The 72,089-nt window shown below is 38.4% G+C and overlaps 1 long non-coding RNA gene across 1 annotated transcript; it reads right to left on the bottom strand.

Moving 5' to 3' along the window:
* Positions 1 to 6,341: 6,341 nt before the first annotated feature.
* On the bottom strand, positions 6,342 to 54,297 carry LOC128665154 (uncharacterized). The gene is made up of 5 exons (XR_008403008.1): positions 54,219 to 54,297; positions 46,483 to 46,610; positions 42,141 to 42,238; positions 20,326 to 20,451; positions 6,342 to 6,940 (listed from the first exon to the last, which is right to left on the bottom strand). It is a non-coding gene; the product is annotated as an uncharacterized LOC128665154 (long non-coding RNA).
* Positions 54,298 to 72,089: the final 17,792 nt, after the last annotated feature.

The following is a 72,089-nucleotide window of genomic DNA, read 5'->3' on the forward strand; positions in this document are numbered from 1 at the left end:
AGTTGTGTGTTAAGGTAAAAAAGCAGCTTTAAGAGGTCCTAACGCTGCTTTTTCCCTACCGCTGCTATTACGAGTCTTGAAGGTTTAGGGGCACCGCACACTTCTTTGGCCTTACTGCAAAACGACTTACGTAAACTTCATAAAGTCTTTTTTCTATGGGACTTCCATAGCGCCGGTATTATGAGTCTGTCCTGGGAGGCCAAAAAGTGAGCGGTACAACCTACCCCGTCAAGAGTCCTATCGCATTTAAAAGTCAATAGTTAAGAGTTTAATGGTACAACGCCATAACATAAAACTCATAGCTAAAGTGCTAAAAAGTACACTAACACCCATAAACTACCTATTAACCCCTAAACCGAGGCCCTCCCGCATCGCAAACACTTAAATACATTTTTAAACTCTAATCTGCCGCTCTGGACACCGCCGCCACCTACATTATATTTATGAACCCCTAATCTGCTGCCCCCAACATTGCCGCCACCTACATTATATTTATTAACCCCTAATCTGCCACCCCCAACGTCGCCGCCACTATAATAAACATATTAACCCCTAAACCGCTGCACTCCCGCCTAGCATACATTAGTTAAATATTATTAACCCCTAATCTGCCGTCCCTAACATCACTGCCACCTACCTACACTTATTAACCCCTAATCTGCCGCCCCAATGTCGCTGCCACTATACTAAATTTATTAACCCCTAAAAAAAAGTCTAACCCTAACCCTAACACCCCCTAACTTAAATATAATTTAAATAAATCTAAATAAAAATTCCTATCATTACATAAATTATTCCTATTTAAAACTAAATACTTACCTATAAAATAAACCCTAAACTAGCTACAATATAACTAATAGTTACATATTGTATCTATCTTAGGGTTTATTTTTATTTTACAGTCAAGTTTGTATTTATTTTAACTAGGTACAATAGTTATTAAATAGTTATTAACTATTTAATAACTACCTAGCTAAAATAAATACAAAAGTACCTGTAAAATAAAACCTAACCTAAGTTACAATAACACCTAACACTACACTATAATTAAATACATTTACTAAATTAAATACAATTACCTAAATTAAATTAAATTAGCTAAAGTACAAAAACAAACAAACACTAAATTACAGAAAATAATAAACAAATTACAGATATTTAAACTAATTACACCTAATCTAATAGCCCTATCAAAATAAAATAAAAAACTAAATAAAAAGAAACCCTAGCCTAAACTAAACTACCAATAGCCCTTAAAAGGGCCTTTTGCGGGGCATTGCCCCAAAGTAATCAGCTCTTTTACCTGTAAAAAAAAATACAAACAACCCCCCCAACAGTAAAACCCACCACCCACACAAACAACCCACCAAACTAAGCTCCCCATTACCCTGAAAAGGGCATTTGGATGGGCATTGCCCTTAAAAGGGCAGTTAGCTCTTTTGCAGGCCCAAACCCTAACCCTAACCTAAAAATAAAACCCACCCAATACACCCTTAAAAAAACCTAACACTAACCCCCTAAAGATCGACTTACAGTTCTGAAGACTGAACATCCATCCTCAAGGAAGTGGCAGAAGTCTTCATCCAACCGGGCCGAAGTCCTCAACGAAGCCGGGAGAAGTCTTCATCCAAGCCGGGCAAAGTGAACCTCCAGACGGGCAGAAGTCTTCATCCAGACGGCATCTTCTATCTTCATCCACCCGACACGGAGCGGCTCCATCTTCAAGACATCCAACGCGAAGCATCCTCTTCATCTGATGACTACCCGACGAATGAAGGTACCTTTAAGTGACGTCATCCAAGATGGCATCCCTTAGATTCCGATTGGCTGATAGAATTCTTTAAGCCAATCGGAATTAAGGTAGAAAAAATCCTATTGGCTGATGCAATCAGCCAATAGGATTTAGCTCGCATGCTATTGGCTGTTCCAATCAGCCAATAGAATGCAAGCTCAATCCTATTGGCTGATTGGATCAGCCAATAGGATTGAACTTCAATCCTGTTGGCTGATTGCATCAGCCAATAGGATTTTTTTCTTCCTTAATTCCTATTGGCTGATAGAGTTCTATCAGCCAATCGGAATCTAAGGGACGCCATCTTGGATGACGTCACTTAAAGGAACCTTCATTCGTCGGGTAGTCGTCGGATGAAGAGGCTCTCCCCGTTGATTCCTATGCGGAAATCATGCACAAGCACGTACGACCAGCTCACCGCTGACTTAAGCAGCGCTGGTATTGGAGTGCGGTAATGAGCAAAATTTTGTTCAACGCTCACTTCTTGCCTTTTAACGACGGGTTTGTAAAAACCCATAATACCAGCGCTGTAGGTAAGTGAGCGATGAGGCAAAACTGCTCGTTAGCACCGCATAGCCTCTAACGCAAAACTCGTAATCTAGCCGTTAGTGTTTCCATTTATATATATTGATTCAAAGTTTAACTTGATCAAAGTCTCTTTTCACCTGCTTGTGTGGTGTTCTTGATTATTTGCCATTTCCCATGTATCTATGTACTGCAGTTCCTATATATTTTCTTTTTTAAAACTGCAAAATTGCACTCCAAAATGGAAATGCTGAAATGTATTATTCAGCTGCATAGGCTACCAGAGATCATCAGATCTGAAAAACTTAGCAAATTTATCTCTTCATTTTAGAGAGAATTTTTTTTTTATTCTGTGAATTCAGTATTTTTTTATTATCCACTTACTTTCCAAACTTGAAACTAAAACACTATTTTAAAATGACAAAAGCCCCTTATTATTATTATTAAAAGGTACAGTGTAGTCAAAATTAAACTCCCACGATTCAGATAGGGCATGCAATTTTAAACAGCTTTCCAATTTACTTTTATCATTAAATTTGCTTTGTTCTCTTGGTATTCTTTTTTGAAAGCTAAACCTAGGTAGGTTTAAATATTAATTTCTAAGACCTTGAAAGCTGTCTCTTATCCCAGTGCTTTTTGACAGTTTTTCAAAGCTAGACAGCGCTAGTTAATGTGTGCGATATAGATAGCATTGTGCTCATTCCCGTGGAGTTATTCATGAAGCAGCACTAATTGGCTTAAATGCATTTCTGTCAAAAGAACTGAGATAAGGGGGCAGTCTGCAGAGGCTTAGATACAAAGTAATCACAGAGGTAAAAAAGTATATTAATATAACAGTGTTGGTTATGCAAAACTGTGGAATGGGTAATAAAGGGATTATCTATTTTTTTAAACAATAAACATTTTCCAATAGAATATCCCTTTAAAGGGACACTAAACCAACATTTTTTCTTTCATGATTCAGATAGAGCATGCAATTTTAAGCAACTTTCTAATTTACTCCTATTATCAATTTTTCTTTGTTCACTTGCTATCCTTATTTAAAAAGCAGGAATGTGATACATAGGAGCCGGCCCATTTTTGGTTGAGAACCTGGGTTATGCTTGCCTATTGGTGGATAAATGTAAGCTTCCAATAAGCAAGCACTATCCATGGCGCTGAACCAAAAATGGGGTGGCTGCTAAGATTTACATTCCTGCTTTTAAAATAAAGATAGCAAGAGAACGAGGAAAAATTGATAATAGGAGTACATTAGAAAGTTGATTAAAATTTCATGCTCTATCTGAATCATGAAAGAAAAAAATTGGGTTCAGTGTCCCTTTAAGTCTGATATAAGATTTGAGAAATTTTAGCTTTGAGAGTTTCAGTGTTGATTCTAGCGCAGTTCACTGTTCATTTTAATTGTCACACAATCCCCTTGTCAGCCCAATAGATCAGAGGGAAAGCTGTGAGCAAAGCAATGTCAATTCAGTACTTTCAAATTTATTTCCCCTCAGTTTTATGGGTGGGCTCAGACGACCCTTACTGCTACTCAGTCTGCCACTAGTCAAGGTAGCAGTAGGCCCTGCATATCTCTTAAGCCTGGTGGACATGGGAATGCATCCTACAGCAGATTTTGAAGATGACTCTGCTGTTTAAACTTCCGCTGCTCCTCTAGATGTTTAAGCCAGGGGAGCAGATATTGGTCTTTTAAATTATATTTGACTCCCCCACGTCCACTCATTAGACAAGTAAAAGAAGACATGGTCTCTGCAGTGTTAGTGATGGTGCTGGTACTACTGGTGGTGCTGGTACTACTGGTGGTGCTGGTACTACTGGTCGTGGTGGTACTACTGGTGGTGGTGGTACTACTTGCGGTGGTGGTACTACTGGTGTTGGTGGTACTACTGGTGGTGGTACTACTTGCGGTGGTGGTACTACTGGTGGTGCTGGTACTACTGGTGGTGCTGGTACTACTGGTGGTGGTGGTACTACTGGTGGTGGTGGTACTACTTGCGGTGGTGGTACTACTGGTGGTGCTGGTACTACTGGTGGTGCTGGTACTACTGGTGGTAGTGGTACTACTGGTGGTGCTGGTACTACTTGCGGTGGTGGTACTACTGGTGGTGGTAACAGTGGCGAAAGCTGGAAACATAGTATACTCTAACCGACTATATTATTCTGTCATAAAATTTTAAATTTTATATTATTAGCTACACATTTTTATTTTTTGGTTGGTGCCCCCACTGCAATAACAAATATGGTTTCAATTAGCCAGCCACTGACAATGATTGTTATTAATTATTGTTGTTGTTATATATTTTACACACAAAGGAAAAGGTATGCTATGTAACAAATACGGTTCTGTAGAGAGCCTGTACGCAAACTACCATATACCCATGGTGCCCCCACTGCAATTTCCAAAATATTATTTCAGAAAGATGAGGAGTACTAGCAATATTTATATAAGGGCCAGATTATATGTGAAACACAAATTAGTACTCCCGCTTGTGCATTAACACTGCTGGATGGAGGCTTTTTGCACAAATCGGGTTGCGCTCGGAAATGAAAAAGTTTTGTGCAAGCGTAAACCCAACTCACAAAAAAATGACCTTGTTAACTTCTTCACCCATAGAAGTCAATGGAGAGTGAAAAATTAAAACAACTTAACATCTATACCAACACGCTAACCTGACCGTGTATATTCAACGCTAAACCCGACATGAAATATTAATATTTCCCATTCCAATGTTCTTTACATTGCAGAATATGTTCTATTTATTCTTAAAATACCAATTTCTACATCTATCTGTATACCCCTAATATATGTTAGTTCAAACATGTTTTCAAGTTTTTAAACATACTGGCAAGTGAAAAGAAAGCTAAAACTGCCTTGTTTCACTTTAAGGCGGTTTTCACTTTACAGCGGGGCTCTGGTCCCTAACTAGCTGTATGAGCAGGGTATACCTGTATACATATATATATCTATCTATATCTATTCCTATAGCTGACATTACCCAAGCAGATCTGGGTAAAGCCCGCAATAATGTAATTCCCCCATCTACACAATTTTTTTGCCTCATCCTTGGGAGTTGAAGGAAGGCGTCCCGCCGATCCTCTGGCATCCACCCCAAGTGAACCTTGGGGAATGGGGTTTATAAGGGGGCTTCGCCCGCCTTGAAACCTCCAGGCGGAGGCACAAAAGATGGTAAAAATTGTTTGAATTACACTGCATTGTACAGGAACGAAACTACAGGGGGTGTAGAGGTCGCAATTGCGACTGGGCCCCCAAGGGTGGGGGCCCAGCTTAAATTTTTTTTTTAATGAAAAATGTTGACCTGCCACTGCCTGCACTGATATCATGTGAGTGTAAAATGATGCTTCACTAGTGTCTCTGACTACAGAGGTTAGTGTTTCTTTTTTACCCATTGGTGTTTATGTGTGTATGTATGTATGTGACTGTGTGTGTATTTATGCATGTATGTGTGTGTGTGTATATGTTTGTTGAACCAGCAAATTACAGACCTTGTTACTACAGCCATCTCACCGACAGATTACAGACTGTGTCACTGACTCACTATATACAGTACTGGTGAGTTAAACAGTGTCACTATATACAGTAATAGGGGGTCAGACAATCTCACAGACTGTGGGCACAGGGTACCTCCTTTTGCAGTCATGTAATCTGATTCACATTTTTTTCAGTGTTAAATGTAAAAAAAAAAAAAAAAAAAAAAAAGATATGTATCAAATTCACTTTTTTTGGGGGGTGGGGGCCCTTCTTAAATTCTTGCACCTGGGCCCTGTGGTTTCTAGTTACACCTCTGACATTGTATATATGTTTGATGTAGTGACGCGATGCACTCTGAGGAGATTTATAATGTTTAAAGGGGTGTGTTCAAATAGGGCAAGGTGATTTAGAATCTTACTGTGAATATTAATATCTGTCAGATGACTTGGACAAATTCTAAGTCAAGATATCTTGTGCCGAGAATGAAGTGTGGGTCTGAATAATTAAGTTAAATAGATGCAGAACGATATAAAATTCTATAAAATTGCAAATAATTTATTACAAAAAGTTAAAATTGTGGATCCACAATGTTATAAACAATCTCTTCTAAAAACAACAAGCATAATAAAGAGCTGAATTCTGTTATGTCAATAGTAGATATGCGTTTCTGAATGTCTTACATCAGCTAGTGATTACTACCAACGTAGTTTCTTGCCTTCTTGTATGCAATGGGTTAGTGAGAATGAAAGGAGTCTGTGTGTTAATTCAGTGTGCCACTAATTGGCAAGTGAATGCAATACAAATAAAACAAATAACAATGTTCCATTCGACAATAATTCCTATGTGTTTCAAGCTAATGAGGTTGATAATCAAAAAATGCTAATCATAAAAATGCACGTGCAATAAAAAATATAAAATTCCAAAATAAAAAATTTAAAAAGGTGTGGCAAGGTGACAAAAATGATGAGTTCAATGCAATAAATTAGGTCAATTATATATCCAATAAATGTGAAGGAAAAGAAAGTCAAACTTGTTTCCTGGTGGTGAGAATCCTTGCAGTGGATTTTCGATGATAAAAGTCGTGCTGGATCCTGATGGTCTCTCAGTTATCCAGATGAATCTCTTGAAGTGTCCTGTGAATATGCAAAATAATAGTGTTGATTGTACAAACTCTGCATAGAGAATGAAAATATGCTTACCAGCTAATAGTCAACGCGTTTCGTCCCTCTCTAAGGCCTTTCTCAAGACTAAAAACTGTCTGTAGCTGGTGGCCATATATACTAATCTCTTGCACCACTCTGCATAATTGTAGGCGGGGCCAAGCAATTGTGGTTATTTACATTCTTGTTTGTTGTAATAAGAAGTCTTATTAAACCTTTATAAAAAATATGTATGAAAATATATATATATTTCCACTGATATCTCTATATATAAATTAGCTGCCACTTTGTGTAAATCACTATGTTTATGGATCCACTTGATATCAACTATCGATTGTAATTTGCCCAATTTAATTGGCTATTACATCATATCCGTTTTTCTCTTATTGGTCAATGGGTTATTTACGTGTGGGAGTGCCGTTTGTGTGTGTCGTGCCCTCTTAATGCTGATTGGTTATGACCTCATATCTGAATGATCGTCATTGGTCTGGCTATTGTTTACTATTTACACAGCCCGTGTTTCTGACAGCTGTTTGCTTTTATAGCGTTTGTGTCCCGCAGCTGTTATCGTGAACTAACATAACCTATGCACGATATGATGTTAATGTTATCATCCTTTAAAAACGAGATCTGAGTTTGCATGTAGATGAATTGATCTAATCTGCCTTGGTGTCTATTTCAATTTGGAAGAGTAAAATTACGTTGTGGTTATGCATCTCGTATATCCAGTGAGTGTTCTCTATGGATTATATTGATCTTTGCATTTCGTGTATCATTATGTTAGTGTGATATTGTAGGATCAAGAGGAATTTTTAGGATTTTCTACAGTTCGTGTGACATTTTGTTTTTCACAGTCCTTATAAATTATTGTCATAAATAGTGTGATTAAAGAATAGGGTTGATAGGAATGACTATGACTAAAAAGGGTGATCTCTGGTAGATGCAAATAGGCTAAGTGATCTATTGGTCACCGGCCTCTAATTTTCAATCTTTATAAATTTATAAATTTTGTGTGTCAACCTATGTGAGGGATAGGTATTGTCACCGGTGTGTGTTAAATACATCAGATTCCCTATTACGTGAGGGATGCTGCCCAATCGGCAGTCTAATCTAGCCTGTTAAGTATAGTTAATGCACAATTGTGCACAATGGATTTTATAGAGAGATAGAGGGGTGAGTCCGTTCTAGGTAAAAATTATATACATAAACATGAAGAATAGCATGAGGAACAACAAAAGACTTTAAAGGACATAAAAGAGTGATATAAAAACAGTAAAAAAAAAAAAGATTGATAATTAAAACTTACTCCTTAATGGAGTGCTATATATGTTTATATACATATATGAAACATATATAAAACGTTGTATTGGAAAGAGGCTGGCATGGTTTAAGGACATTATCTAGACCAATCTTACAATGGGTTTTGAAACCAATGGGTTTTACTAGATTAAACTAGTACCTGAGATGATCTTTCAGGTAAAAACATATAGATGGACTGTCTCGCATAGTATTCTATAACATTTATTATGGGAATTATGATGGCTATGTATAGGTATATACATGTCTAAGTCTCTAACAGTCATTGGGATTATTAGTGTAGAATATAGACCGGAACTAAGTTCGAGCGAATGGAAAAACAGTTCCACAAATCATCCATGAACTCTTAATGCAATTTGTGGTACAGAAGCAAAATAAGAAATATAAACCTGGAGATAGGAAGCATCTCTACTCTTATGTCTTACTCTATTGATGTCATTAGTAGCAGCAATGTACGCAGAGGTGGACATCTAAAGGGTGTCTAAGTCGGACCCTTAATCATGTCTTTGTAACTCAAATACAATATGTATAATAGTATTGATGTATAATATATAACGATGTCTGAGGAGGGACCAATGTTCATTACAAGGTTGATTGGTTATGAGAGATCGGGATTATGGAGGCCAAGTGTTATACATTCTTTATCTAAAGCTTTGTGTAAAATGATGTATAAAATATGCAGGGGAGAGGGAGATATCTAAACCATTTAAAAAAAAAACATTTAAAACATTTAACCTGAAAATTAGTAAAATTAAACATGTCTACAGGAAATGTTATTTTATGGGTAGTCTCTTATGTGTGGATAGTCTTAGAGCTTTAGGAGATGGATAAGGTCTTCCTTGTTATTGAGACCTTTGGATATAGACAATCAAGTTGGAATATCCATTTAGATTCTGATGTCAGGAGTTTCCTTTCAAAGTCGCCACCCCTCCAATTCTTTCTGACCTTTTGTATACAGATAAAGCTTAGGTCTTTTATATTATTAGTGGGGAAACAGGAAGGCGCCAATAGGGTGATAACGTATAGACCCAGACAGGTGAGTATAAGGAGAGAAAAGGTACTCACAAGCAGGGCGGCACTTGAACGTGCCTAACCAAGCGGGCCGGGACCACAGCGTCGCCCGGGAGACTCACAACGGCAACAACACCAATCCTCAAGCCGGACCAAGTTCCGTGTGGCCAATCAGGAACGCTGGATGATGACACACCTCCCTCTTCGTATGCCGATACTGAACACAGGCATAGAGGGTAGGAGACAGGAACAAACTGTGTAAGGCTCTCCCGAATACCGAGAGCTTGATTCACACAAGCCAACAAGCTTAGCGTGAAATTTCCTTTCCTCTATCTATATGAGGTGACCTTTTGTCAGACGCAGCTTATTGTACTCCTGTATTCAGAAGCTCATCTCTGCAGAAGAAAGGTGACTTTGCAGACAGGGTGTCTCTTTGGGGTCTCTAGACAGAACTATCTAAGGAGACCCTCCCCAACATATGCTTTGTATGTGTATTTCACAGCTGCCAAAAAAAAAACAAAAAAAAAAACATCCTTTTATATTACCCTGATGTTTGGTTGAAACGTGTTTATATAGGACTGTATCTACATTTAGTTTCTCTATAAGCAGTATGTGTTCTCGCATTCTATCTTTCAAAGATCTTGAGGTTTGCCTAACATACTGAAGTCCACATGTACATTCCATCAGGTATATGACCCCCTTATCCTACATCTTATAAGGTCTTGCATTTTAAATACTTCTTTGGTGTGGTTAGATTGGAATATATCTATTTTCTTGCCACATTTGCAAGCTTTACAGCTTGTACAAGGGAAGAATCATTTAATTATTTTCCCACGGATGTTGTTAGTTCCTGGCTTCTTGGTCTTTTGTATACTTGGTGCCAGTCTATTCTTTAAGTTGTCTGTCTTCCTATAGATAAATCTCGGTTTTAGGGGTAGTTTGTCTCTAATGATATCATCTTCCTTTAGTAGAGACCAATGTTTCTTGAATATTCCTTCCAAGATGTGTCTATTACTTATAAATTCTTTAATCAATGGGGCATTAAGTAGTCCATCTTCTTTTCCTGGTCCTTTGTAATCTTTGTATTTCATAAGCTCTGTCCTTTCCATCCCTCTCACTTCCTCTATTTTTAGATCCAGTAGATCTTCATTGTATCCCCTTTCAATAAATTTATTTTTTAGAAATGTTGCTTGTTCTTCCCATTTCTCTAGGTTAGAGCAATTCTTTCGGGTTCTTAGAAGCTGACCTTTCGGGATGTTGTCTTTCCATTTTCTGTGGTGACAGCTTAAACTGTGAATATAGTTATTGCTGTCAACTTCTTTAAAGTACGTTGATGTTTCCCATCTGCCGTCTTTTACTTCTATCCTTAGATCCAAAAAGGTAATTGTAGTTAAGCTCCATTCGTGTGGGAATTTCAGATTGGAACTGTTCTTATTCATCACTTCTATCGTATATTTCAGATCTTCTGCTGTTCCTTTCCATATGATTAAGATGTCATCTAAATATTTGTGGTATAGGACCAGGTCCGCCCTGGCTGGGCATGATTCCCAAAAGATCTTCTCCTATTTCCCCATATACAAATTTGCATAGCTCGGCATGAACCTGGTCCCCATTGCTGTGCCACAGATTTGCTTATAGTATTAATTGTGGGTAAGAATATACTGTATGCTGTCCAATATGAAGTCACTCTGTTCTTTTTGGAACTTCTGGGTCATTCTTGAGAAAATAACCTATGGCTTCCAGTCCTTCTCTGCATGGGATGCTTGTATATAATGATGTTACATCACAAGTTGCCATTATATATCCCTCTTCCCAAATGATATTAACCAATAGATTCAATACTTGTGTAGAATCTCTTAAGAATGAAGGAAGTTGCCGAATGTATTTTTGCAAGTTCTTATCAACATATTCTGAGAGGTTGCTAGTTAGTGAACATATCCCAGATATGATTGGTCTGCCTGGCAGATTATGGAGGCTTTTATGAATCTTTGGCAGATGATATAGTACTGGGGTAATTGGATATTTTATATTGATATATCTGAATTCTTTTTCATTTAGTACTCCCAGTGTTTTTGCCTTTCCTAATAGGTTTTTAGTTCTTTTTGGAAATTCTCCACAGGATTACTCAGAAGTCTCTAATATGTGGTCCGATCGCTTAGTATCTGATTATTCTCTTTAGTGTAATCATCTTTATTTATCCCTCCTCCTTTTTCAGCCGGTCTGAATGTCAGTTTGTTGTTGTTCTCAAGTTCTTTGATGGTCTCCATTTGTGTCTTTGACAAATTGTGTTTCATATTCATATTCTTTAATTTCTTTGGTTTGATATTTTTTATTTCATTACAGACCATAGTTTTGAATGTCTCAATTGCGTTCCCTTTGTTGTTTGTTGGGAAAAAATTGTACTTTGGTTTAAGATCTGTGTGTATAAAAGGATCTTGTTTCATGCTCATACTATAGCTTTACATTGGGCTTTACCCACAGCCGCTTCGGTAATGTCAGCTTTACCTGGGTAATGTTATGATTACCCAATATATATATATATATATAGCTCCGGACAAAGCGCACTCCACAGGTCTTAGCAAACAAGTAGTCACTTTATTGTGAACGTTTTCGGTTTTAACAAACCGTCCTCAGACAAATAGTGAGAAAAGAAAGAGCACTTACCCACCACCAGACATATACCCTCTTGTGTAACAAACTGTCCGACACTCTTCCGTGGGTGCGAACATCTGGGGCAGCGTATGTTGGTTCTGGAAACTGTTAATAACATAATTCGCAGCAAAACTTAACAAGCATATGAATACACAGAGTTAATATTATCATACACATTGCGCCTGTAGTAACAAGCACACAGGGTTACTATGGTAACACGTACAACAAATGCCAATAGGCAGAGACAACAAGTGCAATCGATAAGATCAGCCAAAAGACCGTGCCAAGGGGTTATAGTAGAAAAGCACAGTAATATAACAACTTAAATAAAGCAATAATAAACAGCAATAAACCATTTAGATCTGTGTTAAGGTAAGCCATATATGGGAAGATCTATTGAAACTAAACCCCACATTGTTAGAAATGGAATATTCCAATAACTGTCAAGTTGGATCCCTAACAAAAAGGGACAGATAAGATAATTACATCTACCAATACCTAAGTATAGAAATAATGGATGGATCGTGGGTCTCATCAAATATATATTGTCATTTACCAGATCACTTGCCAATCAAGATGGGTGTTCAAACCCTTGGGTATCAATGTGTCCAAATAAAATGTCCATTTAGCTTCTCTCTGTAATAGAATTCTATTACGCTCAGGCATTGGGGGAACGTAATCAATGATAGTATATTTTAAGTCTGTTACTTTATGTTGTAAATCCACGAAATGCCGTGCCACAGGCTGCTCGGAAGTTCCATTCTTTAAGGCCGTCCAGATGGCAGAACGATGGTTCGCCATCCGTGTCCATAAGTTGTCGGAGGTCTTTCCTACATAGTATAGGCCACAAATGCAATGTAGAAGGTAAATAATGTGGGTAGTAGTACAGGTCAAACGGTACCGGTGTTTGTACATTTTTCTCTTATGGGGATGCGTGAAGGAGGTGCCTGTGATAAGATCCCCACAAGTAACACACCCCAAGCAGCGGTAGACCCCCGGTTTGTTAATGCCCATCCATGTAGTCTTTCTATAGCACTGTACTGGATCAGTTTTTACAAGAAAACCCCTTAAGGATCTGCCCTCCTATATCCCATCCGTGGAGGTGATGTCTGTAACAACGGTAAGAGCTTTATCCGTGTTGATAATCTGCCAGTGTCTATTAATAATATCAGGTAACGCTGGAATAAGTAGTCACAAATCTCATTCTATTGGTATCAGGGGCCCTCACAGTTTTTTTGTCCCCCAGCAGTTCGGCACACTGTCTGTCCAGAAGCTTATTAGGATAGCTACGTGTCTGGAACCTTTCTTTCATTTCACTCATTTGTTCTTCTCTGTTGCTTTCTTCCATATTATTCCTCAGTACTCTGAGAAATTGAGACTTGGGTAGTGCTCTTTTAAGTGTTGGTGGGTGACAACTTGAAAAATGTAGGAGTGCATTACAGTCAGTATCTTTGCGATACAGAGTTGATTGTAATCTGTCCATGTTCTTATACAGCCTCACATCCAGGAAATCAATCTGTTGGATATTAGATTGCATCTTGAATTTTAATGCAGGGTGGGTGGTATTCAACTTTGCGAACCAAGCTTCCAATTCCTCCATAGATCCTGTCCATAATAGAAACAGGTCATCAATGTACCTTTTGAAGAAGATGATATTCTCCCCCCCTAAACAGTTCGGTACCAAACTCCTCAAAAAAGGCCATAAATAAGTTAGCATAAGATGGGGCCACATTGGACCTCATCGCTGTCCCAGTTAGTTGTATAAAGAATTGTTGTTCAAATTTGAAATAATTTGTAGTAAGACAGATTTCCAACAGCTGTAAAAGTACTTCATAAGGAGGTCCAACATATGGGTATCTGTTGAGATAGAAAGCAACAGCTTGTATCCCCTCCTAATGGCGAATTACAGTATATAGACTCGTCACGTCTCCAATTTTTGGCATGGCCAAAAATATAGACACCCCTGCATTTCTGTCAGATAATACACCACTTCGTCCAGAAAATTGTTGAAATTACAAATGTTTAGGCATTCTCACGTTTATTTATTTTGTTTGTATTAGTATGACACAAAAAAGTGGAGAAAAAAAGCCAAAAATAGACTGGACAAAATTATTGGCACCCTCAATTTAATATTTGGTAGCACACCCCTTGGTAAAAATAACTGAAATCAATCGCTTCCTGTAACTATCAATTATTATTATTATTTTTATTATTATCAGGTATTTGTAGGGCGCCAACAGATTTTGCAGTGCTATAAACATAGGCGGTATACAAGATAACATATAAGGATCAAATGGGTAGAGGGCCCTGCCGAGAGTTGCACTGTTGTAGTTGGCTCTTATGAAGGTGATCTACAAACTAGATATGTGCATGGCGAAAAAATTCGGTTCGGTTCGGATCGATTCGGAATTTTTCGAATTTCGGTTCGGATCGATTAGAATTCGGAAAATTTTGAATCGATTCGGTTCAGATTCATTTCGGATTCATTCGGATTCGAAGAAATTCTGCTGGATTCGGTTCGATTCGGAAATTCAGAATTTCGGTAAGTGTTAGGTGGGATTAAACTAGTATTATGTACTGTATATTAGGTGTAACCCATAGCAGAGTGATATAACCTAATATACTGTACAATACTAGTGTAATCCATGGCCATCCGAATTTACGGAATAAATCCGAACTAATTCAGATTTATTCGGTAAATTCGGCAGTATTTTAATTCGGAAATTCGGTTCGATCCGAATCTCCGAATTTGCCAAATTTTCCGAATTTCCGAATCGATCCGAAACGAATTGCACATATCTACTACAAACAGCTATGCTCCTAGGCTTACATGCTAAAGGGTTCAAAGGGTTCCTATCTCTACTGCTATCCCCTTGAACCCTTTAGCATGTAAGCCTAGGAGCCCAGCTGTTTGTAGATCACCTTCATAAGGTTGTATGCATCCCTGAATAGTTGTCAGGGTACAAGTAATCAGACTGAGATGTGAAATGCTAAAATAATTACACCTTTAATAAATAATAACAAAATATAATAAAGAGTCCAAAAGCAAAACAACAAGCCAGGAGTCAAAACCAGAGCTGGTAGTCAGACGAGCCGGCTCAGGAGCCAAAGCGAGTAGTTCGATGAGCCAGAGTCAGGAACAAAGAGAACAGCAGAATCAGGAATAAACCAGGGATCAGGAACCAGAAGGAATGTCAGGTAATAAACAGGAACTGGAACACAGGAACTCACAAAGAAGTCTGAGCAAACGCAAGGGCAAAAGCATACTGAACAGAGGCCCTTTAAATAATAAGTGATGACATCATAATTCTGGGACTGCAACCTGTCACACACTGATGATGTTCACCAGTTTGGCCATAAGAGGGCCCCTAGGTGAGTGAGCAGCTTTACACACTCTGCAGCAGATTCAGTGAGACAGGTGAGTAAAATGGCAGCAAGCAGCAAATAGCAAATAAAGCAGAGTAAAACCCTGACAGTACCCTCCCCTCAAAGACCCCTCCCCCGTGGGAGGACAAAAGGCTTATTGGGGAAATGGGAAAGGAAGGCACGGAGGAGGGCGGGAGCATGAACATCATAGGAGGGAACCCATTGTTAGGGTGCCAGGAATCAGACTGAGACGAGAAGTGCAAAAATAATCACACCTTTATTAAAGGGACACTGAACCCAAATTTTTTATTTTGTGATTCAGATAGAGCATGCGATTTTAAGCAACTTTCTAATTTACTCCTATTATCAATTTGTCTTCATCCTCTTGCTATCTTTATTTGAAAAAGAAGGCATCTAAGCTGTTTTTTTTTTGGTTCACACTCTGGACAGCACTTTTTTATTGGTGGATCAATTTATCCACCAATCAGCAAGAACAACCCAGGTTGTTCACCAAAAATGGGCCAGCATCTAAACTTGCATTCTTGCATTTCAAATAAAGATACCAAGAGAATGAAGAAAATTTGATAATAGAAGTAAATTAGAAAGTTGCTTAAAATGTCATGCTCTATCTGAATCATGAAAGAATAAATTTGGGTTCAGTGTCCCTTTAATAGCAAAAAATAATAAAAAGTCCACAAGTCAAATAACAAGCCAGGAGTCAAAACTAGAGCTGGTAGTCAGACAAGCCGAGTCAGGAGCCAAAGCGAGTAGTCAGACGAGCCAGAATCAGGAACAAGGAGAACAGCAGAGTCAGGAACAAGCCAGGGATCAGGAACCAGGAGGGACGTCAGACAGCCAGGTAATACAAAGGAGCTCTCACAAACAGGTCTGAGACAGCGCAAGGGCAAAGCATACTGAACAAAGGGCCTTTAAATACTAAGTGATGACATCACAATTTTGAGACTGCATCCTGTCTCACATGGATGATGTAAACCAGTCTGGCCATAAAAGGAAGTACAGGAAGTGAGCAGCATCTCCCAGAATGCACCAAAGTCAGCAAGAGAGGTGAGTAAAATGGCTGCCAGCAGCACATGGCAAACAAGTCAGGAAAAAACCCTGACACCCATGAACACTCCTCAAGACCATAACCCCTCCAGTGAACCACATACTGTACACGGCCCCTGGACATACGAGAGTCAATAATGCTACTGACCTCCTATTCTTCATGGTTGTCAACAGAGAAAGGATGGGGATGAGGCAACACAGTGGTAAACTGATTACAAACCAATGGTTTAAAGCAGGAGACATGAAAAACATTGGAGATGCGCACTGCAGGAGGAAGGTCAAGAGCATAGGCAACATTGACCCATCAGAGCATTTGAAAAGGACCAATATAACGTGGAAACAGTTTATTGGAAGGCACACAAAGGTTCAAGTTGCGGGAGGACAGCCAAACCCTCTCACCAACCTGGTAGACAGGTGCAGGCAGACGGTCAGCCTGGAATATTTGGCGCTGCATAGACCGATTAAGGCAATACTGAATCTGCACCCTTGTGGAACGTAGTTGCCAGAGATGCTCCTGAATACCCTGAGACATGAATGAATCGGGCAACAAGGATGGTTGAAACCTATAATTCGCCATGAACGGGGATACTGGGAGGAAGCATTAATAGCACTATTACGAGCAAACTCTCCCCAAGGTAACAGTTCAGACCAATTATTGTGGTGATCTGAGACATAGCAATGGAGGAACTGTTCCAGAGCTTGATTAGACCATTCCACAGCCCCATTGGATTGAGGGTGATATGCAGAGGAGAAGGAAAGCTGGATCCTCATTTGAACACAAAAGGAGCGCCAAAATCTGGAGACAAACTGGCTACCTCGGTCCGAGACTATCTCCTTGGGTAACCCATGTAAACGGAAGACCTCCCGGGCAAAAATTGTGGTAGGCAGCTTCTTCAAGGGAATGCAATGTGACATTTTAGAAAAATGGTCAACCACCATTAGGATACAGTATTGCCATTGGAAACAGGAAGCTCGACAATAAAGTCCATGGAAAAATGTGTCCAAGGACGCTCACCATTAGCAATTGAGAAGACCCACAGGAAGATGTCAAGGAGTCTTATTCTGTGCACAGACTGAGAAGGAGGCAACATATGCAGCAACATCAGAATGAAGACCTGGCCACCAGAATTGTCGAGTGACAAACCAGATCAAAACATGATCAAAGACAGTCAAAAGGCCAATTGGGAAAATTTGATTCAGGATGAGATAAGTTAAAAAACAGACAATAGAATTTGGAGGAGGCTGGGGTTATACCATTAGTGAACTTATAAATTTAGGAATTATCACAAGTATTGACAAGGTTTGAACATCACATAGCTAAAGACAAGATATCAGCAAAGTAAAAACATAACATTTCACAGACTACAGACACATACCAAAAGAGAGAATTAGACAGAGTACAATATCTACTGAAAACAGTGAATTTGGCAGGAGATGAATGCAGGGTCCAATTCACATACCAAAAGAGAAACTTAGACAGAGTACAATTGCCACAGAAAACAGTGAATTTGACAGAAGATGAATGAAGGACCCAATTCACATACCAAAAGAGAGAGATGAGTTTCTTACACCTCTCTACTGGAATTTTGGACCACTCTTCTTTCGCCAACTGCTCCAAGTCTCTTAAATTGGGTTCCTTTTCCCAACTGCTGTTTTGAGATCTCTCCACAGGTGCTCTATGGGATTGAGATCTGGACTCATTGCTGGCCAGTTCAGTTCTCTCCAGCACTTTGTCTTAAACCATATCTGGGTGCTTTTTGATGTGTGCTTTGGGTCATTGTCCTGCTGTAAGACCCATAACCTCTGACAGAGACCCAACTTTCTGAAACTGGGCCCTACATTGCACCATATAATTATTTGGTAGTCTTCAGATTTCATAATGCCATGCACACAGTCAAGGCATCCAGTCACTGAAGCAGCAAAGCAACTCCAAAACATCAGTGAACCTCCAACATGTTTAACTGTAGGGACTGTATTCTTTTCTTTAAAATCCTAATTTCTTTTTCTGAAACCAGTAGAATGATGGGTTTTACCAAAAAACTAATTTTGTTTCGTCTGTCCACAGCCCATCTCCCAAAATTATTTTGGCTTCCTCAGGTAAGTTTTGGCAAACTCCAATCTGGCTTTTTATGTTTCTGTGTCACCAGTGGGGTCCTCCTGGGTCTCCTACCATAACCCCTTTCCATTCAGATGGCGACGTATAGTGCAAGCTGACACATTTGTACCCTGTGCCTGAAGGTCAGCTTGAATTTGTCAGAAAGTTGATTGAGGTTCTTTTTCCACCATTTGAACAATCCTTTGTTGCAATCTTTGATCATTTTTTCTCTTTTGTCCACTTCTAGGGAGATTAGCTACATTGCCAAGAGCTGTAAATTTCTTGACAATGATGTGCACAGTGGACACAGGATCTCTGGAGATGGACTTGTAACCTTGAAATTGTCCATGCTTTTCCACAATTTTTGTTCTAAAATCCTCAGACAATTCTTTGCTGCTCTTTCTATTCTCCATTATGACACACAACAGAAAGGATGGGTCAATGTTTGACCATTTTAACTGGTTGCCAGTGTGATTTCTATATTGTCAGTACCTGTTAATTGATACAGGTGAGTTTAATTACAAATTACAGGAGCATCAAAAAATTGGAATGCAATTATTTCTTACAATTTTAATAAGTGGCCAATAATTTTGTCCAGTCCATTTTTGGAGTTTTGCATGGAATGTGTCAGATTTGGCTTTTTTTCTCCACTTTTTTGTGTCATACCATTGCAAACTAAAGAAATACACATGAGAATACCTAAACATTTATAATTGCAACACTTTTCTGGGTGAAGTGGTGCATTATCTGACAGAAATGCAGGGGTGCCAATATTTTTTGGCCATGACTGTATATGTATATATATATATTTTTTTCTCTGAATGTCTATTTAAATAAGGTCATGAGGAGTAACTATTTGCACAGCTATAAATATAATATAACCAATGCCAATATTAATTATAATACCTTAACTACCAGTTATAAATATAGTTTCCGAATACACCCCTGGAGAAATAACATAATAGGAAATTGTGTGAAAAATGAATGTATGTATTTAGGTATAAATATATAAATATATATATATATATATATATATATATATATATATATATATATGTGTGTGTGTGTGTGTGTGTGTATGTATATATCATATAAATATATAAATATATATATATATATATATATATATATAAATCTTTAGATATATAAAAACGTTTCAAACTGACTATAAAGACCTACTATTTAAGTGAAATAATCACTTTATAATGCCCTCACTATATTTTAATATTAAAGGGACTCGCTGGTTACTACCTTTCCAGGGGGCAAGAAGCTTAAAGGGACACTGAACCCAATTTTTTTCTATCGTGATTCAGTTAGAGCATGCAATTTTAAACAACTTTCTAATTTACTCCTATTATCAAATTATTTTCATTCTCTTGGTATCTTTATTTGAAATGCAAGAATGTAAGTTTAGATGCTGGCCCATTTTTGGTGAACACACTGTGTTGTTCTTGCTGATTGGTGGGTAAATTCACCTACCAATAAACAAGTGCTTTCCATGGTACTGAACCAAAAAAATAGCTTAGATGCCTTCTTTTTCAAATAAAGAAAGCAAGAGAACGAAGAAAAATTGATAATAGGAGTAAATTAGAAAGTTGTTTAAATTTGCATGCTCTATCTGAATCACAAAAGAAAAAATTTAGGTTCAGTGTCCCTTTAACCAATGTCACTCCCATCCTTAATGATGTCATTGGCTGATGAACAAAGGAAGAGGGCCAAAGTAAGTAGACTTCAGTACTTCAAATATGGAAGGCACTCACCGGGTCTTGAATAGACATTTTCTTATTCATACATGTAATGTTTCAAAGTTACCCCGTCCTCAGATTTAAGTGTAGATACAAAAGTGACTCACCATTTAAACCTGTTTCTCAGATCTGTTCCAAAAACACCCAACATCGCTTGACCTCCTTCACTTGACCTCTGACATCATACAATGCTGGTCCAATCTCAATGGTTGTCATTGCAACCCGGCAGCAAGCTATGAATAAACAACACCACATGTGATATACATGTTTAAAAACAAAGACACACATTACAACAATGGAATAGATTTATGCCCAATTAAACTTTAAAGGGACAGTCTACACCTTAGTCATCTTAAAGTTTTACCTTAGATTAAGGTGCAAATAGCCTCCTGAACCTTTTCGATATCATGCAACAGGAATAGTAAAAAAGTTATTTTAAAGTGAATATTGTTTCTGGATACTATGGAATGGCTGCCAAGCTCTGCCCTCTGATGACATCATAATTTGGGCTGCATACGGTGTCCAATCACAAAAGGCTCACTAGTTGGATTCAACAGACTACAATGCTATTCAACCGTACCTAGATGTAGCCCACATTGTGATGTCATCAGTAGGTGGAGCTTGGCAGCCATTTCAAAGTGGCCAGGAACAGTTTTAATTTAAAAATAACTTTTTTACTATTCCTGCTGCATGATATAGAAAAGGTTTTGCAGCTTAATCTAAGGTAAGACTTTAAGATGACTAAGATGTAGACTATCCCTTTAAGCATTATTTAGAATTATTCAGCAATTTCACTTCAGATAAATTTACAGCCCAACAAACTGCTATATATAATAGGGCATAGTAAGTATATAGAACACAATCTAATTGGGTTAAATATGACAGTTGATACACAGAATATACTAAGAGCCAGTTTACAAGTTCAAAATTATTGTGCGCCTGCAAATGGGCAAATTTGCCTGTTTGCGGCCGTGCAATAATTAACCAGCCATTACAAGCGGCTAGGGTAATTGCTACCGCAAGCTTGCGGTAGCAATTAGCGCTCTGAAATTTAACCAGAGATTAGATCTCTGGTTAATTTTCAAAAGTGCCCCAAATGCCCTCAAAATAGAGCACATTATAGTTGTTGTTTTTTTTTGTTTTTTTTAAACTGTAGCATTTTTAAAAAAATAAAAAATAACTGCGCTAGGCAAATTTGGGGTTTTAATGTTGGTGGGACTGGGGTGTTAGAAAATAAACGGCACTGAAAAGTGCCTTTATATTGCGGTCTATGCGAACTGTGTGTTCCCTTAGACCGCAATGTAAATATATATGTATATTATTATACACACAGAGCAGAGAGAAGTGTACTCACAGGAATGAACAACCAGCTCAATACCATTGTTATCCTGTTCTATGGCGATTTACCACCTGGGTGCAACTTCTTTTAGCTCAGTAATGCTTTGCACAGAGTAGAACTTTCCTGTAGTATATCAGTCTCAACCCACCGATTACGGGCAGTCTAGCACCGAAATACAGGGCAATTCCTCTCTGAATAAGGAGCACAGCAACCCCAGACGATTGTTTTGGCCTTTATTGAGCCTCGTCAGTGAGATGTAGCCATATTCCTCTAAGCACACTGAGCAAGGAGTTCACGTCTGGTTTCCCCTTTTTTCCCATAGGGAGACTAAATACACACAGAGAGAAGCACACTCACAGGAACGAACAACCAGCTCAATACCATTGTTAGCCTGTTCTATGGTGATTTACGACCTGGGTGCAACTTCTTTTAGCCCAGTAATGCTTTGCACAGAGTAGAACTTTCCTGTAGTATATCAGTCTGATCCCGCCTATTACAATCAGTCCAGCGCCGAAATACCAGGCAATTCCTCTCTGATCGATATTTAATGCTCCACTTGTAATCTAGACCTTAACACTCTATAGGTATAATAAATAACAGAAGGTATATTCTTTCTTGTAACCCATGCTTATTATGCAGGGACACAGAAAAAAAGTCAAAATTATATTTTTATGATTCAGATAGAGGATGTGATTTTAAACAACATTCCAATTTACTTCTGTTATCAAATTTGCTTTGTCTTCTTGGCATCTTTTATTGAAGAGTAAAACTAGGTAGGCTCATAAGAGCTCAGGAGTGTGCACATATCTTTAGTACTCTATGACGGCAGTGTTTTTGCAACATAAATTTTTGTTTTGTTATACAATGTTGCAAATACTGCTGCCATAGAATATTAAGACGTGAGCACTCCTGAGCTCTTATGAGCCTACCTAGTTTTACTCTTCAATAAAAGATACCAAGAGAACAAAGCAAATTTGATAACAGATTTAAATTGGAAAGTTGTTTAAAATGGTATGCTCTATCCGATTCATGCAAGTTTAATTTTTACTTCACTGTCCCTTTAATATTCTAAATTATGGGCAGCCAGAACCAAACTATCGGTAAGATTACGAGTTTTGTGTTATTAGCTGTGCAGTGCTAACGAGCAGTTTATTCTCACCACTCACTTACCTGCAGCGCTGGTATTACGAGTTTTTACAAAGCCAGCGTTAAAAGGCAAGAAGTAAGCGTAGAGCAAAATTGTGCTCCATACTGCACTCCAATACCAGCGCTGCTTAAGTCAGCGGTGAGCTGGTCGTATGTGCTCGTGCACGATTTCCCCATTGACATCAATGGGGAGAGCCGGCTGAGAAAACGTCTAACACCTGCAAAAAAGCAGCGTAAATCTCAGTAACGCAGCCCCATTGATTCCTATGGGGAAACACATTTTATGTTTACACCTAACACCCTAACATGAACCCCGAGTTTAAACACCCCTAATCTTACACTTATTAACCCCTAATCTGCCGCACCCGACATCGCCGACACCTACATTATACTTATTAACCCCTAATCTGCCTCTCTGGACACCGCTGCCACCTACATTATACTTATGAACCCCTAATCTGCTGCCCCCAACATCGCTAACACCTACATTATATTTATTAACCCCTAATCTGCCTCCCCCAATGTCGCCGCAACCTACCTACATTTATTAACCCCTAATCTGCCGCCCCCGTCGCCGCCACTATATTAAATTTATTAACCCCTAAACCTAAGTCTAACCCTAACACCCCCTAATTGAAATATAATTTAAATAAATATAAATAAAAATTAACTACATTATTCCTATTGACTAGTTATTAACTAGAAGCCCCTGGGTATAAACATTTTACAGTGGTATTCTGACAGGTAGATTCCATGAAGAGATAAATCAGTCTCATTTCTCTTTAATGTAAGGAGTTTAACATATATTTGTGCTGGATGTTCATTGATGAATCTTCATGGGATAAACCTCCCCCTCCCTTCTAAAACAAAGGCAGGAGTGATGCCAGCTACAGAAATGCCCCACTGCCATGTAAATGAGCAGCCAGGGTGATGCACTCACTGCAAGAAAAAACTGATACTGCACACCAAGGGGGAACTTAAACCTTTTTTCCCTAACAAAGGCAGGAGACCTATAAATGCCAGCTAAGGCCCCACTTATTTAGCTACAACTCTTTAACACTAAACTAGTAAAGAAGAATAAAAAATCCCTGGCCCCCAGAGTAAAAAAAAAAATGAATGCAGTATTGCAGTTGTACTGCACTGCAAGAAAGAATCTTATTCTGCACAATTTTCCAACAAACAAACAGCACAGCAAGCTGACAGGCACACACCACACTGATCAGAAGCTGAAGTTTAGTGACTTAAAGATGGCTGATGTTCACTAAGATTCCCACCTCCCTATGCTAGGTCAAAAGTAGATTGTACACGCCTGTTTGTCAAGTAATGTCTGATTTGCTGACCCTTACATCATTCATTTAGTAATGCTATTGCATGTTTTGACAGAGGAAGTTATACAAATTATAATGGGGTCAGATCCCCTGTACATCACTGCAAACGAATGAGCTGATTTGTCAAACGATCTCAGTTCCTTCCACTTTTAATATGTACTCTACCCCTTTTTTTGGTACAAAAAGTGCCAAACGAAAATGAAACAAATGCGACAAATAAACATGGAGAATTTCATTACTTTGGACGATAAAGTATTCTCCCGAAAATGAATACACACATGTCTAGTAGTAAGGGTTTCTTAATGTATACTCAGTGCACAAGTTTTCTACATTAACATTTTTATTGAAAGCCTCATGCTATTTTCACATTTAATTTGTATTCAGTACTCTGCTAAGAAGGTCAGTGCTTGGCCTTGTCTTTTTTTAAAAAAAGATTAAAAACAATTATGTAACCGTATAAATCTTTGCACTCCTGCTTATTTTTTGGAACTAGAGCTGGGTATATAGTCTTTACTCTTGTAGCAGTTGGCTGTTTGCCATATGTATCCATTCTAAACCCCAGGAATTCCACACTGTTACTCCCCACAATTCATCTATTTAGTTTCCGTTAATCATCTGCAAAATGATATAATATCTCTTGTAGCTGGGCAGTTAATATCTACACTTTGTGAAGCATCACATTTATATTAATAGCTGTTTAATGTGTATTTTTCATCAAAACAGTTAAATGACTGAAGAGCTGTTAAAGGGACAGTAAACTGCTGAGTACAATTACAACAGAATGGTAACTACTCACCATGCTACAGTTTTTCCTCCTGTGCCTGCAGCTGTCTTCAAAGTCATTCTCTTATTTTAACCCCTTACAAGTATTAGTTCTATATCTTCACACTGGGCACTGCCATCTTGGAGCTTATATTTGTTATTTATCTTTTAAACTGTTCAGAAAACTGCAAAAATGTAACACTTCTGCTCTCTATTGTGTGAGCTAAACTGAAGATACAGCTGACAAAAAGCCGGTTACATCCCAGATCTGTGAAAGTGCTTTGCTTCTATCACAGGATACAACAATACGTGAGCTACAAGAGCTTTACCAACTGGATTCTGTATTTAGGCAAAATAAGAGAACGGCTTGAAAGGGAGCTTTAAAGGTACAGGAGGGAAAACAGTACAATGGTGAGGAGTAACGTTACCTGCTACTGTAGTTGTACTCAGCATTTTAATGTTTAAATGTTTTTTTATTGAGGTTAGTCAATTGTTAACAACAGAATTAAAAGAATATACTGCAATCGTAAGTTACAGAGAAAGAAAGCACATCACGTATACTCAGGAATATTGGTAACCAAGATATCAATTGAATAAAGGAAAGGGAGCAATATGAAATAATAACATATTTCATATTAGACATATATAATTTACATACATGAAAAGAAACCTCTATGTTTATCTTTTACATATAGATAAAGGCAAGGTCATATTAAAATCTCTAAAGCAATACATTGAGAAACAGTCAGAATAAATAAAATTCCCAGTATTACATTTTTACTCTTTGAACCCAAATAAAAATTATATCAGTAATATAATTCTGCTTGCCAATGTAACAGTAGTGCCTTTTATCTAAGGAGATGAAGTGGTTTAATTCAGATTCCCATTGAGCGAATGTAGGGGGCTGTTGTTGTTTCCAGAGTCTGGGTATTAGACGTTTGCCACATGTTAACATCAATTGTTGTAGTTTTGTGTGATACGCAAAGCCTAATTTTGGAATATGATTAAGCAGTATAATGGGGCTGAAAGGGAGAGATCTATGCTTAATGTATGAGTAATATGTTGCTCTATGTTATACCAATAAGTCCTTAACTGTGGGCATGACCACCAAATGTGGGAGTGTGTGCCAACTTTTCCACATCTCCTCCAGCAACTTGAGTTGGCACCGGGAAAGATTTCATGTATTCTTTGAGGGGTAAGGTACCAATGTGCCAAAATGTTATAATTGAGTTCGGCTTCGGCTAGAGCCATGGAGGTAGATGAGGAATGAGTCAATTTAAATCCCCTTTTCCAAGTATCCTCCGGAAACTGAGTCTGTAACTCTAGTTCCCACTTAGAAGTATATGTAGGTGTTTTGCGGGGGAATGAAGTATTTTTTATGCTAATGATAAGTGAGCTGTTATAGTGTCGGGATTTATGCATAGTTTTTTTAATGGGTTTAATGTTCGGATAATATCTGATTTATATGGACTGTCATTTATTGCCTGACAAATTTGAAAGTACGAGAACCAGTTATGAAATGGCGAACCGAGATTGTCTCGTAATGTAATTCTGTCTTCAATCTGAGAGTCGATGAGAAGGAACAAAGGAATGTTTTTGTATGATGCAATCTCTATGTTGCATCTGAAACCACATTGACTAAAAAAGAGGTGGTGGCCTAATAGTGGTGTTAGAGGTGAGACTGGTGTAGATAGTTCATTAGGGCGATGGACAATGGCCTCCCATATGTCTAGTGTAGCCCCAATGTATTTATTAGGTGTTACTTGGATGATTTAGGGATCCAGCAAACGTCTCTCATCGAATGTAGTTGGGCTAAGTTGGTTTCTATTTTGACCCACAATTTAGAAGGAGAATTATGATATCCGTGTGAGATGTGCTGCTTTATAGTAGCACATTAAATTAGGTACATTCAGCCCTTCGTCCACTTTACTTAAATAAAAGGTATTGCGTGCTTCTCTAGGTTTTTTATATGACCAGATAAAGGTCTCCAGCATTTTTTGTTGAGTGTTTAAATAATGGCGCAGTAATGGGATTGAGAGTGCTTGGAAGACATAAATATATTTAGGGATGATTCTCATTTTAACTGTGTTTATGCGACCTAGCCATAGAAGGTGACCTTGCTTATGCCAAATTTCCAATAGGGAATAAACATTAGTCTGGAGTTTTATGTAATTATCTTGGAATAGATCACGGGAATTTTTGGGAATATATAGTCGAAAATATTTAAGAGAACTTGTGATAGGGAAAGGAGTGTTGTGAGATAGATAGTCTAGATCCTTAGCATTTAAATTTATGGGGATAAGCCCAAATTTATCCATATTTATGGAGAAGTTGGAAACCTTTTTATATTCATCAAGTGTTTGTATTAGGGTGGGGCGGGTAAGGAGGGCGATGGTGACTGCAGTGTGAAGATAATGTCATCTTTGAAGAGAAGGCATTTTTGGAATATGTTACTAAAAGAGATACCTGTGACAGAGATGTTATTCCTAATCTGAGTTGCTAATATCTCAACTGTGAGAGCAACAACAAAAGGAACAATGGACACCCCTGGCGGTTGCCGTTGGATATAGCAAAGGATTGTGAAATAGTACTGTTAATTTTAATTTTAGCTTGAGGATTAGTATATAGCGCTTGGACTCTAGTTATAAATTTAGCGGAGAAGCCAAATTTGGACAGGGTCAACCATTTGAAATGCCAATTAACCCTGTCAAATGCCTTATCAGCATCAGTAAACAGGAGAAGAAGGGGACTATTACGATCATAAGACGTTTGAAGAGTGTGAAGCACTCTTGTGGTATTTTCTTTAGCCTTGCGCCCTCTCACAAATCCCACCTGGTACGGGTGAATATGTTTTGGGAGGAGTGAATTGAGTCGGTTGGCGATAATTTTTGCGTAAATTTTTAAGTTAACATTTATAATTGAGATAAGTCTATAGTTGCTCACTTGATCTTTGGGTTTGTCAGGTTTGAGAATAACTATAATCATAGCTTCTAAAAGTGGTTGTGAGAAGGTGTTTCCCTGGTTTATAGATTGAAATAGAGCGTGTAAGTGGGGGCTAATGTTGCTTTGAAGTAATTGAAAGAATTTGGCAGAGAGACCATCAGGGCCTGGAGACTTGCCCGAAGGCAGGGATTGGATCGCATTAATGACTTCCTGCAATGTTATGGGAGAATCTATAACTTGTAAATCGTCTGCCTGGATAGTCGGGACATTGATGGACGCAAGATAGGAATCCATCAATGCATCTCTCCTCCCCATTTGAATGGGTTAGGTTGTATAGTGAGGAATAATAAGAGACAAAGCCATTGGTTATATCTTCATTTTTGGTGTGCAGTTGCCCTGTGTGATGTTTAATAGATTGTATATGTGAATTAAATCTTTGTTTTTTAAGGGATCTAGCCAACATTCGTCCAGCTTTATTGTTTTCTACGAAAAATTTGGTTTTAGTTGTGAGAGCTCGTATTTGGGTGCTTTCCACAAGAAATTTATTAAGGTCATCTCTGGCTACTGTTAAGTCAGCTAATTTTTGTGGGGATTGTGGATCCTGCTTGTGGGATGATTCTACTAAAGAAAGGGTGTTAGTTAGAGAGGTAAATAACGCAGACCTTTGCTTATTGATTTTTGCAGTAAGTTGAATTATTATTCCTCTAATGTAACACTTATATGCTTCCCAATTGTTTGTGATACTAGTATCCAAGGGGATGTTAATGTGAAAATATTCATCGGTAAGTTTAGTGAGTTTATCCAAGACATCTTTGTCTGTGAGAATATGTTTATTAAGTCTCCAGTTTAGTCTATGCTTAGGTTTAGTCGACCACTTAAAGGTAGTCAGCATTTATACTCAGCATTTTAATGTCCCTTAAAGTCATACTCTAGCTGCTGCATTTTGTTCACAGCAGAGACTGCCAATCACTTAAGCTTTATTGTTAAGAAACCAAAATCATGAAAATAAAAGCTAACAGGAGCACTGACTACTGAATACGGCCACAGATTACAGACTTCAATTCCGGGGGGCTGGAGGTCAACAAACGCTGCACGGACAGCCTGTTGTATCCCTGATTTGGCATAGGACAAATCCCAAACGGTGTCCTGGGTACTTTATAAACCGTGAGATCGATATGCTGATTGTAATTCTTCTAATGTGAGTGCAATTTGTTAAGCGTGTAGAAGCAAATAAATGTTGTTACTACCTTGAATCAGTGTTGCGCTGGGTATTTAAAATTATCTTAATATGTTTGTATTAGATGTAAGAACATTAATATTATACCGTTTATTGAAGAACTGAACAGAGAAATTATTTTGAAAAAATGTTTTACCCAGCGTAGAAGATAACTTTTTCATCCTAAAAGGGATATACCTTACTAATTCCATCCTGAATCTTTCAAATAAGAGACTTGTAACTATTCAGCCAATCAGTCAATCATACAAACCATTACAGGGCCGTATGCTTTCATGGCTTTGTTATTGTTTTTTTTAGCGTCATTACAGAAGTACATTCCGTGCATGGTTTATGGTTTGCTATATCTAAGCCTGAACATTTGATTTTAACAGAAAAATAAATAATTAAAGTAATTAACAAGCAAAAACAATATAGGTATAAAAAAACAAAACTTAGCACTATGTGCATTTAGACAGAGTAAAGAGTTCAGATTTTGATTTTTTTTTTACTCTATTTTTTGTTAGAATTTGTATTGTTTTATTTATATAAAAGTCCCAAACACCATCTATGGTAAACTGCATGTAGTCTGAACTATAGGTTTTATGCTGGAACCAAAGCAAACCAATATCCTGAAGGTTATGAGCCCTGCACCAGAAAATTGAAACTGACTATGAAGGTTAGAACTGTTAAAGAAACCAAAACGAGACATGAAAGACATTTTCTCGGACCCATTTAACTCTATGTACAAAGATCCAAGATATTTAGTGATAATTTTATTTTGGATAATTGTATGTTGTATTTTATAGATATAGGAATATTTTACCATTTGGATGTATATATTTGTCATAGGTCTTGGGCTTTAGTATTGCCATATATACACATCTATATTGTCTGAAGATCTGGGTGCTTCTCATAACACAGATATTTATGAGAATTGTTCAGACAGCCCATTGGGTATTTGCATGGAGCCAATCTGCTTGCTGCCTCACTGTGGGACCCATACAACTGAACCAATCAGGGAGGAGGCCATAAGAAGTAAAACACATAAACTGTGAGCAAAAATCTCTTACAGACTATCCAGGGAATTAAAGGGTTCATCTGTTGGACACATTTAACTATGTAAATGATGTTCACTATTATAAGGGGATGTACAAGTTAGAAAGAAATAAAAGGTATCTTTTTTTTGCTGCTCATGAATATTATTAGTTTAGTAGTTTGTTTAGATATTTGCAGATCTGATCTGGAGGAACTGGTTACACAACTGATTGTGCAAAATAATTTGGCCTTCAGTCAGAAGTGCTGCTATTAATAAAGTCTGCAATATTGTTTGTAGATGCTTTACTTCTTAATAAAAAAAATTGTGCATGTACACTAGTTTCTTGTGTGTATATATATATATATATATATATATGTGTGTGTATACATATATATGTATTTTATATATATATACTAGTCCTAAAGCCCGTGTACATGGGCCATTTGTTGCAGTACAGCAGTCCCACCCCTTGCTCTCTCTCTATCCCCCCTCTCTTTTGCTCTCTCTTTCTCCCCTCTCTTTTGCTCTCTCTCTCCCCTCTCTTTTACTCTTTCTCCCCCCTCTCTTTTACTCTCTCTCCCCCTCTCTTTTGCTCTTCCCCCTCTCTTTTGCTCTCTCTCTCTCTCCCCCTCTCTTCTGCACTCTCTCCCTCTCTTTTGCTGTCTCTCTCCCTCTCTTTTTCTCTCTCTCTTCCCCCCTCTTGTTTGCTCTCTCTCCCCCTCTCTTTTTCTCTCTCTCCACTCTCTTTTGCTCTCTCTCTCCACTCTCTTTTGCTCCCTCTCCCCTCTCTGTTGCTCTCTCTCCCTCTCTTTTGCTGTCTCTCTCCCTCTCTTTTGCTGTCTCTCTCCCTCTCTTTTGCTGTCTCTCTCCCTCTCTTTTGCTCTCTCACCCCCTCTCTTTTGCGCTCTCTCTCCCCCTCTCTCTTGCACTCTCTATCTCCCCCTCTCTTTTGCTCTCTCTCTCCCCTTTCTCTTTTACTCTCTCCCGTTTCTTTTGCTCTCTCTACCCCCTCTCTTTTGCTCTCTCCTCTCTCTCTTTTGCTGTATCTCTCCCTCTCTTTTGCTCTCTCCCCCTCTCTTTTGCTGTCTCTCTCCATCTATTTTGCTCTCTCCCCCCCTCTCTTTTGTGCACTCTCTCTCCCCTCTCTCTTTTACTCTCTCCCCTTTCTTTTGCTCTCTCTCCCCCATCTCTTTTGCTCTCTCTATCCCCCCTCTTTTGCTCTCTCTCTCCCCCCACTCTTATGCTCTCTCTCCCTCCTCTCTTTTGCTCTCTCTCTCTTTTTCTCTCTCGCTCTCCACTCACTTTTGCTCTCTCTCTCTCCCCTCTCTTTTGCTCTCTCTCTCTCCCCTCTCTTTTGCTCTCTCTCTCCCTTCTCTCTTTTGCTCTCTCTTGCCCTCTCTTTTGCTGTCTCTCTCTCTATAGAAAGAATACAGACCGCACTCGCTGGTATTTCTTTATTCTGGTGACGTTTCAAGGATAATCTCCCCTTCCTCAGACACATATATTTATATTTGTGGGTGTGTATATATATAAATATAGAGTTATGGGTATTTATTAAAAATAAAACAAATAGGAAGTATATCTATTAAAACCATGTCTAGACTAGAACCACTGACTTAAACAACTTACTAGACCATTATAACAGGAATTTGATTTTAAAGTAAAGTGTATCTAGCACTTGTGTATCCAGTGGGTGCCCACACCATTCAGGACCTCACACAAAAGTCCAGGTAGATAAACCAAGCAAAAGAAGAATGGCAGTACTCCAGTATCTTAAAAGTTACTTGGTTTATTCAGAACATCATCTCCAAATGAAACAAACAACCACCAAAGTTTTGGGTGTTAACCCTTAATCATGTTGCATACACAATACAATACTGTTGTACCTTAAATACCATAAACTCCTCCCACTATAACACTTGTCACACCTGGGTCAATTAACACCTAGGCATTAGCTATACTTTGTATATATATATATATCATGCCCTCTAGTGGTCATTATAATATACCATCTTATCTATATATATATATATATATATATATATATATATATATACACACACACACACAAAGTTATAGAGGGCCTACATCATACAGCTCATGCCTCTATTTATGTTATGCTATGCCATTTATCATTAGACATCTACAGAATACACGTTAAAGTTAATAGAACCTTTCCCAGAATTATTATAAAAGATAGATAAATCAAAATCTTTATTCATGCCTGCTGGACCTTTAGCATCTAGATTATACAGATACTCGTCGACTTACGACCGCGTTACGTTCTGACCTTCCGGTCATAAGACGATTTGGACGTAAGTCGGACAAAATATATGGCATGTAAATAATATGGTCTATTGTGTGATGTGTTGGGCTGACATTTCATGATTAATAATAACAATAACACCAGAGTTGTTTTAAATTAAATTCCTTTACTAATACAGTATCATCACAGTATGAATAATAAAATAACATTTACTGTACTGTACCTGTACTGTGAAAATAATAACATAACATTTACTGTGCAAATACTATTACTGACATTTACTGTACTGTACCTATACTGTACTGTAATAAAATAACATTTACTGTACTGTACCTGTACTGTGCAAATAATAACATAACATTTACTTTACAAATACTATTACTGTACTGACATTTACTGTACTGTACCTATACTGTACTGTAATAAAATAACATTTACTGTACTGTACCTGTACTGTGCAAATAATAACATAACATTTACTTTACAAATACTATTACTGTACTGACATTTACTGTACTGTACCTATACTGTACTGTAATAAAATAACATTTTTTTTGTACTCTACCTGTAGTACTATGCAAATAACAACATAACATTTACTGTACCTGTACAGTAGTTTGCAGGAACTTTAACACTTATTTTACTTTAAACTTTTAAGAAAAGTAACTGAACTTTTTCTTTTACTGTACTTTTACCGTTATGTCATCAGAGTTATCATCTTGGGGAGTTGAGGCTGGAGGGGTTTCAGATGCAGTGTTCTTTTCAAAAAACATGCTGAGCTTTGTTTGACTCGTTTGTTTCTTTTTCTCCTCATAGATTTCACGATAGCCGCGTACAGCTTCCTGAATTTGATGGTCAACCTTGTTAAATCTTTCAACATTCTGGTCCATGTTTTCAAAACAGGAGACAGCTTTATTTAGCAATGTAAAGCCCTCAGCCAACCCCTTTGCAGTGAATTTCTTCTCTGGCTCTTCTTCTTCTTTGTCTTCTTCCTCTCTCCTATTTTCCTCTGCAACTCTCTCTGCTTCCAGTTCTATTAGATCTTCATTTGAAAGTTCTTTTGACTCATAATCTAACAGCTCTTCTACATCTTCCACTTCACATTCCAATTCAAGATTATTTGCAAGTCTTACAATGTTTTCTCGAATTTCATCGAGCTCTTCCTCTGTTTCATAACACTCAAATCTGGTCACATATCGTTTTAGGCACTTCTTCCAAATTCCATTCATGCAGTTTTCTGTTACATCCTCCCACGCTGCTGCAATATTTTTTATGCACTGAAGAATGTTATAACTTTTCCAAAAATCACGTAATGTTATGTCATCATCAGCATCTGTAGCAGCTATGGCTTGGGAGAATGTAGATCTGAGGTAGTAAGCTTTAAACGTGGCAATTGCCCCTTGGTCCATAGGTTGAATGAGTGGTGTTGTGTTGGGTGGCATATAAACCACTTTTACATCAGGATTAAGGTCACCCAGGTGTGGTGGATGTCCAGGTGCGTTGTCTAAAATCATTAAAATTTTGAACTCGATTACTTTCCCTAAGCAATATTCACAAACTTGGGGAATGAAACAGTTAACAAACCAGTCTGTGAACAATGCCTGAGTCATCCACGATTTAGCATTTGACTGGTAATACACAGGCAGCGTGTGCTTATTAATGTTTTTAAATGCACGTGGGTTTTCTGAGCGATAGATAAGAAATGACTTAAGCTTAAAACCAACAACGTTTCCTCCAAGTAACAAGCTTACCCCATCCTTGAATGCTTTAAATCCTGGCATGGTTTTTGATTCTTGGTGAATGTATGTGTGCTCAGGCATCCGTTTCCAGAACAGACCCATTTCATCAACGTTGAATATTTGTTCAGGTAAATACCCTCCCTCTTGGATTAATTCATCCAAAGTGTCAATGAACTTTGCAGCGGCTTCTGAATCTGCACTTGCTGCTTCTCCTGAAACCCGCACATTATGCAGACTGAATCTTCTTCTAAAATGTTTAAACCATCCAGTGCTTGCCTGGAAATTCTCTTTGTAATCCTCACCAGCTTTCTCCTTTAAAGTCTCAAACAAACTTTTAGCCTTCATCTGAATTGTTAGAAGGCTTATGGGTGTACATTTTTGTATTTGATCTTCTATCCACAACATTAATAATTTCTCCATTTCATGAATGGGCCCTTGATGTTGTTTTGTTATTATTGTTGATTTCATTGGTGCGGAACCTTTTACAGCTTCACGTATGCGTTCCTTGTCCTTAATGATTGTGGAAACTGTGGAATGCGACAGTTTCATATCACGGGCAATCGCATTCACTTTTTTACCTTCGTCATACTGCTTTATTACTTTCATTTTTAACTCCAAATCAAGAGATTTCCTCTTCTTTGTAGCCTCTTTGCCACTACACGGTACCGGCCTTTTGGACTGCGACATGGTCAGACCCATACAAAGGCTGCTGCTTACAGTCACTTCTCATCACACACAAGCACCGCCTTTGCGCACACAAGCACTGCCTTGCCTTTACACACATACGCAAATAAGCATCACCCTCAGTGCGACCGATGGTCGTAAGTACCGCCTTTGCGACTGATGGTCAAAAGTACCGCCTTTGCGCACACAAGCACTGCCTTGCCCCTTTACGCACATACGCAAATAAGCATCACCCTCAGTGCGACCGATGGACGTAAGTACCGCCTTTGTGCACACAAGCACTGCCTTGTCCCTTTACGCACATACGCAAATAAGCATCATCCTCAGTGCGACCGATGGACGTAAGTACCGCCTTTGCGACCGATGGCCGTAAGTACCGCCTTTGCGCACGCATCGCCTCTTCAGTGCGACCGATGGTCGTAAGTACGGATGGCCGTAAGTCGACGAGTATCTGTATATCCAATATAATTCATGCTGTTTTAGCATTTTTTCCCTGTTACCCCCACGTCTGGGTACCTGTATATGGTCAATAATTTGGAATCTTAACTGAGAAACATTATGTCCCGCTTGTAAGAAATGCTCAGCCAATGTGGATTTAATATATTTGGTTCTAATGTTCGATTTACTGTATGTTCAATAATTCTGTCCCTTATCTGACGGGTAGATTCACCTACATAAATACGAGCACACGGGCATTTAAGTAGGTAGCATAAGTTGTATTACATGTATAGTATCCCTTGATGTCAAATTTCTTTCCTGTCTTAGGATGGGTAAATGCCTTGATCATATTATTACAAAAATTATTGAACATAAATTGAGATGTCTAATGATACATGGTATAGCATAACATAAATAAAGGGCATGATATATACAAAGTATAGCTAATGCCTAGGTGTTAATAGACACAGGTGTGACAGGTATTGTAGTAGGAGGGGTTTATGGTATTTAAGGTACAACAGTATTGTATTGTGTATGCAACATGATTAAGGGTTAATACCCGAAACGTCTTTGGTTGTTTTTTTTCATTTGGAGATGATGTTTTGAATAAACCAAGTAATTTTTAAGATACTGGAGTGCTGCCATTCTTCTTTTAACAGGAATTTGATTGTCAGTGTTAGAAAGAAGACCTACAACGTTTGAAGCAGCAATAACTGACATTTCTAGCTAAAACAGTAACTCATACAAAATAGAGTGAACCTGATAAATGACCTCAAGGAGAATATATTTAATCTTTCAGTAAATAGTAAATAGTTTGTTTGCAGTTTGTGTTTAGTAGTTAAAATATTCTACTAGAAGTACATTTTATTTTTTTAGATCTTTTTACTTTATATATATATATATATATATATATATATATATATATATATATATATATATATATATATATATATATATATATATATATATATTCAGCAAAACAATGGTTGCTGGTGTAAACTGTCAAAAAGTGTTATTATTTGACCCTTCATTCATTCATTCATTCATTCATGTAAATGAACAGGTAGAAAGCTCTAACACAAAGCTTTAATTGAGGTAATGAAGTATTTAGTAAATCTGTATTGTTTGCTCCAATCTTTGGTTGCAGAAGGTTTACCAAACATTAAAGTTAAGCTGATCTTAATTTTAGAGCTGGCTATACGTCTTAAAATGGCAAATTTATTCTATATGTAAAGTATACAGCTAGAACCCTTTTTTAATTTAAATACGTTTTTACAGTATTTCACTCATAATTACTTAATTTAATTTTTTATTTATCAGACCTATATATTTTCCAAGAAGCCCCACCTAATAGGGCACCCACCCATTATTCCTCTATTTTACTGCAGTTCCCAAATCCAACCCATACTCCACCCATCAATTAAGTTAATCACTCAAAATGATTAAAAGAAATGTAAGTGCACGTTTTATTCTTATATTCCTTCACTCATTCATTTATAACAAATAGCATGGAGTTCACATCATTTCATTCATTTTTCATTTTTATTCACTCAACAAAAACACTGTTAACAAACAAACAATACCCACTGACAACATTTCACACCACCACATCTACCTAACACCTGTAGTAACCTACTGGCCAAGACACTAACCAATCATAGCTAACCACGACACCACACAGCAAGTCATTATTTTTCTCCTCTTTACCAACCATAAAACAGTTCTTCAACTGTTGTCCAGTCTTGAATCCTGCCCCCTATGAGGCATTGCTGTCACTTATTACAAGATAATATTCAGCAAGTGGAAAATCTTGTTTCTATACCCTGATTGTTCATTAATCTAATGGTGTAAGGAAATTTTTATCATTAATCTTCCTTACCAGTGTAATGAAGTCAGTACCACTTTTGTTTACATATACATTATATAACTCAATCTATCTATAATATTTTATATTATTTTATGATTTTTTAATAATATATGCAAATTTATTATCACCATAATAAGTTGAGTTCACTTAAAGGGACACTGTACTCAAATTTTTTCTTTCGTAATTCAGATTGAGCATGACATTTTAAGCAAATTTCTAATTTACTCCTTTTATCAAATTTTCTTCATTCTCTTGGTATCTTTATTTGAAATGCAAAAATGTAAGTTTAGATGCCGGCCCATTTTTGGTGAACAACCTGAGTTGTCCTTGCTGATTGGTGGATAAATTCATTCACCAATAAAAAAGTGCTGTCCAGAGTACTGAACCCAAAACAAGCTTAGATGCCTTCTTTTTCAAATAAAGATAGCAAGAGAACGAAGAAAAAATGATAATAGCAGTAAATTAGAAAGTTGCTTAAAATTGCACGTTCTTTCTGAATTACAAAAGAAAATTTTTGGGTACAGTGTCCCTTTAAGTTTCAGATTATCATTTTTATATTTGTATTGCTAAGTTACCTATAGTTAAATATTGTCAAATTACCTTATATGACCACATATAGTTACATATCATACTAGATAGGGATAAGTTAGGCATTTTAGTTACATATAAAATACAAATAACGATAGAGAAACATATCATTGCTTTTTCCTAAACACACAGATATTTTTAAAACAACACAAGTTGATTCTCTCTACTCTTTGCATGTATGACAATGTTTACAGAATACACAGATGCATGAGGATATATATTTATTTTAACCCCTTCAGTACAGGGAATTTGAGAGAAAAACTTGCCCAAAATACCAGCATTTTTTTTAGTTATTTTTTAGCATATTTTCTGTAACTCAATTTATGTTTAAATAATTTTTATTAAGGTTTTCACACAGTTTATAAAGACTTTTTACATCAAAATTTGCATTTGACATAGATTATGGAACCAGATTCAAAAAAAAAAAAAAAAAGAAAACTTGTAAACCTCAATGATTCAAAAACTTAACAGCAGTTCTCTGCAAATGTGATGCAATCCCAGATATGTGTTATCACCAGCATTAGTGCAGTATATAAAAAAGAGTGATGGGAAAACACATCCCATCAAACAATGGTAAATACCTGAAACCAGTGATTCCATACAGTTGAGTGTGTGTGTGTGGAGGGGAACATCTGGGAAAAGATATATAATAAAGTTTGCTTTTCAGTATCAAAATTCGCAATGCCCGTCCAAAGCCAATCAGGAGCCCCCTATAGGATAAACCCTAGACTGATTCTTCCCTACCTATCCAATAGTGCCAGATCTGCTGAAATGTGTCTCTATTGTTAAGATCCCAGATGCCAGTTCGTACATGTTGTATGTGTGTTGCATCTTGTTATGATTTTCAGCCCATGTAGGGGTCCCCGTCTTCCAATGTTTTGCAATACATGTTCTCATGACTGTGCAGAAAATTCGGAGGAAGGTATTAAGGTGTCTGTTAAATGTGGTGTTGTGGACATGTAAAAGAACCTGCTGTATCGTGAGAGCAATCTCCTCTCCTATCAATTGGCTAACAAAAGAAGCTAGACGTTTCCAGAGTGCATTGACCTCAGCGCAATCCCACCACATATGTCGGTATGAGCCAACCTCTCCACATCCTCGGTAGGATAGTTTGCTGCCCTGTGGGTGCGTGGGTGCATGTGTGCGGTTTTCACCAGTGTCAAGAACCACCTGAAAAGTGTTTTCATAACATTTTACTTTAAATCTACACTCAGTAGGCCTCTATCGGCAGATTGAAATATTAATACCCAGTCTTCTAGGTCTTTAGTTATGTTTAGGTCTTTTTCCCAGGCCAGCATCACCAAGGATTTTGTCTTGTGTGGGCCGGATTGGATTGTCAGGTATAGTCTGGATATAGAGTGTTTAGTGCGTTGGGAATCACCACAGAGTAGCTCTAAAACAGTAGGTGCCCCCCTCTGAATTCCTCGGAGGAACGGTCCCACCGAAGAGCTGAGTTGAAGGTATGTATACCAGTGTAGTCTTAGCGGTTTTATTTTCTCTTGTAGATGAGTAAAGGAAAACAGTTTCCCGTTATCTAGTATATCAGCAACCCTGTAAAGTCCCTTGTTTTCCCACTTCCCAATTTGTGACCACAGCTCACTCGGTACCAAATACTGGATTGGGTTGAGGTAAGAGGACCCAGGCATCAGGTCTCCCCCCATCACCACCCTCGACCATGTGTGAAGGGTGAGTTTTAAAGTGTAGGGTGTTAGTGGGGATATAGCAGGTCGAGATGTTCTATTGTCCCAAAAGATTGAGTTTGGGGCTCTCCATCCCCCCATCTTTGCCTCCATCATAGGCCACAGCGTGTATGTTGACCTCTGTAGGAGCATTTTATCCTGCGCTATTCTAGTCACTCTGTAATATTCCATTAAATGCGGACCTCCCATGCCTCCTAGTGTTTTGTGTCTATTTATTATGGATTTCGCTACTCTTGCCGACTTGCTCCCCCTAATGAAGGACAGCAACTCGGTTTGGAGTTTCTCTATATCTGATTTAATAACCCTAATAGGGAGTGTTCTAAAGAGATAAAGGATTCATGGCAAAATAGTCATTTTGACGGCTGCAAGTCTCCCTAACCAGGAGAAATTGTAACTCCTCCACTTCAGTAGGTCTCATCTAATCTGTTTGAAAAGAGGGATGTAGTTGAATTTATAGAGTAGGTCAGTTTGTGGCGGTAAGTGTATTCCTAAGTATTTGAGTGTATGCTTCATCCATTTAAACTCGAAGTTGGACTCTAAGAGTTTTTGAGTTGGGGGGGGGGGGGATAGCTATAGATAGGGCTTCGCATTATCCATATTTATTTTATATCCTGATATAGCCGAAAAGGCGTCTAGGACCCCATAAAGATTGGGAAGCGAGATCAGTGGCTTAGTTATAGTCAGTAGAATGTAATCTGCAAAAAGTGCGAGTTTATATTCCGAATCTGCTACATGGACCCCTGCTATGTCTGGGTGCGATCTAATTCTGGCTGCCAATGGTTCAATGCATAGGGCGAACAGAAGTGGCGACAGAGGGCAACCCTGTCTCGTACCGTTCAGAATTGGAAAGCTTTTGGATCTATAGCCCGCTGAGGATACCTGGGCATTTGGAGAGGAATAAATTGCCTGTAGGGCTGTTATGAATGTACTGTCGAAACCCATTCTCCCGAGGGTATTAAGCATATACCGCCAGTCTATTTTGTCAAACGCCTTCTCCGCGTCCAGTAACAAGAGCAGAGAAGGCGTCCGTGACCCATACAACCAGTGTATTAAGTTGTTCACCCTTCGAATATTGTCTGGGGCCTCCCTATCTTTTATAAATCCCACCTGGTCAGGGTGCACCAGGTGGGGTATAATTACTTTAAGGCGGTTTGCTAAGATTTTCGTAAAGATTTTTAGGTCTTGATTTATCTTGAGATCGGACGGTAATTTTGACATAGTTTGTGATTTCTCTCTGGTTTGGGTCACCACAATTTTAGCGTATAAAAGATCCGGTGGGACAGGTTTGCCCTCCATAATATGGTTGCAGAATTTTGTGAGATGTGGGACAAGTGAAGACCTGAATAATTTATAGTATTCCCCTGGAAGTCCATCTGGACCTGCCGCTTTACCTGGTTTAACACCTTGAATTGCTCCCAACACCTCTGTGGCAGAGACTGGGGCATTAAGAGCCTCTCTATGTTCCTGAGATATAGAGGGTAAGGGCGAATTTGTGAAGAATTCTGTGGTGAGGGTTTCTGTTGCTATGTTGTGAGTGACTTTGTCTCCATTATACAACTTCCCATAGTAAGTGGCAAACGTATCAACGATTTCTTGAGGGTGTGAGGTAGTGGTGCCCTGGGGAGTTTTGATGAAGGGAATAGCAGAGGCCCTACATTGTTCTCTAATTTTATAAGCCATGAACTTGTCTGGCTTATTGGCGTAGATAAAATATCTAGATTTCAATCTTTGTATAGCCCTAGATGCCTGAGAGTTAAGTAATGACGTCAGTGTGGCTCTTTTAGCGTGGAAAGCATGCAAGGTGGAACTCTGTTTCGTCAGTCTGTGTTGTTTCTCTAGGCGTTCAATTTCCCTATATAGCTGTGTTAACTGGTCCTTATACTGTTTATTGCGTATTGCCTTTTCTTTTATAAGTAAACCCCTATGCACCACCTTGTATGCTGCCCAGGTGTTTAATGGATTTAATGTAGAGCCAGGGTTGATTCTCCAGTATTCCGCCAATGCTCGCATGGTATTTTCATGTACCTGAGGGTTCTTAAGATAAGTGGGGTGAAATGTCCATGTCTTACTTCTTAATGGGTCTCTCAGTCCGTCTATCTGTAGGGAGATAATGGAGTGGTCCGACCATACACATGCATGTATATCTGACCTCCGTATTAGGGGTTGGAGGACTTGGCTAACAAATATATAATCTAGTCTTGCGTATGAGTTATGTGCTGCTGAGTAAAACGTGGTATCTGTGGTGGCTCCGTATAGTGTGCTCCATGTTTCGATCAGAGAGTGGGGTGACAGGTGATCTTGAATTGATCTAATTAGTCGGTTATGCCTTAGCTGTTTGTTGGTCAGTATGTGGTTAGTCTTAGGTTGCACCGGGGTCATGGTTATGTTGAAATCTTCTGCTAAAATGATCTTGGTTTGTGACCATTGTGTCAGTAGCTGGGTTATATGTCGGAAAAAGGTGTGTTGGTTTTCATTAGGGGCATAGACATTACATAGTGGGACTTCAGTATCTAAGATTCGGCCCTTAACTACTAGGTACCTCCCCTCTGGATCCTCTATGGTGCACTCATGGGTAAAGTTAATGGAGGAGTGGATTAGAATAGAGACTCCTCTTTTCTTAGTGGGTGCTGTGGCATGGAAATGGTTGAAAATGGGTGGTAAAGTGTATTGCCCAATATCTTTCAATATTGGCTTTAAGGAGATGAGTGTCCTGCAGTAACAGTAAGTTTGCCTGTAGAGAGGTGTATTGGGACATCGCCATCTTGCGCTTAACATCAGTGTTCATCCCTCTGACATTATGGGATATTAGTGTAATCTTAAGGATTTTAGAGTAGTACTATTGTGTATGTTAGTGGAGTTTGATCTGGTACCTTTTGGTTCTGATTCCTACCCCTGATCTGGGATCTCATCAGAGCAGTATTGTCTTTATTTTCGGGCTTTGCAGTGTTGTCACTAGTGGAGGAAGAGACTAGAAAGAAAACAACATATTATTAACAACAGAATAAATAACAGTTCCCCAACTATGGGGTATTCCATCTGGGGATAACATTGTAACAATAAGCAAATATTTAGTATTCAACACAATAAAGGGAGGGAGGATATCCCCTCCGGCCCACAGGTTGAGATAGGCCACAAGCCTGCGGTTAGAACCTTGTTGTGAATATTCAACCTAAAGGCATTATACAGAACAGTCAACAAAGTTACAGATCATGTCAGGCTTGTGGTCTCTCTGATTCTTCATTCATCTCAGCACCTCAGAGAGGGTCACCAGGGCCCGTCTTCTGAGTAAAAAGGATTCTCATTGCCATTCTCTCCTTTTTTCTACTAGGTTAGGTTTCACTTTCTCGGGATTCCTGAGTCTTTCGCCTTTTATGATTGATTTTCTGCCATGATGTTTGATGTCTGGATTGGTTTAGTGTGGAACTGTTAGTAAAGAGAGGATCTGGAGATGGTAACAATGGTGTTTCCAGGTTCAAGGCCTTACAGACTTCAGGGATGTCCTCTTGCTCTTTGATTATTATCGTTTTAGAGTCTTTGGTTATGATGAGTGCAAAAGGGAATCCCCATTTGTACTGTATCTGTTGTTTCCAGAGAAGCAGGGTGAGGGGTCGTAAGGCACTTCTGCGTTTCAGGGTCCGTAGGCTTAAGTCCTGATAGAACTGAATTATGTTTCCCTGAAACTTGAAGGTAGGGTTTTTCCTGGAAGCCTGTAGTATTTTCTCTTTATCCGGATAAAAGGTCATTCTGATTACTACATTCCTAGGGGGGAGCCCATTCTTCGGTTTCGCTTTTAAGGCTCTGTGAGCTCTTTCTACATGGAAGACATAATCTGCCGGAGTCCATGTGATCTGACTAAAGAGTTGGGACAAGTATGCTGGTAGATCTTTGTTAGTTATTTCTTCTGGGACTCCCTTTAATCTGATGTTATTTCTCCTACTTCTATTTTCGAGATCCTCCAGCTTGTCATGGAACTCCACTAGAAGTAGTTGTTGTGAGGAGAACGTTTGTGATATTTTGTCTATATTGCCCACAATGGAGTCCTGTTGGTCTTCCAGGGTCTCGATTCTTCCTCCCATGTCAGTAAGATCTGATTTAATCTCTGATAAGCTACTTGTGACAGACGTGTGGATTGAGTTGATCTTTTCCCATAGCTTTTCAAAATTATCCACAATGTCTTTTTTTAGAGACAAGCGTGCGCAGATCTGCCTTTGTTAGGGGAGTGTTGTCATCTGGTAGTTGTGAGGATTCTCCTTCTGAATCTTCCCCTATCTCTGCTTCCTTGGGAGTCTTGCCAGATCGGGAGGGCTTGAAAAAAGTGGACATATTTGTAGACTTCAATGACTTGTCCCCCTTTACTGTTCTCCTAGAGGCCATGTTTTAATCTATAAGAAATTTTCTTTATTGTATTTATGGCGTCTATGAGATCATCAGTAGGATCGCCAAATCTCAGCTAGGTACTGCAGTTAGGTTTGTTCTGGTGTCAGTGTCTGGCGATACATATAGTAGTATGAGTGTAGCGAAACCCAGCACTCTCTCAAAGTGTTTGGAATGATATCATTAAGTAAGAAGAGAACCTCAGGCATCAGTTGAGAACATACAGCATATCTGAGTTTACATTATTGCAGTTAGTGAGCCGGATGGTCTCCCCACCTACTTCATTTACATTCTTACATTATCTTTCATGGGTTTGGGAGTGTGATTGGAGGCTGTCTACCCAGTCTTCGGGGGTCCAGATAGAGAGATGAAGAGTCGTTGCAAAAAGTGTCTCTCTGATTGTACTACCTTCCCTCTGACTTCATACTGCAAGGGCTAATTAGTTCTTGGTGGGAGTGATAGAGGTCGTTGTCCTCACACGTGGCTATAGTCTGACACTGACCTATGATTAGCAATAATGATAAGAGAGTAAACTCAGGCAGGGGTGGTGTCAGTTCAAAGCTAATATTTATTTGATCTGTAGTGCAGCTTAATGGGCTGCGGCCTTCCCAGATAATTGTGAGTTGATCTCCCTTAATCCCCTTTTAGAGAAGAGGAATCTCAGCCCAAGTGTCCCACACAATTAAGCTTTGTGGCCTCCAGTCAGAAAGCACCGGTCTTTAAAGTATCTGTTTCATCCACCTTTACCCTTCTAGTGTTTCTAGGGGTTATAGATCAGCCCTTAATAAAATCTAGGCTTATATTATTGTGTCCAAAGTCTCTGTGTAGGCTTTTATGGCAAGGTCCCGCTGTTTAGATCAGATTAGAAGTCCCATGTGCGTGTGAGTTATCTGATGCGCACTTACTTTTTGGGGCAAGATGGTGTCGTCCACCTCCTTGTATCTCTTTCCCCTGAGGCTGTGTCCGATGTTGTGGGGCTGTCCTGCCGACTCAAAGTCTCTCCTTAAGGTCGTGTATGGCTGGGCGCCTATACTGCATCCGTTTCTGGCAAAATACCAATCTCTTTCTGAGGTTTGAAGTTCCCGGAGTAGGCCGAAGCCCCAGGCTTTCCTGATGGTTTGCCAGTTCTCTCTGTCGGGTGTAGCGAAAGTCCCTTAAAAATTGTTGAAAATCGAACCCAGTACTGTAGGTCGGATACAAACACTGCTCAAGGGATTTTTGGTTCTGATGGTCCCCAATTTGTGTCTCAAAAAGCTGTTTATCAGTTGTTTTTACAGGGAGCTCTATTAAAGTACCTCTGCCTATGTTGATGGCTAGCTCCGCCCCCTCCCGCTGTAACTAAATTTAAACAGGAATAAAGCCTTGTTTGATTTGTTTATGTTTTTTATTTACCTATCAAAAAAAATAAATATTTAAGTAGACAATAAAGGTACTGATCTAGGCCTATTTTGGTATATTTCATGCAACCATTTTGCTGCCAAATGCGATATAAAAAATCAATTACTTTTTCACAAACTTTCGTTTTCCTCAATAAAATGATGTGATATGATGGGCTATGTACTGAAATTGCATCAGTGAAGGGGGTTAATTAGTTAGTTGGTAATGGTCCCCTAATCAATCCCAAACAGCTCTTTTCCTCCCTCACCTACACTCATCTCCATCATCATAGGTACTGGCAGACAGTCTGCCAGTATGCAGTTTACAGCTCTTTTTCTTTTCTGCAGTGTAGTGATCCCTCCCTCAAACCTCCTCACCTCCATGATCCCTTCCAAACAGCTGTCTAACCTTCCCCACCTTAAACTAGTGGTGGCCATCTTAGATTTAAATGTTTTTTTTTTTTTAATTTTTAATTTTCTGTAGTGTAGTGGTCGCCCCTCCTCACAATAGATAGGAAGGACGCCCCACCCCCTTTTTCCACACTTTTTCTAAAGTGTAGTGTCCCGTCCCTCCCTCTCCCTTCAAAAAATGGTTCTGTAGTGTAAAGTCCTTCTTACTCCCTCCCTCCTACCTCCACTGCTGGCTGCCCAGCCACCTCCTGCCTTTCCTGCCATACCTCCCACCGGTACCAACAGAGATAGTTACAGACAGTGACACAGACCTTGTCACTGTCTGTAGTGATCTGGCAATCTGCCTTCACATGGTAATGGAGCACCAGTCAAGCCTGGTTACCGTATGAAGGCAGATGCTGGAATCTTAGGAACAGCAAGACTGCTAAGGCTCCCAGCATTGTGGAGGTAGATCTATATTATGTGGTACAATGGGCTATGTACTGCATGACGTAGATCTACGTCCATTTTTCACAAGGAGTTAAGCTATGTCTTGGTATTCTGTGATTATTGATTACAGCTACAGAAGAACATATTGACTGTTATGCACTATGACATATTTATATGTGTATGTGATTTATTATGATTAAATCAACTATGAAAATGTACATCTTTAAAGTGTGTAGTCATAGGCTTTTTAGTCTTTCTCTATGGTTATTTACCTTATCTTTTTCTTCACTAAGGACTCCTTTACAGGTCCTCAACTTCTACCCTTTATTTGACTGGAGCTGAACTGGGAATGCTGCTGAACATTAGAAGTTTGTTATACAGGTACATTTTTTCTATGAAGGATTGACATTCTGGTGCTAGGTATTTTTTTACAAGAAGAGTTTAAACATTCTGGTGCTAGGTGTAATTTTACAAGAAGAGTTTAACACACTGGTTAAATAGTTTGAAAAAACTATTAGCTTTGTATAGAAAATGTTAGTGGGAGTGTTAGATATAGGAGTAGGCTGCATTCTTGATATTGTTTATTTTGAAAAGTGTACAAATGTACTTAAAAATGTATTACCCATGTGTAGGCTGTAATATTTTACAGCACGTTGGCTTCAACATGGAGAGGAGGGTGGAGGTGGGTGCAATCAGGGTGGTCATGCAGTGTGTAGGAGCTGCCATTGCCTCATCCTCACTGCTGATGTCCTATAGTGATAGAATAAACAGATGCAGAATGCCCATCAAGCAGCAGGGGTTCCAGGTGAGCTGACTGCCTCTGGCCTTCTGTCCTGACTTACAAAAGGCAGCAGTTGCAGCTGTTTTTCCTACTGAGGTAGGTGCACCACACAAGAAGGAATGTGGTTAGTATGTGCATGTGTAAAAATGGTTAATTTATTTTGATAAAGGTTTTGGGGGAATTGGGAACCATATATCAAATAATACTTTGGAATTAGAAGCTGCATACAATCTTAATTCAAGTTCAGTTTTGTGGCAGCAATCTATAAGATCAAACTTATGCTAAAGCAATATGTTCCATTTTGGGATTCATTGGGGCCTATTTATCAAAGGTCTTGCGGACCTGATCCGCACTGTCGGATCAGGTCCGCAAGACCTCGCTGAATGCGGAGAGCGATACGCTCTCCGCATTTAACATTGCACCAGCAGCTCAAAAGAGCTGCTGGTGCAACGCCGCCCCATGCTGACTCGCGTACTCGATCGGGTTGATTTCCGGCGATTCCTGTCCGCCTCATCAGAGCAGAGCAGTTATAACCGCTGCTTCATAACTGGTGTTTCTGGCGAGTCTGAAGACTCGCCAGAAACACGGCCCTTCAAGCTCCCATTGTTTCAAGCCTTATCCCTTTCATTGTTTAATAATTTGGAAACCATGCTTTTTTTTAATATCAATATTGTCTTTGGTGTCATCATGGCCGCTATATGCTCATTTAGACTTGTGCTATCTAAAGTCAGAACATTATATTATTCTTGCAATATAACATTACTAAGAATGCCTTGGAAAGCTGAGTATGTGTTACTTTTGACATAGTTGAAGGTGAGGTATGATGCTAGGTTTTCTTGTAAGTACTTAGGTCCTCTTTAAATTATTATATTTGCAATTTTGTGCATTACAGGCCATTGTGGATGTTCTACCTCTGATGAATGCCTTAAAATAGGGTAACCAAAGCTGTATTTGTTTTAATCGTATATGCTAACAGAGTTCATGTCCCTTATTATTTTCTATAATAGATGTTAATGTATAATAATGGAGGGTGCTGGCCCAATTACTTTTTAATTCAATCTTTTATTGAGGTATAGTTATAATTTAACAATTTTGGCGTTGAATATCTGACAAAACTTTGACTTGATGCTGCTGGGTTTACTACTTCTGTACTTGGGTCAAGCCCTGTGATAGACTGAATGTGGTAATCTGCATATGATGTCAGTCATAATTCTTCACTGCTAAATTGAGTTGCAAAGGGTTGATGACAGACAGCCAAACAAAAACAGAATTTTGTAACTACGTTACATACCCATTGAGCATATGAGACAGACTGTGATATAGTTGTACTGATTATTACTTTTTATTTCCTTGTTTCTCAAACTGTGAGCTCTTTTATTATGCTAATTTTTGTTATATTATACAATAAAAAAGCTATTTTCTTTGGTTACAATGTATTTGGCTATGAGAGCTTGGGTATTACAGGATCATTTTTTATTTATTTGTTTATTTATTTTTTTAAATATTGAGATTCTTTTTAAGGCATTCAACAAATATATGTCAGTAAAGACTATACAGAGAAATTGTTTCCAGACATACAGCCAATCTAAGCTAAACAAGATAGACACATCATGTTTAACATGCCAATTTTCAGTAGTATTAGTAAACATAATGCTTGCCTGTCAAACTATATGACCTCTAGATGACACATGAGGCCGCTTTTGGACCTCCTAGTACTATACCAAACGCAAAGCTACAGAAGGCAGCTATGGATATTAGGTAGGGTGACCATATCGCCGCTTTAAAAAGGGACAAATATGAAAAATACATATGTCAGGGTTCTATACATTTCTTTTAACAGCCCTGACATAGGTATTTTTCATATGTGTCCCTTTTTAAAAGCGGCACAATGGTCACCCTAATAATAGGAGACCACTCGTGGGTCTTAAGTAGTGAATCTCAGTTTTCTTATATATATATAGCAAGTTTTTGCATGACAAACTAGGAATATATACACAAACTTTGGACTCTTTTAGCAGGTTTTTATTACAGGAAAAAATTATAGCAAATTGGATATTGTTCTACATATACCTCTGTATTCAGGGCATAATTTATTGTGTTACAAATCCAACTAATAAAGAGCAACAAATCATAGCAAAGGTGGCCTCTTGGGTCAAATATTCATAAATATTTCTGTGTGTGTACCTGTCCTGCATGTGTGTGCCTATCCAATTGTGTGTGTGTGTGTGTGTGTGTGTGTACAAGTGCATGTTATCTGCAAGGGTTTGTGTTTCCCTCTGTGTGTATTTGTATGTGCATCATTACCTTTGTGTGCTTGTGTATGCATTGCTGCCTGCATGTGTGTGTGTCCTTACTTGTGTATGTCTGAACCACGTGTCAAGCCTGAGCCTGATACTTTTTAAACATTGTCCAGCCTCTGCCTGCTTCTATTTAAATTAGTTTTTCAGCTTCTGTATACTGCCATTTGAATTGTGTGTCTAGCCTCTGCCTGCAGCCATTTCACCTCTGTATCTCTCTTTCTGCAACCATTTGACCTCTGTATCTAGCCTCTGCCTGCTGCCTTCTGAACTGTATGCTCAGGCTATGCCCCCTCCCATTTTAACTGTGTTTCTAGCCTCTGCCTGCAGCCATTTCACCTCTGTATCTCTCTTTCTGCAACCATTTGACCTCTGTATCTAGCCTCTGCCTGCTGCCTTCTGAACTGTATGCTCAGGCTATGCCCCCTCCCATTTTAACTGTGTGTATAGCCTCTGCCTGCAGCCATTTCACCTCTGTATCTCTCTTTCTGCAGCCATTTGACCTCTGTATCTCTCTTTCTGCAGCCATTTCACCACTGTATCTCTCTTTCTGCAGCCATTTCACCACTGTATCTCTCTTTCTTCAGCCATTTCACCTCTGTATCTCTCTTTCTGCAGCCATTTCACCTCTGTATCTAGCCTCTGCCTGCTGCCTTCTGAACTGTATGCTCAGGCTATGCCCCCTCCCATTTTAACTGTGTGTCTAGCCTCTGGCTGCAGCCATTTCACCTCTGTATCTCTCTTTCTGCAGCCATTTCACCTCTGTATCTGGCCTCTGCCTAGTGCCTTCTGAACTGTATGTTCAGGCTATGCCCCCTCCCATTTTATCTGTGTGTCCAGCCTCTGCCTGCAGCCATTTGAAATGTATATCCAGCCTCTACCAGTGGCTTTTTATCTTCTTCTTATATAAGGCATCAACCTTCTGCCATCTATAGATACCTACAGGACACTTCAGTATTTCAATGTTGAAAGGGGCTAAAATGTGTGCAAGACTTAATCATATAGATAAAAAATATTTTTTTAATCTTACAAAAATAATATAACACAAATATAAAATATACAATAATATATCTGCATATAAAAAAGTGGCCACATAAGAAGAAAAAATACAAGGATTAAAAAGGATTGTCCCAAATGATATATAAGTGAATATGTTCCAAAAATGTGTGTAAATGATAAAGGGCCAGATTGCAAGTGGAGCGCTAATTATCACTCCTGCTCGAGTGTTAATTGCGCTAGAAGTAAGGTTTTTTGCACAGCGTTGTGTTGCACTGGTATTATGATTTGAATGTAAACATCATTAGACATATATATGAATGTATGTCTATGTTAAAGCCCTTTGTCTGCCTTTTTTCTAACACCTGAGACATCATATGTTTATGCCCTTATAACTTTTGCGTGCAATATTTTTTTAAAATAATTTTTATGAGATGGTGTTATTATGAGTATAACTATACAGTAGTGCAGACTGAATTAACTAAAATAACCCCAAAAAATAAAAAAATCTAACTAGGTAACCTTAATATACAGCATGTACAGTATATAAATAACTCAAGCAGATATTTACTTTACATTGCTATTGACATAATATGATTAGGAGATTATTTGGGAAGCTTATGTGTTTGTATTCCATCTGGCCCTGTTTGACACTTCGGTATTTAGCAAGTTGCCTGAAAAGAAATGCACAAAAATAATAGCAATATTTGTTTAAAGTCCCCTGAGTGTGAGGTAAATGTAAAAAGCTTTCTATGCCTTTATACATTACAAATGTTTGCCCACTGCACTTATACTGCTCTTTAGTGTTATTAACAGCCACACTGTGTAAAAATCCCACTGTCTTATTGTGTTATTGACAGTCCATGAGGGTTAAATAAATAACCTGTGTGCTCCTGGCAGTCAAGAAAGTCAAATCACTACTGTTTACAGGTGTTTACTGTCAACCAAAGGGAGTCAAAGATTGATTTTTATGTTACTGGCAGATGAGGGGAGTTGTGACACATATACCTGGTGGGGAGAATGGTAGACATTGTGTGAACCCCGTGTTAACCCCCTGGTGGGGTGAATGGTAGACATCGTGTGACCCCGTTTACCCCCTGTGCCCAGTCACCCTACAGGGTTGTCCCAGTATTTTATGTGGATTCCAGCTGGTAGCCTACTAGCATCTGATAAATAAACTCTGGTCTTATTGGCTGCACTCCCAAAGATTTAAACTCTGTTTGTAAGGGGTGCTTAACCAAACTTTGTGAATATATATATATATATATATATATATATATATATTATAATATATATATATATAAAACAGACCAAGGGACAGAGGAAGCGCTAACAAATAGTACACTAAAACACAATAGAACCCCTATAAAATATTCAGTGCAACATATTAAAAATTTACACATAGATAAAATCAATAACATAGATACAATGCAATACAGTAAAATAAGTATTAAAATGATATCAAAAAGGCAAAAATGGAGTCTTAGAAAATCATCAATGCTGTGTATGAGCCCCCTAAGGGTAACTACTTACAAACTGAACCCTCAATCAAATAAAGACTTCTCGCCGTCTTGATGAAGACTTCTCGCTTCCCGGAATGGGGATGGATGTCGGATTTCAGGAACCGTGAGTAGATATTCTGGGGTTAGTGTTTTTTTTGGGGGGGTGTTTTTATATAAGATTAGGGCTTTGGGCTTGTAAAAGAGCTAACTGTCCATACAAATGCCACTTTGAGGGCAATGGGCAGCTTAGGGTTTTTTTTAAACTTAGGTTTTTTATTTTGGGGGGTTGGTTGGGTGGGGGGTTTTTACTGTTGGGGGGGACTTTGCATTTTTTTTCTAGGTAAAAGAGCTGTTTAACTTAGGGGCAATGGCCCTGCAAAAGGTCCTTTTAAGTGCTATTGGTAGTTTATTTTTAGGTTATTTTGGGGGGCTTTTTATTTTTATAGAGTTATTAGATTAGGTGTAATTGTTTTTATTTTTGATAATTTCGTTTATTATTTTTTGTAATTTAGTGTTTATTATTTTTTTAAATAATAGATTTGTAATTTAGGTCTTTTTTAATTGGTAGTTTTTTTAATTTTATTAGAATAGTAATGTTAGGTTACATTTATAGTTTGATGTTAGTAAGTTTTTTTATTTCACAGGTAAATTTTATTTATTTAAATATAGTTATATTGTAAACTTTTAATTTATAGTTAGGGGGTATTTAGGTTTAGGGGTTAATAGTTTAATTTAGTGGGGGCGGCAGTTAAGGGGTTAATATGTTTAGTTTATTAGTTCGATGTGGGGGGCCTGGCAGTTTAGGGGTTAATAGGTTTCTTAAGTGACGGGGCGGCAGATTAGGGGTTAATAATTGTATTTAGTGTCTGTGATTCGGGGAGCGGCGGATAGGGGTTACTAGATTTATTTATTGTTGGCGATGTGAGTGGGCGGCGGATTAGAGGTTAATAGTTTTATTTAATAGTCACGATGTGGGTGGGCCGTAGATTGGGGTTAATAGGTTTAATATAGTATTTGCGATGCGGGGAGGCTGGCGGTTTATGGATTAATAGGTTAGTCTTAATGGGTGTTATTGTACTTTGTAACATTTAGTTATGAGTTTTGTGCAACATTTTTGTTTCGCAAAATCCATAACTACTTGGTCTCAGATGGCGGAATGGATCGTGTTGTAAAGGCTGTCACGCAAGCATTTAGCCGGACCACACAACCTGTAATACGGCGCTATGGAAAATCCCCGCACTCAAATGTTCATTTATGAGTGCGGAATGGACGTTGCATTACAGGCTAAAATGCTTGAGGTCATAGCTATACCGCCTCGACTCCTAATATGTGTTACAGGCCATTACCATGCGCAATGGCCAATTTTTCAGCGGTATACCCGTACCGCACCATAACACAAAACTCTAATCTAGGTCTCTGAGAGCTGCGTATTGTGTAATTAAAGGGACATAAAACCCACTTGTTTCTTTCCATGCTTCATATAGAACATACAATTTTAAACAACTTTTATTTTACTTCTATTGTCTAATTTGCTTAATTCTCTTGGTTTAATTTTTTGAAGGAGCAGTAATGCACTACTGGGATCTAGCTGAACGCCAATAGAAGAGGCATATTTATATAGCCACCAATCAACATCTTTCTGAGCCTGTCTAAGTATACTTTTCAACAAAGGATACAACAGAGAATGAAACAAATTAGATAATAGAAATAAATTCAAAAAGTTATTTAAAAATTGCATGCTCTGTTTGAATCGGGAAATTAATTTTTTTTTAATTATTTTTTGTTATAGTATTACTGTGCTTTTGGGGCCCTTACACATTTGCAGACCACCTGATGGAGAAAGGTTTTTAGGATACATTTTCTTACAGTGTTGTTAGGCCTTTTATATATAAACCCACTCACTAAGCTTCGTCTGAGCATTACTGGTTTGTATGTATTTGTCTGTTGGCCGCTAGTGAATAGTTTGTTTTTATGGAAATGCACCCCTCAACAAGCTTACAAACAAAGCACACAAAAGAGTGTATTAAAATTGTTGTATCATTTGATTTTGTGTCTTTTACTATATAAATAGCAATGGAATCATTAAAAGAATAGAAAGATATGAAAGCAAATATCATATGTTTGTCTTTATAACATCTTCTTGCTTTTCCTTTTCTGTGATTTCTTATTGGAAAACTGAAGAGCACCATCCGTATTGGCTATATAAAGGGAGGAAAAGGAAACATGAAGTCTACCTGTGACATTAACAGACTATTATTGGGCCAGATTACGAGTGTAGGTGCAAATGTTTGCACCCAAGCGATAAGGGGTCTATAGCAAAGGTTTGCACTCCTCGGGCTTTACCGCTCATGTTACGAGTTGAAAGTAAATGTGATCACGGTGAGCACTATCGCGATATACACTAGAATGATGACTGCGACTTCAGACCTCTGGTTAACTGTTTCCACAAAACATAAAAGTGTAAACAAAACCCAGCAAAATACATTACAAAGTACAGTTACACTCATAATAACACCATCTAATAAAAATTATTAAAAAACTATATTGCACACAAAAGTTATAAAAGGCTCAGCGATAGGATGGTCTCAGTTGTTAGCAAAAAAGCGTGAAAGGACTTAACATTAGATACATACTACACATGTCTAAAGATATATAGTATGTATATACGCAATCCATACACAGGAACGCCTCTGCGGTAATAACCAATAAACTTCTTTATTGTGTTAACGTTTTCGCTGTTGCCCCCCGCCCTCAGACACATCAAGAATAAAACATAACTTACCACGCTTATGTACAATCCCCTCACCCGTGTTAACAGATCTGCCCCTCTGACTAACATTACTGCGGCGTCCTGCTCACGCAAACTAAGCATGTGCCAATGGTTGTCACGGATGTTCGTAACTGTAAAAAGCAAAAATAAAAAACATAGTTGAAACAAAACAACATGTTCATTCATCACATATTATTCCCAGTAAGTCAAATGTGGGCACATCCTGTATAGCATATAAATTTTATGGCTAATTGTTACCTATATGTTCCTGCAATAAAAACTTTTTATCATATCCTGTAACATTATAAAAAGTGCAACCTTACTTTGGTATTTAGACCTATTGGTACTAGGGAATCTAAAATGTATGTCCACTTTCTTTCTAACCTGTTAATACATCAGATGTTATTATAAAAATTCAATTGTGGACATATCGTACAAACCATGCACTGTGTATAGCTAACAATTACTCAAAACTCTAAGCTGAAACATATTGAGCATGTCCTATATACTTGCACTGCAATCTCTAATTTAGTTTTTAGACCTTTTGGTGCTAGAGTGTCTAAGAGGTATGTATATCCACTTACTTTCTCTTTGAAGAAGTATCTTACCCCTATCACCTCCCCTAGGGCTGCCCGGATAGCAAACCGGTGGTTATCTATTCTTGTCCTCAAGTCATCCTGGGTCTTTCCTATATAGAACATTCCACAAGGACAAAATAGCACATACACAATTTATTTAGTTGTACACATTACCATATATTTAATTTCATATTTTTTCTTCCTCCATGGGTGTACAAAAAATTTACTTTGGGCTAATCCCCCACAAGTTGTACACCCACTACATCGATAGCACCCGCTCCTATTAGTCCCAAGCCAAGTTTTTTGTACATAGCAGTGTCGATAATCAGGTATTAACAGCATGTCCTTGATGGAACAGCCCCTTCTATACCCAATCATTGGAGCATCAAACTCTTTAAAGAAAAGGGTACTGTCAGATTCCAAATGTCCCAATGTTCTTTCATGATCTTTGGGAAATTCCACTTTAGCATATGTGAACTCTGTAGAGAATACCAATCTCTCCCAAACTCTCCAGTTTCCTCTTCTTTAACAGAGCTTGTTCCTTTGACACCCCATACCCACATCATTGGAGCATCAAACTCTTTAAAGGGAAGGGTACTGTCAGATTCCAAAAATGTCCCAATGTTCTTTCATGATCTTTGGAAATTCCACTTATATCATATGTGAACTCTGTAGAGAATACCATCTCTCCAACTCTCCAGTTTTCTCTTTCTTTAACAGAGCTTGCTCCTTTGACACCCCTTGGCACGCTTCAAAAGCTCCCTGTAGATACGATTTACCATAACAGCGCTCCTAAAACTTTGAGTACATATAATCCAGTTGTTTCTGTTTGTTCTGTGGACTTGTGTTGTTTCATACTATTCTTTTTAAATTGTGACTTAGGTAATGCTTTCTTGAGGTTTGGGGGATGACAGGTCGTGACATCAAAATTGAAATTTCAGTCAGTGGTCTTTTGATAAAGAGTTGTCTGTAAACCTTCACTCATAAATCAAGGAAGTCCTATGTGTCAATTTAAATTTTAGGTTGTTTTGTTTCCAAATTCTAGATATTAATCCAAACCTCCCAACTCCTCTTCAGTGCCACCCCAAATGGATAAAGATTTCATCAATGTACCTCCTAAATAGTTTCACTCTTGGGTCTTTCAAACAGTGGAGTTCCATTTTCTTCAAATGTTGCCATGTACAGATTGGCATACACATTGGACCCCATCGCTGTAACCAGAGATCTGCAGCTAGTGATCCATTTCAAATTTAAAGTAATTGTACTTCATACAGAACTGTAATAATTCCAATATCACTTCAGAAGAGGGGACCAATATAGGGATATTTTGACAAATGCTCCTTAATAGCACACACCTCCTTTCTGTGTTGAATTATGGTATACAAACTTCGTGACATCAAGGGTTACTAAGATGTCACCGGTTTCAAATACATGCCATTCCTTTCAATAATTAAATGAGTTGTATTCAGTCCAATAGAAAAGATGGGCTATTTCTCCACATAGGTTGCAGGAAGACTGTCCACAAACGTAGCTAGAGGGCTGCAGGATTGAGCCCCTAGCAGACACAAATGGTCCTGCCAGGAGTCTGATTTTTGTGCCCTTTTGGCATGGTGTATACACCCCGGCACTATAGGGAAATCCACCATCAGATTATTCTCCCAATTTTTTAGATACTTGACATTGCTTGATCAATTCCTGTACATCAATTTATTTTTAAATTCTTTAGCTGGGGGATCTACATTTAATTTCTTGTATGTAACTGTATCCAATAATTGGGAGCAGAATCTCTTTTTCTATAATCCTCATAGTTTTGTAGTACCCAGGGCACCACTTTGTCCACCTCCATGATAACAACTTGGTGATTATTCTCTCAAGCCCACTAATGTTTGTCTTTCATCCTTGGTTAGGTTCTGTCAACATCTCTGTTCCCTTTTGTTAGTGCAGTCCCTTAAAATCCTTACCCACCATTCGCATATAAGTGACAAGGGTCAAGGTCCTACATAAAAAAAGTGTCGGAACTCACCAAGACTTCCACCCCACCTCACAATTAATATTGTATTATATATACACACACACCCTGTATTTATGTCTATCTATACACTTGGATTAATGAAAGCAAATTAAATACAAATGAAGGTTTGAATGGTTGCTTTGGGCCTGAGAATCCTCGTCTGTGACAGAGTCTCACCACTTAAAGCGCAATAGTCCTTTTTCTGCTGAGGGGAGCTAAATAACCCCAGAGCAAGCCACACAGAATGTAATCACAATGTGTTCCACACAGTGCAGGGGGATTACACAAACAGGACCACTGACAGGCTGCATTTAGTGAACTGTAGGAAATGTTACTGCCCATTACTAGAGGATCTCCACTATCCTCTAACCATACTATCTCTAGCCTCCTCCCATCAGCAGCAGTAGTGTTTACTGAAGCATTTCTGTTCTCTGCCCAGAGGGAACTTAGTTCCTCCTGCAAAAATAGTGCAGGAACCTCCGTTCCCATCGCGTTCACGCTCGACTTGACCCCTGAGTGTATATACTATGATTGTAACTCTTTGGTTCAAACCGTAGCTTTATGTCTAAGTTTATCCATATCCTGCACTGGACTTCCAAAAAACTCCCTTGAGTTTTTAATGACTTCTGGAACTTATACAGGGAGTGCAGAATTATTAGGCAAGTTGTATTTTTGAGGATTAATTTTATTATTGACACAACAACCAAGTTCTCAATGAACCCAAAAAAAACTAATTAATATCAAAGCTGAATAGTTTTGAAGTAGTTTTTAGTTCTGTTTTTAGTTATAGCAATTTTAGGGGGATATCTGTGTGTGCAGGTGACTATTACTGTGCATAAATATTAGGCAACTTAACAAAAACAAATATATACCCATTTCAATTATTTTTTTTTACTAGTGAACCAATATAACATCTCAACATTCACAAATATACATTTCTGACGCTTGATTGTTCGATGATCACGCTTCAGAAGCTTTGCAATTTTAAGAGTCCTGCATCCCTCTGCAAGATATCTCACTATTTTTGACTTTTCTGAGCCTGTCAAGTCCTTCTTTTGACCCATTTTGCCAAAGGAAAGGAAGTTGCCTAATAATTATGCACACCTGATATAGGGTGTTGATGTCATTAGACCACACCCCTTCTCATTACAGAGATGCACATCACCTAATATGCTTAATTGGTAGTAGGTTTTCGAGCCTATACAGCTTGGAGTAAGACAACATGCATAAAGAGGATGATGTGGTCAAAATACTCATTTTGCCTAATAATTCTGCACTCCCTGTAAAGGTCTACTTGTAGAGAAAACCCATCCAGTCTTGTTGTTGGTACAAAAGTAAAGCCCTTCTCTAACACACTTTTTTCTGCTGATGTAAATTGGTGGCTTCTCAGATTCATAATAATGCTCTCTTTGACCTTCTCCTCCATGATCTTGGAGGTTTGTCTCTTGTTCTTGCATCCCTCTCTTCACGTGTACTGTCTCCTTCTCCGTATTTTGATCTAGTAGCCATACCAGTACTGGACACAGTGGAGTTATCCATAGCCGTAGCCATTGGTGTAGTCACATTGTCATTGTCAGAACTGTTAACCGAGCTATCAACCTTGGTCAAATTCCTTGGCTTAAACACAAGGTTGTGCCTTGATCTAAAAGGAAGGCATCTCATTATTTGCCCCAGTTTGCCATATATAAACTTGTTGTTCTCTTTAATTCGGCAGTTACAGCTTCACACTTATTTTCTTTGAAAGCAATTAGCTCTGCTTCATATGCATCCACCTGCTGTTTCATTTTGCTGAGCCAGTCACCTTCTTCTAGTTTATTCAAGTGGTTCTGTTCAAATGCTTTATCTCACCCTATACTTGTTGTAGCACCTGGCCCACTTCTTCCACCACAAGAAGTATGAGATCCAGGGAACATTTATTGAGTATGCCACACCACTTTTTTCAGAGTTTCCATTATTACCTCTAATGAATGGTATATTCTTAATGCAGAATCCTTTTGGTATAAACATTTTTCTGTGGTACTCAGATAGATAACAGCCATGGAGATTAAAGTCTACTGCTCACTTTTTTAATTAATGTTTAACTTTAAACAGTTGCTCCGGTTGATCCCTCTTGGTTCTGATATATATCTCATCAAAGCAGATGTGCACCGCATCCTCATCAGTGAAATTAAACGCCCCTGCCCCTGTATGTATGTATATATATATATATATATATATATATATATATATATATATATATACACACACACACACACACACACATTTTTTTTTGTCTGCTACCCCCCAATGGAATAAAATAGTATTTCAACCAAAAGGTATTTGGATGCTCAGGGAGGCATTTCCCAAATAACCTGTGAGATGTTCAGCACCGGTGGGCGTATCCAAATTTCTGTGGGAATGATTAAAGAGCAGAAGGAGGGGTTATATCTTTGATAAAACACCCACACACTAGAGACAAAGGGAGAGACTCAAAGAAGCATAACTTTTTGACTGAGAGAGAAACACAAAGACTTGTGGCTAAGTACCTCTCTGCAATGTTGGGACACTTTCTTAGAATAGAAAGATAACAATTTTGAGGCCTGTACCTTTGCAAATAGTGGAAAAATCCTTTCTTATATGACCTACAAGAAGAAGTTGAACATTCATTTGGTTATTTGGTAAAGTATACACGATTGTTAAGTATATATATATACAGTATCTCACAAAAGTGAGTACACCCCTCACATTTTTGTAAATATTTTATTATATCTTTTGATGTGACAACACTGAAGAAATTACACTTTTCTACAATGTAAAAGTAGTGAGTGTACAGCCTGTATAACAGTATAAATTTGCTGTCCCCTCAAAATAACTCAACACACTGCCATTAATGTCTAAACCGTTGTGAAAACAAAAGTGAGTACACCCCTAAGTGGGATGTCAAAATTGGGCCCAATAAGCCATTTTCCCCTCCCCGGTGTCATGTAAATCGTTAGTGTTACAAGGTCTCAGGTGTGAATGGGGAGCAGGTGTGTTAATTTAGTGTTATCGCTCTCACACTCTTTCATCCTGGTAACTAGAAGTTCAACATGGCACTTCGGTGGCACAGAACTCTCTGAGGATCTGAAAAAACATAATTTATGCTTACCTGATAAATTTATTTCTCTTGTAGTGTATCCAGTCCACGGATCATCCATTACTTATGGAATATATTCTCCTTCCCAACAGGAAGCTGCAAGAGTCCACCCACAGCAAAGCTGCTATATAGCTCCTCCCCTAACTGCCATATTCAGTCATTCGACCCGAAAACATGCAGAGAAAGGAAAAAAACCATAGGGTGCAGTGGTGACTGTAGTTCAAATGAAAAAATTACCTGCCTTAAAGTGACAGGGCGGGCGTGGACTGGATACACTACTAGAGAAATAAATTTCATCAGGTAAGCATAAATTATGTTTTTCTCTTGTTAAGTGTATCCAGTCCACGGATCATCCATTACTTATGGAATACCAATACCAAAGCTAAAGTACACGGATGATGGGAAGGGACAAGGCAGGTACTTAAACGGAAGTTACCACTGCCTGTAAAAACCCTTTCTCCCCAAAAATAGCCTCCGAAGAAGCAAGGTATCAAATTGTTAAATTTGAAAAGTATGAAGCGCAGACCAAGACTCCGTCTTGTAAATCTGTTCAACAGAAGCCACATTTAAAAAAAGGCCCAAGTGAAAACCACAGCTCTAGTAGAATGAGCTGTAATCCCTTCAGGAGGCTGCCTGTCCAGCAGTCTCATAAGCTAAATGAATTATGCTTTTTAACCAAAAAGACAGAGAGGCTGCTGAAGTCTTTTGACCTCTCCTCTGTCCCAGAATAGACAACAAACAAGGTGAACGTTTGATGAAAACTGTAGTAGCTTGTAAGTAAAACTTTAAAGCACAAACCACGTCCAATATTGTGTAATAGACGTTCCTTCTTTGAGGAAGGATTAGGATACAAGCATGGAACAACTATCTCTTGAGTGATGTACTTGTTAGATACCACCTTAGGAAAAAACCCAGGTTGGTAACGCAGGACTACCTTATCCGTACGAAGGACCAGATAAGGAGAATCACATTGTAAACACAGATAACTTGGGAGGACTCTACGAGTCCGAGGAATTAGCTACCCAAGGAACTTTCCAAGGATAAAGATTGATATCTATGGAACAAAAAAGGTTCAAACGGAACTTCTTGAAGAACCTTAAGAATCAGTTTAAGCTCCATGGCGGGCAAGCAACAGTTTTAAACACAGGCTTGGATCTAACCAAAGCTGACCAAATGCACTGAACGTCTAGAATACCTGCCAGCCGCTTGTGCAAAAAAAAAAGACAGAGTAAAATCTGTCCCCTTTTAAGGAATTAGCTGACAACCCTTTTCTCAAAAACATCTTGGAGAAAAGATAATATCCTGGGAATCCAGACTTTACTCCCATGAGTAACCCCTTGGATTCATAACAATCAGATATTTACATCATTATCTATGTTCAATTTTCCTAGAGACAGGCCCTTTCATGTCTGTATTAAGGTATCAATGACTGACTCGGAGAAGCCATGCTTTGATAACATCAAGCGTTCAGTTCTCCAGGCAGTCCATCTCAGATTGATTCTATTTAGATGGTTTGAAAGGACCCTGAGTAGAGGGACTGTCTCAGAAGCAGAGACGTGATGGAAAAGGATGACATGTCCACCAGATCTGCATACCAGGTCCTGCGTGGCTACGCAGGCGCTGTCAAAATAACACCAAAGCCCTCCTCCTGCATGGTCTTGACCTCCGGAGGAAATCCCACTCCCCCGGAAGGAAAAAGTCTGACGACTTAGAAAAATCCACCTCCCAGTTCTCACACCCCTGGGATATGGATAGCTGATAGACAAGAGTGAGTCTCTGTCCAGTGAATTATTGTAAGACTTCTAACATCGCTAGGGAACTTCTGTTCCCCCTTGATGGCTGATGTAAGCCCACAGTCGTGTTTATTGTCCGACGTGAGTATGATGTACCTCAGAGTTGCTAACTGAGGCCAAGTCTGAAGAGCATTGGAATATCACTCCCAGTTCCAGATATTTATTAGAAGGAGGGTCTCCTCCTAAGTCCACTATCCCTGAGCTTCAGGGAGTTCCAGACTGCATCCCAACCTAAAAGGCTGGCCATCTAATGTAACAATTGTCCCATCTGGACCTGCGGAAGGTCATACCCTTGGACAGATGGACCCGACATAGTCCACCAGAGAAGAGAATCTCTGGGTCTCTTGGTCCAGGTTTAACAGGGGGGACAAATCTGTGTAATCCCCGTTCCTCTGACTGAGCATGCATAGTTGCAGCGGTTCTGAAATGTAGACGTGCAAACGGTACTATGGACCCTTGCCGCTACCATTAAGCCGATTTCATTCATGTACTGAGCCACCGAAGGGCGCGGATGGGATGAAAAAAACACGGCAGAAATTAGAAACTTTGACAACCTGGACTCCGTCAGGTAAATTTTCATTTCTACAGAATCTATCAGAGTCCCTAGGAGGGAAACCCTTGAGATTGGGGATAGAGAACTCTTTCCTTGTTCACTTTCCACCCATGTGATCTCAGAAATGCCAGTACTACGTCCGTATGAGACTGGGCAATTTGGATGTTTGACGCCTGTATCAGGATGTCGTCTAAATAAGGGGCCACTTCTATGCCCCGCGGTCTAAGGACCGCCAAAGCGACCCCAGAACCTCCATAAAGATTCTTGGGGCTGTAGATATCCCAAAGGAAAGAGCTACAAACTGGTAATGCCTGTCTAGAAAGGCAAACCTGAAAAACGATGGTGATCTTTATGCATCACAATGTGAGGATAAGCATCCTTCAAATCCATTGTAGTCCTCTATTGACTCTCCTGGATCATAGTTAAGATGGTACGAATAGTTTCCATCTTAAATGACGGAATTCTGAGGAATTTGTTTAAGATCTTTAGATCCAAAATAGGTCTGAAGGTTCCCTCTCCTTGGGAACCACAAACAGATTTGAGTAAAACTCTGTCCCTGTTCCTCTCTTGGAACTGGATGGATTCTCGTACACAATGTAAGAATGCCTCCTTCTTTATCTGGTTTGCAGATAATTGTGAAAGGCGAAATCTCCCCCTTTTTTGGGGGGGGAATCTTTGAAATCCAGAAGATATCTCTGGGATATAAATTCCCAATGCTAGGGATCCTGGGCATCTCTTGCCCACGCCTGGGCAAAGAATGAAAGTCTGCCCCTATAGGATCCGTTACCGGATAAGGGGTCCGTTCTCTTCATGCTGGCCTTAGAGGCAGCAGCAGGCTCCTTGGCCTGCTTATCTTTGTTCCAGGTCCGATTGTCTCCCAGACCCGCCTTGGACTGAGCAAAAATTCCGTTCTTGTTTTGCCTTAGAGGAAGAGGATGCCACACCTGCCCTGAAGTTTTTAAAAGGTACGAAAAATTAGACTTTTTTTTTTTTTTGCCCTTGATTTGGACCTATCCTGAGGAAGGGCATGACCTTTTCCTCCAGTGATATAAGCAATAATCTCCTTCAAACCAAGTAGCTTATTTATTAAAGTCACGACAGCTGACCATGATATAAGCCATAGCGCTCTGCGCGCCAGTATAGTAAAAAACAGAATTCTTAGCCGTTAGTCTAGTCAAATGAACAAGGCATCAGAAAACAAAGGAATTGGCTAGCATAAGCTTGTCAAATATATTCATCCAATGGAGTCGCTTAACTGTAAAGCCTCATCAAGAGACTCAACCCAGAACGCCGCAGCAGCAGTGACAGAAGCAATGTATGCAAGGGGCTGCAGGATAAAACCCTGTTGAATAAACATTTTTTATCCATTGGATCTAAAAAGCACAACTGTCCTCGTCAGAGGTAGTGGTACGCTTAGCTAGAGTAGAAACTCTTCTCTCCACCTTAGGAACTGTCTGCCAGAAGTCCCGTGTGGTGGTAACTATTAGAAAACATTCTTCTAAAAAATAGGAGGGGAAGAGAACGGCACACCTGGTCTATCCCATTCCCGTATTAAAAAATTTTTTTTAGTAAACCTCTTTAGGTATTGGAAAAACATCAGTACACACCGGCACTGCATATTATTTATCCAGTCTACACAATTTCTCTGGCCCTGCGATTGTACACCATTCTATTCAGAGCAGCCAAGCCTCCCTGAGCAACAAGTGGAGGTTCTCAAGCATAAATTTTAAATGTAGAAATATCAGAATCAGGTTAAATCATCTTCCCTGAGTCCAAAAAAAAAAAAATCACCCCACAGACTAAGCATAATTGTGAGGTAGTATCATACATGTTCTTAAAAGCGTCTGTATGCCTCTGCTATCTACCCCCAGAGCTAACTGCTTTCCTTTTAATTTCCAGGTAGTCTGACTAATACTGCTGCCAGAATATTATTCACCACCTTTGCCATGTCTTGTAAAATAAACGCTATGGGCGCCCTTGATAGTACTTGGCGCCATTGAGCGTGAGTCCCTGAAGCGGGAGTCGAAGGGTCTGACACGTGGGGAGAGTTAGTCGGCATAACTTTCCCCTCGACAGAATCCCCTGGTAAAAGAAACGCTATGGGTGCCCTTGATGTACTTGGCGCCATTTGAGCGTGAGTCCCTAAAGCGGGAGTCAAAAGGTCTGACACGTGGGGAGAGTTAGTCGGCATAACTACCCCCACAACAGAATCCTCTGGTGATAATGTTTTTAAAGACAAAAAATGATCTTTATTGTTTAACATGAAATCAGTACATCTGGTACACATTCTAAGATGGGGTTCCACCATGGCTTTAAAACATAATGAACACAGAGCTTCCTCTATGTCAGACATGTTAGAACAGACTAATAATGAGACTAGTAAGCTTGGAAAACCCTTTAAATCAAGTTAACAAGCAAATATATAAAACGTTACTGTGCCTTTAAGAGAAACAAATTTTGTCAAAATTTGAAAAACAGTAAAAAAAAAAGGCAGTAAAACAAACGAATTTTTTACCAGTACATGTAATAGGTAACAGAGCATTGCCACCTACTTGCAAATGAGTATGATTAACCCTTAATGCAAAAAACAGATAAAAAAAAAAAAAAAAATGACATAGACGTTTTTAAAAACAGACACAACAAACTGGCCACAGCCAACAGTGGGAAGCTTCAGTTAACTGTTTCTATGCAAAATTTAAGCCAGCCATGTGGAAAAAAACTTAGGGCCCCAATAAGTTTTATCACAAACATAATGTAAAAAACGATTAAAACATGCCAGCAAACGTTTTAAAACACATTTTTACAGAGTATGTATCTCTATTAATAAGCCTGATACCAGTCGCTTATCGCTGCATTTAAGGCTATTAATTACATTACTTCGGTATCAGCAGTATTTTCCTTAGTCAATTCCATTCTCAGAAAAATATTTTACTGCACATACCCTTATCTGCAGGAAAACCTGCACGCCATTCCTCCCCCTCTGAAGTACCTCACTCCTCAGAATGTGTGAGAACAGCAAATGGATCTTAGTTACGTCTGCTAAGATCATAGAAAAACGCAGGCAGATTCTTCTTCCAAATACCTGCCCTGAGATAAAACAGCACACTCCGGTGCCATTTAAAAAATAACAAACATTTTGATTGAAGAATAAACTAAGTAGAAAGCACACAGACTCTCACGACCTCCTATCTATGTTGAGGCTTGCAAGAGAATGACTGAATATGGCAGTTAGGGGAGGAGCTATATAGCAGCTTTGCTGTGGGTGGGACTCTTGCAGCTCTCCTGTTGGGAGGAGAATATATTCCATAAGTAATGGCATGATCCGTGGACTGGATACACTTAACAAGAGAAAAAAGAATTGTTGCTCTACATAAATATGGCCTAGGCTATAAGAAGATTGCCAAGACCCTGAAACTGAGCTGCAGCACGGTGGGCCAAGACATACAGTGGTTTCACAGGACATGTTCCACTTAGAACAAGCCTCGCCATGGTCGACCAAAGAAGTTGAGTGCACATGCTCAGCGTCATATCCAGAGGTTGTCTTTGGGAAATAGACATTTGAGTGCTGCCAGCATTGCTGCAGAGGTTGAAGGGGTGGGGGGTCAGCCTGTCAGTGCTCAGACCATATGCCGCACACTGCATCAAATTGGTCTGCATGGCTGTCGTCCCAGAAGGAAGCCTCTTCTAAAGATGATGCACAAGAAAGCCTGCAAACAGTTTGCATACTAAGGACATGGATTACTGGAATCATGTCTTGTGGTCCGATGAGACCAAGATAAACTTATTTCATTCAGATGGTGTCAAGCGTGTGTCTCGGCAACCAGGTGAGGAATACAAAGACAAGTGTGCCTTGCCTACAGTCAAGCATGGTGGTGGGAGTGTCAGGGTCTTGGCCTGCATGAGTGTGGCCGGCACTGGAGAGCTACAGTTCATTGAGGGAACCATGAATGCCAACATGTACTGTGACATACTGAATAAGATCATGATCCACTCCCTTCACAGGGCAGTATTCCAACATGATAACAACCCCAAACACACCTCCAAGATTACCACTGCCTTGCTAAAGAAGCTGGGGGTAAAGGTGATGAGCTGGCCAAGCATGTCTCCAGACCTAAACCCTATTGAGCATCTGTTGGGCATCCTCAAATGGAAGGTGGGGGAGCACAAGGTCTCTAACATCCACCAGCTCTGTGGATGTTGTCTTGGAGGAGTGGGAATAGGACTCCAGTGGCAACCTGTGAAGCTCTTGTGAACTCCATGCCCCAAGAAGGTTAAGGCAGCGCTGGAACAAATAAATGGTGGCCACACAAAATATTGACACTTTTGGGCCCAATTTGGACATTTCCACTCAGGGGTGTACTCACTTTTATTGCCAACGGTTTAGACATTAATGGCTGTGTGTTGAGTTATTTTGAGGGGGCAGCAAATTTACACTGTTATGCAGGCTGTACACTCACTACTTTACAATGTAGCAAAGTGTAATTTCTTCAGTGTTGTCAAATGAAAAGATATAATAAAATATTTACAAAAATGTGAGGGGTGTACTTTTGTGAGATACTATATATATATATATATATATATATAAATATATATATATATATATATATTACATATATATAATATTTAAATCAAATGTATTATATAGCTATAGTTAATTGAAGCTGGTGATTCAAAGGGAGGACAGTTTGTACTTTAAATTTATGTCCCTTTGGCATGTGTAGCTAAAAATAATTATATTGATGTTAAGTTATTTGTAGCTATTGTGATATATTTTAAAATGTGTTTTTATTGTGGCTAAATAAGAGGTTATTTCAGGACAGATTAATTGGCATATAAAGGTCTTTGTATTTCATATCTCTAAGTCAGGCTTATTATTGTGGAATCTCTTGTAAATGATATATAAACTTCTCTAGTTGTGGTATATTAAGCAGAATAAGTTTGTAACCCATATTATGGTATTAAGCCAAGACTGCTGGCCTGGTATATTTCAAGTGTAACTTTAATAAGCAATTCATTTGGAATCAAGTTTAACTTATAGAGATATACAGTATTTTGGTTTGCTTTGTAAAGAATATTGTAATAACATAGACATATAATTGGTTCATAATCTAGTTTCTACATAAATATAATTCAAAGTGTATATAAAGTTAACTAATATAGAATTAAGGAATAAATATTGATTTGAATAAATATATTGTTATGTATATACATTTTATTGGTTGGTAACTGCTAAAATAATAAATAATAATTTTGTAACCTGGTATATACCAACATATAATCTGGAGGCATGGCTGTAAGATAATTATCTTTATCACGTTGATATAACATATTTTGTAGTAAATTAAAAAGAATTATTATCTAGAAAAAATATATATATATTTTTAATTTTTTTAAATTATTTGTTTTTTCCTCGTTGGTCAAAATTGTTGACCGTTTTAATTTAACCAAATACTAAGCCAAAATAATAATGTCTGTTACTAGAAGTGAATCAAATTAATTTGTACTCAGTGTTGAAATATGTTCCCCAAAATTACCCCTCACTAAGTGCGATGTCTTAGTTATAGGCCACATTAAAAATAGGTGCAATATTGCGGGTGATTTAAATGATTATATGGATATACTTGCAATTAAGGCTAAAAATATTGCTATTGATAATGGAAGGTGGAATGAAAAAAGTGAATTTTTCCAAGAATTATTAAAAATTAATCAATGTAAAAATTTGAGAAAACGGGATGAGCAAATACTAAAATCCTGGCCCCTTGTAATATGCATTATTAATGTCCACTCACCTTATAGAAAATTAATTGCAATTACAGGGGCTAGAAGATGATATTCGCTCATCACGCAAATGCAAAGAGAATTTAGAAATAGACGAAAATTAAATTGTTACATTTAAACAAGACATGGCTGTCTTAGATAAGCATAAACAAAAATTACTAGCCCAAATACAAGGTTTAAATAAACAACTCGCAAAGAGCCAAAGAGAGTTAAGTGAATTAAAAAGGCCATATCGCCATAATGAAGCCCTCTCCATTGACAGTGACAATAATGAAAATAATAATGCAGATATTTTAAAAACCCTAAAAGAATTTATGAGAAATGAACTGCAGAACATTAGGGAAGAATTTATACAAAGGACCCCTATTGGGTCAGAGGTAAACTTCCCAAATAGACAGTCACCTTATGTTTTAAATTCAGGGAACTGCTACACTTCAGAGGGGGAGGGGAGTGATAATAGTGAGTCAGGGGGCGGACCCAGCTACCAAGATAGCCCTTATACTACTAATGTACGTAAGGTGTCTCCCCATAGTAAAAGTAGGTATGGTCCCTAGGAAGGCCCAAGACACATCTAATAAGGTATATGACACACTAAAATAATTACTTTCTTAAGTGGTGCAATACCTAAATTTTCCAACAAGGGAACCAATTCTATAATTGACCACTTAGACACCTATGAAAATGCTTTATCCATAATTAATGTTAATAGTCAGCAGTCAAAAATTGAATTTCTGCCCTGGGTATTTGAGGGTAAACATCACAAGTTCTTTGCTTCACTAAAGGATACGAATATTCATTCCTGGAGTGAAACAAAGCAACAGTGCAAAAAAGGAGTTCGGGCAATATCGCACTAAAACAGCTACAAAAATAGCTGTGTACGGTTTAAAATATAGTGCCAATCAAAGTCCTATTCCTTTCTGTACTAAGAAGTGCGTACAGTATGGCCCGAAGACTTCCCCATATTTGAAAGCTCAGAATTTGTGAATTTATTTTATGAAGCGCTGCCCGAACATATCAAACTTAATTTGGCTAGAGATTTTGATGATAACTGCTCATTGGACTGGCTGATCAAAGAGAGTACAAAGTTATACTCTATTCAGCAGTCCGGTGAAAAGGGGGTTAAAAGGGAACCAAGGCCCATCCCCAAAATTGTGGCAGAAACTACGGTGTCGCCTAGCTCCCTCTATTCGGAGTCTAAACAGAAGAATTAAAAAAAACAGGCTCTCCCCACAAAGTTTAACTTTATTATTCACATCTATGGACTATGTCAGATCCAGAAAATCGATTTGTTTGTTATTGATGTTTTCTGTAAATTCCAAATTAAAATTATTTTCATTGATGTACTTAATTAACTCAGCTGTTTCATGTGGCGTCCCTTTCCACATGATAATAATGTCATCTATATATCTAAAATATCGTAATAATTTATCTTTAAAGGGATTATTGTTTCATATCATATTGTCTTCAAAATGCCCCATATAAATATTGGCATACGAAGGTGCCAAATCGATTTTCTGGATCTAAAATTGCCCATAGATGTGAATAATAAAGTTATTACAACTAGCTATAGAAAACCCACTGATAGAAATGTTTTTTTGCATGCTAACAGTAGCCATCTATACAGTTGGAAATCTAATATTCCATATGGAAAATTTCACAGAATCAGACGCAACTATACTAATATAGAAGATTTTAACAAAGAGGCAGATATTTTACAGGTGAAGTTAGAAGATAAAGGTTATGATCGGACACTACTGATGAATTTCAGAGATAAATGTTTAAATCTCTCTAGACCGGAATTATTAAAGAATAAAACTAAAATTTCAAATAAAGCGAATAGTGAAGTAAAATTCATAACCACATATAACGAGGGTGCTAAAATGACCAGAAAAATTCTCAATAAACATTGGGGGATCCTGAAAAAAGATCCTATTCTAAAAGAACACATTGGTGAGAAACCGAATGTGATCTTTAGAAAGAGTAAAGATTTAAAGAATCTGCTAACACCATCTAAATTAAAAACACTTAATTCAAAACCCTCCATAACTCTTTAAAGTTGGATTAACATCATAGTCATAGAGAGAGAATGAAGTGTCATATCCCCAAATGCACTAAAGAAATATTGTAGTTTAAAGATGCATAGCTAGCAAGCATGAGGGCCAGTGGCGGCTGGTGAATTTTTAGGATGGGGGTGCACAAGACCCTGCCCCTTTTAGAAAGCCATGCCCCATTGAAAAACCACGCCCCTTTTTTTAAACCACGCCCCTTTTGACAAGCCACGCCCATTTTTAAAAGCCACACCCCTTTGCAAAAGTCACGCCCATGAAATGGCCCCATCCATTTGAACCAGCAGTGTTTTTGGTCATCGTCTTCTTGAAATATCCAGCCCCACCTGGGGGTAACTTCAACTGAAGTTTGTGACTGATTCCTCAACATTATTCTCAAGTATCTGCTGATATTGAGTGGAATCCATGAGACCCTCAACAATATTCCCAGTAGTACAGGTCTTTGGAGGTGGTCTGTGGGCTGTTTTTGACCGTTCTTATCATCCTTTGCCTATCCTATATTTTACTTGGCCTGCCACTTCTGGCCTTAACAAGAACTGTGCCTGTGGTCTTCCATATCCTCACCATGCTGACTATGTTCCTCACAGTGGACACTGACATCTTAAATCTATGCAATAGCTTTTTGTAGCCTTCCTCTAAACCATGATGTTGAACAATCTTGTTTTTAGGTAATTTGAGAGTTGTTTTTGTGGCCCCCATGTTGCCACTCTTCAGAGGAGAGTCATAGAGAACAACTTGCAATTGGCCACCTGAAAACCTTTTCTCATGATTGGATACACCTGTCTATGAAGTTTAAGGCTTAATGGGCTCACCAAACCAATTTTTTCTTCCAATTAATCAGTGCTAGGTAGTTACAGGTATTCAAAGCAACAAAATAACAAGGGTGCACAAATGTATGCACCTGTCGAATTTTGTTTTGATGCATATTGCACATTTTCTGTTAATCCAAAAACCTAATTTCACTACTGAATTTTTACTGTGTCCTTCATTTATTTGATAGATCAAAATGAAATTACTGATCCAAACAGCCAATTATTTATAACTGAAAATCATGGAAATTGTCAGAGGTGCCTAAACTTTTGCATACAACTGTATATGATATCATGCACTCAAACTGTATTAAAGTAATGTACTCAGATATGAAATATATTTTTATGAAATATAACATCATTTATATATAAATACTATGCTCCAATACAGCTCACAGGCACGATATCTAAAAATATACAAAGGGACCATTTGTTAAAGTTTAAGCTTCAAAAGATTCTTTACTTCATCGCTTAATGAGATTAGATCTAACAAACAAGATAACCATGTTCCTCTCTGGGGTGACAGAGAAACAATTCTGTACTTTAGTTCAGATATGCTCAATCTTTCAGGAAAGTAAGTAATTATCCCCTTGTATGATATACAAATGATGAGACTAACAATACTTTTGAAGGTGTGAATCCACATATACGTCTGTAAAAGGTTTTCTAGGTCAGAATCGATGCAAGCATATAGAAGACAAAATTTCATATGAAATGACTTGTACCTAATTTTCATATAGTTTTATATACTCCTATACTTTATTAAGCAATGACTTCAAATATGGAATATATTTATATTAAAGTGGGATAATAAGGAAATATAAATATCGTTACAATAAATTAATCACTACAGAATTCTAATTAAATGCAATGTAATATCAAATATGAAATGATTAGATCAAATTGATTTCAAATAGTTAATAGTATAGCTGATTATTATTATCATACTAAGTATTAAATTACAATCCTTTTAAGTCTCCCAATATGTAATGAATCATCGCGTTCATCATGTCCTCAAAGGGAAAGCTCAAATGCGCCGGAAAATAGAATACAATTCATAATTTTGGAAAGAACATAACGATTTGTGGTTACTTGATCATTGTGTTTTTTAACATTCAAACAATATGCACTGACAAGTTGTTGGCGAATATCAATCCTTCATAGCAAATTAAACTCTAAT

Source organism: Bombina bombina, chromosome 6 (genome assembly GCF_027579735.1).
Source record: "Bombina bombina isolate aBomBom1 chromosome 6, aBomBom1.pri, whole genome shotgun sequence".
Taxonomy (NCBI): Eukaryota; Metazoa; Chordata; class Amphibia; order Anura; family Bombinatoridae; genus Bombina; species Bombina bombina.